Genomic DNA, 72089 nt, shown 5'->3' with positions numbered 1-72089 from the left:
AAAAAGCAATGATGAAAAATTATGTTTTCTAATTTTTTTAATACGCCTTAAATAGCTTGTCAGCATGTTGCCACATTCACTTTTTTTTAAACACAATTTGTCTATGTAAAATCTTACGTTCTCTGATATGAGAATCCTGATATAACTGTGTACTTTAATTGACAAAATGAATTTTTGTTTAAACATTATAAAATGAATTCTACCCATTTTCTAAACATAAATTATTATTATTATTGATAAAACACATGGGTCTCGAACCGTAATATCATCATTATATTTTATTTGTAGTAATAGAAACGATACAATCATTAACTTTACAAAATAATAACAAAAATACAAATTCAAGAGAAAAGTTACGGTCTTGTTAAACCAACATTTTCATTCTCAATTTCGATCATATTCGCAGTCCTGAAATCTTGTATTTGAAATTTATAATAAATAAAAAAATTATTAAAATATATTGATGCCCCAAATATTCAACCGCGCTTGAGTACTATTTCATCCCGAGGACCTTAAACGTAACCCATCGGGCACGACTCGTCCGAATTCGGTACCATCTCTAAACGAGCTCAGCCGTTCTTCTCGAACACATCGGTCGAGCACCAAGCTCGGCCGAACCCCTGATGGCCGAGCCCTGGTGCTCGGCCAAGTCTTGGACAGAGCTCGGCCGAGCACCAGGGTAGAGCTCGGCCGAGCCCTAGTGGCCGACCCCTGGTGCTCGGCCAAGCCTTAGGTAGGGCTCTAGGGCTCGGCCGAGCCCTAGTGGCCGAGCCCTGGTGCCCGGCCACGCCCAAGCCCTAGTGGCCGAGCCCTGGTGCTCGGCCACGCCCGAGGTAGGGCTCGGCCGAGCCCTGGTGCTCGGCTGAAGTGGCCAAAGCCTTGGTAGCCGAGCCCTGAACAGAGTTCAGCCGAACCACAGGTATCCGAGCCCAACCAGCGTCCGGAGTAGGGTTCTGTCAAGCACAGGTGCTCATGACATGAATCTCAGGCCCAAGTGTCCTGTTCCTATCCTAAGAACTTTGTCACATGTCAAAAGCGTGAATAATCTGTAAATATGCTAGAATCTCGCCGTTTGATTAGATGTGACAAGAAATCCGGCCCGAATTTGCAGTGATTGGAGAAGAATTTAAGGAAATTTACCTAAAATAGGCTTCGACACGGTATGAGAAGAAGTCCTCTCAACCACTATAAATACCCATTTCTATTTCATGGTAGAAAAACCAAGATATTCGCATCTTCCCATTTCTTTATCCGATTAAAAGATCAAAGTGGTCGCGTCGGAAAAGTTTTCGACGTCTTCTAATATCCATTAGTCTGTATAGACCGGTAGTGTTCCACCCGTTCCGGTTCAAAAATTGTTGATCTAAAGCTCAAGCTCACTAGACCGAACCCAGAGAAAATTTGGTAGCATCAATTGGCGCCGTCTGTGGGAACTTTGAAAGAGAGATAAGATGGCAAGTACCAGGAGTCGATCGGGAGAGGACAATCAACCAACATCCAACATGGCAGAGCTCGTTCGGCTGATCACAACGACTGTCGAACAAGTCTCGGCCCAAAGACCAGACAACAATCCTCCTCCAGGAGAGGATCGTGAAGCTCAGAGACAAGAGATACAAAGATTAAGGGAGGAGATTGAACGTCTTAGAGAAGAGAGGAATGCACCCCCTCCTCCACCCCTTCTGGCTCGGGGGATCCCTTTCTTGGCCGAGATATTGGCTACCGAATTGCCTCAAAATTTCAGATTCCCTAATGTCGGAGAATACGACGGCTCGGGGGATCCGGAAGAGCATCTATCCCGGTTTGAGAACGCGGCATTACTGCACCAATACTCAGACCCGATCAAGTGTAGGGTCTTCTTAACCACTTTGGTCAGGTCATCCCAACAGTGGTTCAATTTGCTTAGGCCGGGGACCATCAAAACTTTTCAAGACTTCGCAAGAGCTTTTCTCCACCAATTTGCAAGCAGCAAGAAACATCCATTGACGGCTCTGAGTTTGTTCAATGTCAAACAACAAGAACAGGAGAGCCTACGAGATTTTGTTAAGAGGTTCAACAAGATGGTCATCGATGTTCCCTCGGCTACTCCGGATATACTGATCAGTGCCTTTACACAAGGGCTAAGAGGTGGTGATTTCTTCAAGTCGTTGGTGAAAAAGCCCCCAGCTACTTTTGAAGAACTCTTGGCGAGAGCAGAGAAGTATATGAACGTGAAAGAAGTACAAATGGCTAGGAAAAGTGAACCGAAGGCCTCGGCCAAAGCTACGCGAGACGTTCGACCCCCCGACCTCGTGCCAAGGGTCGGACGTTTCGAACCACCTACGCTGCTTGGGCAATTCGCCGCTTACACACCTTTGAAAGTCAACAAAGCCCGAGCATTGGAACTATGTGATGAACGACAACTCATTCGAAGACCTTGGAGTAGTGACAGAGGACCTCGTAACCCCAGGTCAGAAAGGTATTGCGGATTTCACAAGGATTATGGTCATACTAACGATGAATGTCATCATTTGAATCAAGAAATAGAACGGTGAATGTCATCATACTAACGATGAATGTCATCATACTAACGATGAATGTCATCGATGAAAGCAATTCTAGTCAGTCCAGGTGGTGAGCACCGACCCCCTAGGAGAACTCGGGAGGAAAGTCGTCCTGAAAGGAGAATGGCTCCGAATCAAAGGGAAAATTTTCAAAATGCTAACCCGAACATGCGGAGGGCAGAACCTCGGGAATAACCACCCCCTCGAGGGGTAATTAATATGATATCGGGTGGGCCTACAGACGGAGACTCCAACCGGGCCAGGAAAGCTAGCAGCAGAAGGTTGGAGAACATGGAGATTAGTAGCACTAGAACTCGCTCAGGACTAATGATCACTTTTGGACCCGAGGACATGAAGGGAGTGGTCGATCCACATAATGATGCTTTGGTTATCCGAGCTATGATCGCCAATTACGAGGTTGCTCGTATCTTTGTGGACTCCGAGAGTTCTGTCAACGTTCTGTTTAAAGAAGCAATGGATCAGATGGACTTGGGCGAATACACGGTAGAGCCTATCTCCACAGCTTTGTTTGGATTCACGGGGCACGCAATACATCCCCTTGGAGTCGTCAATCTCCTTCTCTCTTTGGGGAGTGGGGATACTAGAAAGACCCGAATTATCAACTTTGTGATAGTTGATGCCCCTTCATCATACAATGTTATCATGGAGAGACCAGCCATGGCCGCTTTCATGGCAATCGCCTCGGCTCTGCACCAGAAAATCAAGTTCCCCGTCAGAGAAGTTGTAGGAGAGGTTAAGGGAGATCAGGAGACTTCTCGAAAATGTTATGTGGAAGAAGTAAGGGTTGAGCAGAAATCGGTTAAAATTGAACATCCAAGTCGACCTGAATCCAGGGGATTCGATCAACTACATCTAATTGAAGAAGCAGGGGAGATTACTTCGGAAGACGTGTGTGAAGAGCTTATCCTAAATCCCCCATCCGGAGTCGTGAGGATAGCTCGGACCTTGGAAGAGCCCTTGAAAGAACAATTGGTCCAATGTTTGGAGCAAAATAAAGATTTATTTGCTTGGTGTCCGTCCGAACTCCAAAGGGTTAGGAGGGAGGTGATGGAGCATAAGTTGAATGTCTTGAACGAATGCCGACCTGTGATATAGAAGAAGAGAACTTTTGGCCACGAAAAAGACGTTATCATCAAGGAACAAGTGCAGGACTTATTAAGAGCAAGACACATTCAAGAAATCTATTTCCCGACATGGTTATCTAATGTGGTCTTGGTTTCTAAGTCGGCTGGAAAATGACGGATGTGTGTGGACTTCCGCGACTTAAACCGGGCCTGCCCTAAAGACTGTTATCCTCTCCCGAGGATAGATCAATTGGTCAATTCCACGGCAGGACACGAGCTCCTTTGTTTCCTCGATGCATATCAAGGATATCACCAAATTCCCTTGGCGGAAAAGGACAGAAGCAAGGTCAGTTTTATCACATCCGATGGGACATTCTGTTATGTAGTAATGCCATTTGGATTAAAGAATGCTGGCGCTACCTATCAGAGGCTTATGGATAAGGTCTTCAAAAAGCAGATTGGAAAGAACGTTGAGGTCTGTGTGGATGATATATTGATCAAATCCAAAGCCGTCGACCAGTTTGTGACGGATCTGGATGAATCCTTTCAGGCTCTGCGGGAGTACAGGTTGAAGCTGAACCCTAGCAAGTGTGTGTTCGGGGTTCAGACGGGGAAGTTTTTGGGGTACATGGTGACTCGCAGAGGCATTGAGGCTAATATAGAAAAAGTGCAAGCACTATCCTCTATGGGTTCTCCTCGAAACATCCAAGAAGTGCAACGATTGACAGGAAGGATCGCCGCTCTAGCCCGATTCATATCTCGATCCGCAGATCGAAGTTTCCCATTCTTTAAGGTACTTCGGAAATCTAAAAATTTCGAATGGAATGATCAGAGTGAGAAAGCATTGCAGGAGCTGAAAACTTATCTTAGGTAACTCCCTATCTTGAACAAGCCCGTCCTTGGAGAGGAGCTCTTCATGTACTTGGCAGTCACTCCTCAGGCTGCAAGTTCGGTTCTAGTCAGAAGAGAGGATGCAGTTCATCAGCCGGTCTATTTTGTGAGTCACGCTTTAAAGGGGGCAGAGCTCAATTATACTACTCAAGAAAAGTTGGCCTTGGCCCTCGTCATCATGGCCAGAAAATTGAGGCCTTATTTCTTATCACATCCTATCACTGTCCTCACTAACAGCGTCCTGGGGAAGATTGTCTCACATCCAGATACCTCTGGGAGATTGATTAAGTGGGTTACCGAGCTCAGTGAATACGATATCAAGTTCGAGCCCAGAACTGCTATTAAAGCCCAGGCTTTAGCCGACTTTCTGGCGGAAACTGTTCAAGTATCGGAGGAAGAACAATGGAAGATCTTCGTGGATGGTTCTTCTTGTCGAACAGGAAGTGGGGTCGGAATCGTGATGATATCTCCTTGGGGGGAAGAGATCAAGGTGGCAGTGAGGCTGAACTTTCGAGCCTCCAATAACGAGGCTGAATACGAAGCACTTTTGGTCGGGCTAAGGGCTGCCCGAAGCATGGGTGTTACTCGGGCCGTCCTATATTCTGATTCTCAATTGGTAATACAACAAATAAGGGTAAGTTCGAAGTGAAAAATGAGAAAATGGTCAGATACGCCCAAGCTATTGAAAAAGCTAAGGAGGACTTCTCAGAGTTAATCATGAAACAAATCTCTCGAACTGAGAACGAAGCGGCAGATAGGTTGGCCAAGATGGCCAGTTCTCTTGATCATCCCACGGAACCAGAGCTAGTCGAACACGAGCTTGTCTCGCAAATCGATCATCTTCAAGCTGAGAAAGTAGATATGTTAGAAGAATATTGGAGATACGAGGTTCAGCAATACTTATGTCATGGGAAAGTCCCGGCTGAACCAAAAAGAGCTCGAGAAGTCAAGAGGAGAGCACTCCGCTTCTCGCTCCTGGATGGAATACTGTATAAGAGGTCTTTTTCTAGACCTCTCTTTAAGTGTTTGGGTCCAGAAAAAGCTGATTATGTGCTTCGAGAAATCCACGAAGGATGTTGTGGTAATCACCTAGGGAGTATAGCTTTGGCTCGGAAGGCTTTGATGGCAGGCTTCTTCTGGCCAACCATGAAAAAAGACACGCTAATGATGGTGAGGTCATGTTATAATTATCAAAAGCATGCTAATTTACAATGGCAACCAGCCGAACTTATGAGGTCAGTTGTCTCCCCCTGCCCTTTCGATCAATGGGGCATAGACATTGTGGGACCATTTCCCATAAGCACAGGTCAAATGAAATTCTTATTAGTAGCAGTAGATTATTTTTCTAAATGGGCGGAAGCCGAACCGTTGGCTAAAGTCACTGAAGGAGAGATCTTAAAATTTTTATGGAAGAACCTGGTGTGTCATTTTGGGATACCAAGGAGGTTTATATCTGATAATGGGAGACAGTTTTGTGGCTCTAAAATTCGGGAATGGTGTAAGGAGATGAAGATAGAGCAGATATTTACGTCGGTAGCTTATCCCCAAAGCAATGGAGAGGTCGAGGTCACTAACAGATCCATTGTGCACGCTCTTAAAACACGTCTGGGCTCTGTTAAAGGGAAATGGGTAGAGGAATTACCTAGTGTATTGTGGGCTTACCGAACAACGGCTCGGATCGGAACTGGAGAAACACCATATAACTTAGTGTATGGTACTGAAGCTGTCCTGCCAGCAGAAATCGGACAAGAAAGTGCTCGGGTGATAGGATATGGACCAAATAACGATGAATGGAGGGCCATGTATTTGGACCTAGTAGAAGAAAAGAGAAATCGAGCAGCTGTTCGGATGGCTGCTTACCAGAAGAGGATGGCTCGAGCATATAACAAAAGGGTGCGGCTCCGGTCGTTCGAAACATGGGATCTGGTCATGAAGAGAATCCAGTTTCAGGGAGAGAGAGGGAAATTAGACCCGAAATATGAGGGACCCTACAAAGTTATTGGGAAAGCAGGAATTGCAGCTTACTATTTAGAAGATGCTGAGGGAAAGAAAATCAAGTGCCCGTGGAACGTCCAACACTTGAAGAAATATTATGCTTAGTCATAGTCTCAACCCATCATGTTATATATTTTATTTTACGAAATTATGTCTTTATTTTCAAAACCATGAATAAGATTGGGCGTTGATATATCATCTTTCTTAATCGAAATAAACCTATAAAAGTCCGACCTCGCGTTCGGCACGATTAAAAGTCCGACCTCGCGCTCGACAATAAAAAGAAAGTCCGACCTCGCGTCCGGCACAATTAAAAGCCCGACCTCACGCTCGGAAATAAAAAGAAAGTCCGACCTCGCGTTCGGCACGATTAAAAGCCCGACCTCGCGCTCGACAATAAAAAGAAAGTCCGACCTCGCGTTCGGCACGATTAAAAGCCCAGCCTCACGCTCGGCAATAAAGTAAAAGTCCAACCTTGCGCTCGGCATGATTTGAAGCCCAGCTTCGAGCTCAAAAACAAGAGAAAAATTCGATACCACATTCGACAATGAGATATAAAGGAAACCGAAACATTTACTTAGTCACTTAAAATTAAAGACATAGTTTCAAACATTGGGAAACCTGACGAAAAAGACATAGAACACGAGGAATACAAATGTATTGAGCAAGTAGAGCTTGAGAAATAAAAGGCGTTGTTCGGCGGGCCCCCTCACTTCCTCCCGGATGTCTGGGCCTTCATTCTCTGTTGCCCATCCCTTCCTCCTCAGGCATGTCTTCCAAGGCTTTAAACACATCGAGGAAGGAAAAAGGGTGTTCGGCTTCGGAATACCCGTGGGCCCGTATTTGAGAAATACCTCCATTAAACCCATGCTCGAAGTAAGAAGTGGCTTTGTCCGAGCACAGCGAATCAAATTCCGAAGAGTGGATGAACTCTTCCTTCTTCTGAAGCCACATGACCTCGGCCTCATGGTCTTTTTTTCCGCAGTTGTTCCTCGAATTGAAGTGGCTTCTGTTCAGCCCAAGCGGCTTTGTCCTCCAAGACTTGTGCATGAGCTCGGGCAGCTTCGAGTTCGGCTAGGAAAGCCACTTTCTCTGCCTCACTTTTCGTGTGGAGATCTTCCATCCGCTTCATGAGTTCCCCATGTCGACCGAGGACGTCATTCATTGATTTTTGGGAGGAACTGGCCATCTCCCGAGCTCCACATATCCGACCAGTGACTTCGCCTCCCCAAACCAGAGCCTGCGAAACGAAGGCACACATAAAAAAAAAACTAGTGATGCGAAAGAAACAAAACTAGTTACCTGCATAAAGTTAAGAGACATAGCCTCTATGGCTTGAAGGTCGGTGGCAGCCTTCACCACGGCAAGATCTTCAGAGGAGACCAGGTGCCGAACAAAATTTAGGGCGTCCGGTCCGGAAGGATGGGCTATGAAGGAGGTCCCATGGTCGAGGGGTGCCTCCAGCTCAACCTCTTCGGAATCATGGTGGTCATGAACGGGGGAAGGATTGTGTATCCTCTTCCCAGAGCCTTGTGGGGTCGGGAAGGAGACAGTGGTCTTGAGAGTCTTCTTCATTAGCTGCCCATCAGACTCCACGGGCACTTTCTTTTGTTTCACTTTGGCCTCAGCAGTGGAGGATTTTGAAGAGGCTCCTATCTCAGCTTTCCTCCTCTTCATGTTTTGGAGCATTTCCGACTTCATGATCCTTTCGTCTGTAAAAATAAAATAAAAAAAAAAGAAGAAAATGAAGATGTTGGGGAAGGGGAGACATAAGAAGCAGAAGAAACATGGAGTCAGCATAATATGGGTTTTCGATGGAAAAGTAGAAAGGCTGAGGAAAATATACCTATGTCCCCCTCAACTTCAATTCCTTTTTTGCAGAACCTAAATTCACAAAGGAGATCATCATGGACCAGGCTCTTGACGTCAAAACATCTTTCCGAGATACTAGCGAGGAAGCGGGTCAGGTCGATGGCACGCCTAGGTGCGGGGGGATCTCTAAGGGTTAAATGCTCAGCCCAAGCCATATCGCAGTGCCAAGGAATAGGCTCGGACTCCACATAAAAATATCTATTCATCCAAACTTTGTGAGATGAAGGGTTCCCGCCCAGAAATTCACACCGGGCCGGGGTGATAGATAAAATCGATCAATTTTTTTCTTTTGATTTTCACAAAGCGATCTAAGAGGGCTACGGAGAGAGGTATATCTAAATACCTAAGCAATATTCCTAAAGCTAGAAGCGTGTTAAAGGAATTGATAGCTAATTGACTAGGGCATATAAGATAGTGATCACAAAGACACTGAACTATCCTGGGGATAGGAAACCGAAGACCCATCTCCAGTTGGTCCAAGTAAAATGTGCAATATCCGTCGGGGGGGAGATGAGCCCTATCTGTAATATCAGGGATCTGAATATCAATATCCGAAGATAATCCCGATAACTCTCTAATCCTAGAGACATCATCGTACCCTAGGACCGAAGCCTTAATTTCGTACCAGGGAAGCTCCACCGAAGTCCTCGATGGGGAGGGGGAAGAAGTGCCTATAGCTTCATCCATACCTTAACCAAAGTATTGCAATCCGTACCATCGTCTGATCCTAGCCAACCAAAATCTTGCAAATAACTTGAACGCTCTAGATCTTCTCGCAACCAATGTTGAACTCAAGGGCTTAAAGCTCAATCATAACAATTTACTGGTCTAAAATTCAATACTTCTTTTAGACCACAAATGGGGGTTACTACTGATGCCCCAAATATTCAACCGCGCTTGAGTCCTATTTCATCCCGAGGACCTTAAACATAACCCATCGGGCACGACTCGTCCGAATTCGGTACCATCTCTAAACGAGCTCAACCGTTCTTCTCGAACACATCGGTCGAGCACCAAGCTCGGCCGAACCCCTGATGGCCGAGCCCGAACTTGCAGTAATTGGAGAAGAATTTAAGAAAATTTACCTAAAATAGACTTCGACATGGTATGGGAAGAAGTCCTCTCAACCACTATAAATACCCATTTCTATTTCATGGTAGAAAAACCAAGATATTCGCATCTTCCCATTTCTTTATCCGATTAAAAGATCAAAGTGGTCGCGTCGGAAAAGTTTTCGATGTCTTCTAATATCCATTAGTCTGTATAGACTGGTAGTGTTCCACCCGTTCCGGTTCAAAAATTGTTGATTTAAAGCTCAAGCTCACCAGACCGAACCCAGAGAAAATTTGGTAGTATCATATATATTTTTTTGTTGTCTCGTCTCTTTCAGTAGCGAGATAGCATGACACAAATTTTTTTATTTTATTTTATAATAATTCTGTAATAAATAACAAAAAATTTTGTTAAAAATCAGACAAAAAATGCCGTCGGACTAATGTTAGAAGATGAACAGCTAAATCCAATCATGATATATACACATTTGGATATGATTTCCCCCTCTTGGAAATCAGTTTGCCGTGAATTATGAATTGTTCAGATTATTTAAGGTCAATTTTTTAGAACTTTCTTTGAGTCAACTTACGTTAATAGTTATCAAAGTACAGTTGCCTTGGTCTGTTATTTTGATCGATTCAATATAAGAACATCCCATCCACCGTTCTCAATCAGTCATTCTCAAAACTATGAATAAATCTCCCAAAAATGGTCATCATGTAGCATGTTATTTCCCAAAAAAAAAATTAATTAATTTTTTGATATTTTATATTTGTATTTTTTGTGAATTTAGTTATAAAAACCATAAAATTTTAATTTTTTGAGTCATGAATTTATTTATTTATTTTTTTATAATTTTAATAATTTTTTCTGCGAGACGTGAGTACTGGGATGGCGGCGTAGAGCTGACTGTAAGGGAAAAAATGACTGAACTTGGACAAAATGGCCATTAACGTTGATAACAAGTCCGCTCGCATACCAATCTTGATCTTTACTTACCATAGCCGTTCTTGATGTATAAAAAAGGGTACATTTTATTGAATATATTTTCCAATATTCTGCAGTCGAAAATGATAATCAAGAACAATTATCTAACGGTTCTCTATTTGTTTTCTGTACCAATTTTATTCAGCAGTATTCTTTGTGTGGCAGCTAACACCATTTCAGCTAACCAAACTCTCTTTGGGAATCAGACCATAGTCTCTGCAGGTGGGAACTTCGAACTGGGGATCTTCAGTCCAGGTAACTCTTCCAAGTATTACCTAGGAATGTGGTACGCAAAGGTCAGCCAACAAACCGTAGTTTGGGTTGCGAACAGAGAAGCCCCTCTTTCCAAAAAAGATTCCGCCCAACTCAAGATTTTGGATGGTAATTTGGTACTCTTGGATGGGCCAGTAAACAAAATTTGGTCCACTGATCTAAACGCCACCAGTAATTCTGTGGTGGCAGTTCTTCTTGATGAAGGTAACTTGGTTTTGAGAGATGGGTTCTCTAACTTTACGATTTGGGAAAGTTTTGATAACCCCACTCACACATGGTTGCCTGGTGGCAAGCTTGCTTATAATAATATAACAAAAAAGAGCCAACTTCTGATTTCTTGGAAAAATAAAGACGATCCTGCTCCTGGCCTTTATTCTCTTGAACTTGTTCCGAGTCGGAAGGAATACATAATTAGGTGGAATAGAACTGTACAGTATTGGACCAGTGGGCCTTGGAATAATCATATTTTTAGCCGAGTACCTGAAATGAGGTCAAATTTTATATATGATTTTAGTTATGTCGAAAATGTATCTGAGAGTTATTTCACATATTCAGTTTATAATCCTTCTACTATATCGAGATTCGTAATGGATATATCTGGGCAAATCAAGCAATATAATTGGATTGATAATTCGAACTGGTTCTCGTTTTGGTCTCAACCAATACAGCAATGCGGGGTTTATGCCTTTTGTGGAGGATTTGGTAGCTGCAATGAGAACTCGTTACCCTTTTGTGATTGCTTGAAGGGATTTGAACATAAATCTGAAAGTGATTGGGCTTTGAATGATTATTCTGGTGGTTGTGTGAGGGAGATAAATTTGCAATGTGAGATCAATAGTACTTCTAATGGGAAGAGAGATAGATTCTTGATGAATAACTATGTGATTCTACCGGATAACGCTCAAGCTTTGACTGTTGGGAATGAGGGCGAATGCGAATCTTCCTGCTTAAATAACTGCTCATGTTCGGCTTACAGTTTTGGTGATAATGTATGTTCTATTTGGATCGGAGAGCTTCTGGAGCTGAAACAACTGAATGAAGGAGATAGCGGAGGAAGAACAATTTACATCAAACTTGCCGCAGATTCTTCGGTGTTTTCTGGCAAAAGTAACAAGGGAGTTGTTTTGGGCGCTATCGGGGGCTCTGTTACTGCTGCACTAGTCATTTTAGCTTTCATCTTGGCTATTGTGTGGAGACAAAGACGGCAAAAAGTTGAAACTTCAAAAGCAGTGGAGGGATCTTTGACGGCATTTGGATACAAAGATTTGCAAAACGCCACCAAAAACTTCTCAGATAAGTTGGGGGGAGGGGGATTTGGATCTGTTTTTAAAGGGACTTTACCCGACTCGTCTGTGATTGCTGTGAAGAAGCTAGAGAGTATCATCCAAGGGGAGAAGCAATTCCGGACAGAAGTGAGCACAATCGGGACAATTCAGCATGTGAATCTTGTCAGACTTCGTGGGTTTTGCTCCGAAGCCGATAAGAAACTGTTGGTCTACGACTACATGGAAAATGGCTCCTTGGATACTCATCTTTTTAACTTAAAAGAAACGTCTAAGGTTTTGGATTGGACAACACGGTACCAAATCGCCATAGGTATTGCTAGAGGGTTGTCGTATCTCCACGAGAAATGCCGGGACTGCATCATTCACTGTGATATAAAACCCGAAAATATTCTCCTGGACGCCGAACTTTGTCCCAAGGTGGCAGATTTCGGTTTGGCGAAGCTCATGGGGCGTGATTTTAGCAGGGTTCTGACAACCTTTAGAGGGACAAGAGGCTATCTCGCACCAGAGTGGATATCAGGTGTTGCCATAACGGCCAAAGCCGATGTTTACAGCTATGGAATGATGCTTTTTGAACTAGTCTCTGGTAGGCGAAACTCTGAGCTTTCCGAGGGCGAAAAGTGTAAGTTTTTCCCTTCATTGGCTTACACTCTAATCGTACAAGGAGGCGACACCCTGAGCTTATTAGACCCCGCACTCTCAAGAATCGCGGAAGCCGAAGAGGTTCTAAAGATTTGCAAAATTGCTTGCTGGTGTATTCAAGAAGATGAAAATATCAGACCTTCTATAGGTCAGGTGGTTCAGATTCTTGAGGGAGTTATGGATGTTAACTTGTCCCCGATTCCTCGATCGCTCCAACATTTTGTTGAAAGTGAAGAGAACATAATATTCTTTACCGATTCTTCCTCGGGTCAGAGCTCGAACTCGAGAAGCATCATGGCTTCAAATGCTTCCACTCGCTCCAAGGCTTCGGATGCTTCCACTCTCTCCAAGAACTCAACATCATCCACATCTTAGTCCTGTGAGATAAGAATAATATTGTTTTTCAGTCAGAATTCTTCATGTAACGAAATATAGTGTGTGTTAAAAGTGTAGTCTGATGATGTTTGTACATTAATAATTTCGGACGTCGATTTAGTTTATATACATGGTTAGAATTTTGTAAGAGAACTCCTGTGGTAGTATTGTATCTGGAATTGAAGTAAGCTTATCTAGCACTCACTCTAGCTTGTTCTTTAATTTAAATTACCTTGGACGATCGAAAGTCATTATCTTTGTGAAGAATAGATAATGTGAAAATGCACGCACTTGCTCAATTTTTTTTTAATTACAGCGTGAAGTGGGGTTTTTTGCAATCATTGATGTTCAAATCCTGAAGAAAAGAAGATCGACTCGAGTATCTAACAAGAATCCAAGATACAAGGATTGAACGTGTGGCCTGGGACATATGCTTTTAATATTTGAAAATACTACTACACTAAATTTATTTCTATTGCCACATGGTGTATCATGTATGATCATATATTCCCTCATTTTTTAGTATTACAATTGCTATGGTTTGAAGCTCTTCGTATGTGTTCTCAACATGTTTAAGTTTCACGTGAGAGAGTTTCACAGATTTATATTTTAACATAAGAAATAATATTTTTTATGTGTCACAAAATGTTTATATTTTATAAGATTTATGTTTATTATCATTTGAAAAGTACGTTGAACATGCAAAATTAATCAAGATTGTGTCAAATGGACTCAAAATTGATTTACTTTATTATTATTATTAGAATACATATGGGTGGAAAATATTAATAAAACTTGATTTAAGATTTTTCGTATATCTCCTTTTCATATTTGAAAATTTACATATGTACAACCTTATTGTCTTTTGACTTATGTGATGAAAAAAGTTTATTATGTTTTCTCACAGTTGAAAAACATGATATTTATTATATATATATATATATATATATATATATATATAATATTATAGAACATAGATAGATATGTAAATGATTAATATATATGCTTTTTCTTTATTTAAAAAGTGAGGATTTTTGGTGATGTCTCGGACTGGGTCATCTTTGGATCGGGTAGGAAGGGAGGACCAAAGCTGGATTAGTCCAGAGTTGGTCCCAGTAAGCCCAGAGTAGACAAGGTGTAAACCAACTCGGATAAAGAAAGAGTAGCTTGTTTAAACAACCTCAAACATGCAACAAACTAAGGAGTAGATGTGTCAAAATCATTTCGTACCTGTCAACCCGACATGCTTCGACCCGAAAAAGATCAAGTTTGGATTTGAGATTTTCGAGTTCGGGTTGGACCCAATATCTGACCCAAAAAATAATCGGGTTCGGGTCAGGTTCGAATTGACCCAAAAATTTTAATTTATAAAAAAATATATATCTAATAAATATTACCTACATTTTTATATACTGTATGTTTGAAAAAATATTTATTGTATATTTATATCATAAATTTTCATAATTAAATATTTGTTTTGTATATTTTTTATTTTTTAAACAATTTTTTTTGATTTAATAAATATACTTTAATTTTTTACGATTAGACTTTCAAATTTAAATTATATACAATAGAGATTTTGTTATTACATGTTTAAATTAAAATATGATTATTAATTTTTTTGAATTTTATTGATTTTTTTTTAAAAAATCAAAATCTAGTTGAGTCGAATTGATCTGGTTGAGTCAGGTTAGTTGGGTTCATGTTGAACAAATTTTAAATAGTACTATGCGTCAACCTAACACACCCAAATTGACACCCATACCGAGAAGCACATTAGACCAATATGGACTCATAAAGGCCCGAGCTCATATTTTGGGTGGGCATGACAGTGATGAATGATATTGTCCAGGAGGAAAAGATGTCTGGCCAGGCTGGGAAGACCTCGCCATGCTTACTGTCAGAAGGCATACCATGAGTAGATGTCTAATTAGGAACAATGTTCATCCACTGCAATCGAAGCCATCTTCTCCCCTATAAATACCTTGGTTTTCCCATTCATTTATGACACGAGATATTGCATTCTACTGTATTCAATAAATTCTCTCTACTCAGTGAGCACTATGCTGACCTGAGCGTCGAAGTGGCCATGACAGAAACCCTTCCGCCCCCACTGACATTTTTTTGTTGAGTGTGTGCAGATCATCTGGTCTAAGCCCATCCTATCCAATCCAAAGTAATCAAAGGCCAGGTCAGGCCACCCGAGCTCATCCTATTAATTCAAAAATATTCACATGGAAAGTATATATCTCTGTCCGATAGATTACCCACCTAGCTCACCCATTCGACGTGCATGATCATTGGCGAGGTCTGTGGAAAATTAAATCTATAGACATAGATATGGTTTCTAATCGAAACTCAACTGAAATGAAACACTTCGGAACAGATACCATGAACTCAGGGCTCCTCGGATTAATCCGCGGTAGCTCAGGAAACAACAAAAATATCCCTGGAGGCATGACGCCCCGATATGATTTTCATTTCAAAAAATTTGCTTAGTTCTTTTTTGTATTGAACATTTGATTATAAATGAAAATTCATTGTCATTTTCTATATGAGTGAAAGTCATTTATCTAGCTCGATAGGGATGAGACTTCGACATCTTATATATTCCCGGGAGGGATGAGCCCCCGGGAGTCCCTGATTCCTTATCTAAGCCTAGGAGATATGAGGCCCCATTTTTTAATGGGAGTTCTGGGTACGAAGAAGTTCTGGGACCTTATACGAGCACGAGAAGTATAAGGCTCCGACACCTTATTCAAGCTCGTGAGATATAAGGCCCCGACACTAATCTAAGCGTGGGAGGTATGAGGCCCTGTTTCCTTATGCAAACCCGGGAGTCATGAAGCCCCAACACCTAATCTAAGACCGAGAGACATGAGATCCCGACACCTTATACAAGCCAGGGAAACATGAGGCCCCGGCACCAGGCCTCACCTTATCTAGTTCAGGAATTCATGAGGCTCCGACACCTTATCTAAGCTCAGGAGACATGAGACCCTAACACCTTATTCAAGTTCGAGAGACATGAGGCCCCGATATCTTATTCAAGCTCGGGAGATATGATGCCCCAATATCTTATCGAAGCCAGGGAGACATGAGGCCCCGACACCTTACCTAAGCCAAGAGACATGAGGCTCCGACACCTTATCTTTCCGACGGAGCCCAAATATGACTAATAAGGACATGGAGTATGACTCTAGCATGATTATTTAAGGAGGGAAGTGGTGATGCCCTGGAAATGACCAGGGTCATCCTTGGACTTGGGCAGGAAGAAAGGACTAAAGTAGGACCAGTCCAGAGTTCGTCCCGAGAAGCCAAGAGGAGACCCGGTGGAAGTCGTCATATGTAAAGAAATAGTAAACTGTTTAAACAGCCACGGGTAAGCAGTAACCTGGGTAGCACATTAGACCACTATGGACTCATACAAGCCCATGCTCATATTTTTGGCCGGACATGACATGGTTGAATGATACCGCCTGGGTGGAAAAGGTGTCTGGCCATGCAGTGAAGCCCTTGGCATCCCAGACACTTGCAGAACTTTGGAGTTTTCCCTAACCAGGCAAGGCAGAGTACCCGAGAAGATAAATTAAGTGATCTTGGACTTTGTCCACGGTAATTTAGGAGTATCTTTCTCTCCAAGTTTCCAGGCCATCCGACTTGGTCTCACCTTACCCGGTCACTAGCAAGAACCGCGAAGGTCGGTACACACTTACTCAGACCAACCATTAGGAGATGGGAGCGGGACTCGTAAGCATGGGTCACCATATTCATAATCATTAACATGACAATTAGTGCCCATGACAAGTTTAGGGACAATATGAGTCGCCATGCCTATTTTCAGAAGGCATGGTATGGGTAGATGTCTAATTAGAAACAGTGTCCATGCGCTACAATCGAGGTCATTTTCTTCCTTATAAATACCCAGATTTTCTCATTCATTTGGGACACGAGATATTGCATTCTACTACATCCAATAAATTTTCTCTCTATTTAGTGTGTCATGTACTGACTTAAACGTCAGAGTGACCACGTAGAAAACCTTTTCGACGCCCAATGGAATTTTCTTGTAGAGTGTGTCCAGTTCATCTAGCCCGAGCTCACCCTACCCAGTCTAGAGTACTCACAGGCCATGCCTCCAGAGGTTATCCTACCTAGTCCAAAGTATTCACACTGTAGGCCAGGCCACCCGAGCTCATCTCATCAAGTCAAAAACATTCACAAGAAAAGTATACATATCTGTACGATAGATTGGTTACCAAACTCACCCAATCGATGGACATCATAAATTTCATTTTTTTTATTAATTAGAATCCAAGAAGAAGAAATAGTTGCCGACCTCATTAAATTGTAATCATGTGCATAATAACCTTCAATTTCAATTTCAATAAAATAAAAATGTATTTTAATTGAAAAAAACTCTTGTGAGACCGTTTCACGGGTTTCGTGAAAAGGATATGTAATGCCCGAGAATTGTGTTATTGTAATCTGAAATGATTTGTTGATAATTGAGGTGATTGTAGACGGAACAGGGCCAGACCGGGATAGGCGAAAAGAAGACTGAATTATGTGCGAGGACTGAGCACCTCGCGCATATGCGCGACCCAGCCGGGCGCATATGCGCGAGGTAGGCAGAGAACCTCGCGCATATGCGCGACATGGACCCGCGCATATGCGCGAGTATGGCAGAGAGTTGCAAAGAACCTCGCGCATATGCGCCGGGTGAGGGCGCACATATGCGCGAGTTGCCGTGAAGATACGCGCCGAGACATAGTGTCTCACGCATATGCGCCGAAGGAAGTCGCGCATATGCGCGAGACGTGCAGCTTGAAGGAGCGATACACGTTTCCTCACCATGCAATATATATTGTGGGGCCCTTAGCTCCTAATCGTTATTACAATGCAATCTGATTAGGGTTAAGTAATTACAGCGAAAAACGAGTTTAAATTTTCTTTACAATGAGCCCAAAATATTTTTTCTATAATTTGAATACTAAAAATAGTATTTAATCTCACGTTATAAACATGCCCACACGTAATCAAAACCAATCATATACAAACAACTCATATCCTCGGGACATGCCCCGGTATATAGATACATATACATATATACTGGGAAAAAGACATAAACATAAAACCTCAGCCCAAGCTGTGGTTCCCTCCAGAAGTACCCTCTCCGATTTCTTGATATCCTGGAGTACCTGCCATTGTCCACACACAAAGACAACAACAGCCCCCCTTGGGGGTGAGCAAAGCTCCGTATGGAACAACCAATGATATATACCACAGATATCTAAACAATGATATATGGTATGCAATGCATGTATGTCGTGGAGGTATCGGGTCAAATGCCCATCCACTGAGCACATGTCAGAATCAAACGAATCGCTATCAAATCAATGCTCGAGCTGGCACACCGACCTCAATAAGGGATACTCGTATGATAGCGTCGACAAAGCGCCATCAAATCCCAAATCTCATATCCAATCATCGGGGCCACAATTGTCTATGTTTTACGGGTCATATAATACCAACATAGCAATTATGTTCACAAACCCCAGAATCCAATCAAATCATATCAGGGTATCCAAGGATCATAGCTCAACGTGCATCTCACGTATCGATGTATGCATCAAATGATGTGTGTTAACAAAACATTTATTTTATATATCGATATCTCAATCTCAATGTCATGTATGCCACATCAATCAACAAATAAGGCATATAGACACATAATCTCATTCCAATCAGTCAAATTAATCCAACATATATCATATAATACAGATACCTGTCGTAAGTTATCCGGTCGCAACATACCTCAATTCTTCGTTTCCAGTTGATGTAGCCTGAAGATATCGGTATAATACTTTATCTACATCAATAACATACTCATTTCAATCAATAACATCATTCAAAATCATTAATATGAGTTTCAAATATCTTTTGAAACTTCAAAAATTCATATCAAATCGAAATCATAACAATAATTCAATTCGACTTCAAATATGAGTTTATTGTCGGTTTATTCTACTACATATAGGAAATTCAACTTCAATACATGCATTCCAGCACTTTGATATTTTAGAGCTGCTAGAATTAGAAGAAAATTACCTCAGTCAGAAGCCCTCGACGCGAAGATTATAAATATTAATTTGTTCGCGTTTTAGATAGCGTTTTCGAAGTCGATTTGGACGGAAAAAATCGAAATCTCGACCTTTCCTCTCGAAAACTACGGTGGAGAAATGAAGAAGAAACAAACAAAAATCTGATTCTTATCTCCACCGCTCTCGCGCCTCGGGCGGGAGAATTCTCGCGCCCGAGCGCGAGACATTCTGCCCCCGGTAACAATTGCACTGCGCTCGGGCGGTCCACAAATTAGCGCCTAGGACGCGGCATGTTCTGCCCGAACACACATTTCATATATCCTAGCGCTCTGGGCGGTCGAAATTTGCTCTGTATGGAGTGTCCCGTGGTTCCTCGAATGCCAGCCGCAGAGAGTAATGCTAATACCAACCTTTTTTTGACCACATGTTCTGTACAAATATGACTTTTGTACTATATTGGCGTCTGGCGTCTCCACTCGAGCTCTTACAACGTCAACTCATATTCAATATTCATTTTCTCAATTTCATTGTCATAATATACATAAATACATAATCACATGACAATTTCATAAATTATCGATAATCACACAGGATTTACGATAATACGATACACGGTCCTTATATATATATATATACTTCATGTCTTCAGAATAGAGATAAGAGAGGAACGAGAAAGGCTTCCGAGGAAAGTTCAAGTTTCTTGATAGTAAATTCAATTCATGCAGGATCCGCCCATCTAATTTTTAATCCGACTTCAGTACTGAGTTTCTATCGACGAGAGCTTCAACTGGACGTAAGTTTCTTATGTTTTTGATATGATTTGAAATTATGATATTGCCAGAATCAGATATGATTGATATATGGTGTTCTTGACATTGTAGACATCGTATAATCGAGACCGGATTGAAGAACAGATATCGTATGAAATTGTTATGATTTTCAGAATGGATTTGATTAAGTTTTGATATCATATTTGTATTGTTATTGATTATGAGTTGTGGGAATTGATATCTGTTGATTTGTATTACGGGGTATATTGAGATTGTGCAGTTATACCGTTGAAACAGAATTAGATTAAATTCTGATTATATCCAGTATTTATTTGAGTGGTGTATTGATACTGTACTCCTCGATATTGTCATTGCCAGATTGAGTATTGACAGGCTTCGAATTCGAGACTTCGACTTCGTCAGATAGACAGAAAGAAAGGTATAAATCAATGTTGATCCGGGATTGAACAACTCGAGTTTGATTTAACTTGAGTTTTCCAAAATCACATACTTAATTGTCATTGCCTCGATATGTTGCAATGTTTGAGATTGATATGCTTATTCTATTGATTTATTGTTAAGCATATGTTATGTGAGGAGTCATGGGCGGATATGCCTAGTCCTTGGGCTGATGTGCCTGTTATTTGGCGGAGATGCCAAGTCTTTGGCAGAGGTGCCAAGACACTGGATGTTTGCTCATATCGATGTTGCTTAGGAGTGGATTGACTTCTATCGTCGAGATTCGATATGGACAGGACCAAAGTCCGTAAATAAGAACGTACCGCCACCACGATCGGGAGAGTAGGTGGGAGATTGTTACATTCTTATTCAGATCGGGATCCCTAGATTAGGAACGAGTCGAGTCAGAGAGTATGAGTCAGAGTTTGATTTACAGTGTTATATCGATTCAGGTCTTTCAGATTTGATACATGTTATTGACATTTGTTTCATGCTTTTATATCTGTTTATATGATTGCATGTATACATGATTTATACTGGGAATGTATTTCTCATCGGAGTTATTCGGCTGTTGTTGTGTTTGTATGTGTGCATAACAACAGGTGGGACAGGATCATGGTCAAGACGAGGATGAGAGATTATACTTTAGCGTGGAGATTCGAACCCAGGAGTAGAGTAGGTTTCAGCACTTGATATTTAGTGGTTGAACCCTAGTTTGATTTTAATGTAATGGTACCAGACATGTACTTTTACTTATGATATGTATATCAGATTGAATTCCATTATGTTTCCGCACTTGTATTAAAAAAAAATTAGACCCTGTTTATCTTAATTAATTCAATTATTCCCAAAGATGATTAAAAAATGAATTAGCGTCCGGGTTCCCGCAACAGGTGGTATCAGAGCAGTAGGTTACCTTAGCCTGAGATAGGAGCTAGTGAACGGGGTAGAATGAGTTTTCTTTCCTTGCTATTGATTGCTAGCATGTGTTACTGCTTTATATAATATATGTTTGCTTGACTATCTAATTTGATTGGTAACGTGTATTATTTGAGAATGAATCAGAACTGATTCTTGATCAGCAGTAAGATGATCAGAGGAGACTGAAACAGGTTTATGGTATTTGGTTATTAATCCTTTTGATAATCAGATTTACCTCCTCGAAAAATTACAGAACAAGGTAGTACCTCGACTAATCAGATGGATGTGTCAGCAATTCGATGGAAACAATGTTGGAGAGGTTTCGGTCATTTCAACCGCCGATTCTGAAGGGTACTGAAACATCTGTTGATTGTGAGAGTTGGCTAGATGATATAGAGATGCTGTTTGATTCACTTGATTACCCAGATGAACGTAGAGTTAAACTGATTGGGCACCAGTTACACGAGGTCGCGAAGAGTTGGTGGATCACAACCAAGGAAGCCTTATAACAGCGTAGTATGGTGATTACGTGGAAAATCTTCAAATCTGAATTTTATCAAAGGTTTTTCCCAGTATCGTACCGAAAGGACAAGAGTACAGAGTTTGCCAAATTGAAACAGGGCCAGCTGAATATTGAAGAATATGTAGCAAAATTCTCTACCTTGCTACGTTTTGCTCCCCACGTGGTTGAGAATGATGAAGCTGTAGCTGATTAATTCATCAATTGATTGAATCCTGAGATATTTGCATTGGTAAATGTGGAGCGACCCCATAATTTTGCTGATGCCTTGAATAGGCAAAGGGAGCTGAGGCAAGTTTGATTCAAGAGCGAGGAATGTCGTATGTTGCTCAACCACAGAAACAACAACAACCTCCAGTTCAATTCTTGCAATCACCGTCTAGATTTGATAGCGGCAGTAGTAGTGGTGGAAAGAAAGATTTTCTGAAAGCTCGAAGGAAACAGTTTAAGAAGTTAGAGAGTATTTCATCTAGCTCCAGTGGTTCTAGCCAAAGTTATACAGGGGTTATTGCAGAACTTGTGGAGGAAGACTATCCCACAGAGCAATGCCGAGGTGTGTTTGGTAGTTGCCACGTCTGTCGACAGCTAGGACACTTTGGTAAAGTCTGTCCACAGCGAGGTTCCCAACGACCCCAGAGAATAGAATCATCTGGATCAGTGGCACAGCCTGATAGACAATCATCTGTTGTACACTCCTTCCAGCCACCACCGACGACTACTCAGTCACAGCCAAGGCTAGGAGGAAGCCAGACAGTTAGCCAACCTCCTAGACAGTAGGCCAGAGTGTTACATTGATCGAGAAACATGCCTAGAACGCATCTGGTAATATTGTGGCAGGTAATTGTTTCCTGTGTAGTTATTCTGCATATGTATTGATAGATACTAATGCATTCCATACGACTATCGTTGAACGAATTGCGTTGATATATGCTTTGCCTTTTGAATCCTTATCTACTGTAGTATGTATCTCTTCATCTTAGGGAGAGGTTTTATGTCAGTGAATGTTGTTAAACATTGTATGCTACAGTATGATGGACATAAGATTGAGTTAGACCGTATTGTACTTGAGTTGTCTGATTTTGATTGCATTATTGATATTGATATGCTGACTAAGTATAGAGCTACCGTTGAATTGTTTCCATAAGATTGTGAGATTCAGACCTGAGATGGGTGAAGAGTGAAAATTTTACAGTAAGAATTCTAGATCTAGAATTCCTTTGATATCTGCGATGTTTATGACTCGATTATTACAGAAAGGAGCAGAGGAATTCCTTGTGTATTTAGTTGACGTACTGAAATCGAGCCTATCATTGGCTGATTTGCCAGTGGTATATGAGTTTGCTGATGTTTTCTCAGATGAGATTTTAGAATTGCCTCGAGTCAGAGAAATATATTTCAGCATTGAATGTGTACCAGGTACAATTCCTATCTTTGAAATACTGGACATGATGGTACTGATTGAATTGAAAGAGTTGAAAGAGCAGTCTGAATATTTACCGGCCAAGGGTTACATTAGACCAAGTGTTGTTCCATGGGGTATTTCAGTTATGTTTAGAGGTTAATGAATCGTGTATTTTAGAAGTACTTTATTGATTTTATGATTATTATATCAATGACATTCTGATATATTCGAAGAATATGACTGATTATACCGAACATTCGAGAATTGTGTTGAGTACTTCGAAAACAGAGAAATTGCATGAAAAACTGTCAAAATGTGAGTTTTGGCTGAGACAGATTGTATGTTTGAAGCACAGTATATCCGAAGATGGTATAGCGGTTGATCTGAATAAGTTGAGGACGTGATCAGTTAGCCAAGACTGACATTGGTGTCAGAAATTCGCAGTTTTATGAGTTTAGCAGATCAGTATCGATGATTGATGTTTCGAATCTGATTGAATATTGCTGTTGTTCTGAATCCGTGTTTGAAACAGATAGTAGACCATGGAGACTTTATATTGTGCAGGCCGAACCAGAGATGATTTTGAGAATTAAAGCGGCTCAGAAAGTGAATTAGAATGTTCAGAATACGATTGAGATGGTCAGAGCAGGGCATTGATCCGATGACAGTGTGTTTTATGTGAATAATCGTCTTGTTGTGCCAGATGTTTCAGATTTGAAACGACAGACATTGTCAGAAGCGCATAACAGTCAATTCAGTATTCATCCTGGTGGCAGAAAGATGTATAATGATTTGAAAAGACAGATTGGTGAAAACAGATGAAAGCTGATATTGCTGATTTTTTATTCAAATGTCTGAATTACCAATAGGTGAAAGCCGAAAGAAAGAAACCTGGAGGATTGTTACAGAGCTTATCTATTCCTGAATGGAAATGGGATCACATTTCCATAGACTTTGTGACGAAGCTACCACGTTCCTCCCGAGGTTGTGATGCGATTTGGGTAGTGATTGACAGATTGACCAAATCAGCATGTTTTATTCCGTACAAGATGACGTACAGACATGACCAGATGGTAGAGATTTATGTCAGAGAGGTGGTCATATTGCATGAAGTATCGAAGTCGATTGTTTCAGAGCGTGATCCTCGGTTTACTTCGCACTTTTAGCAGAGTTTACAGCAGGCTCCAGGTACGAAGTTACATAATAGTATCACATATCATCCTTAGACCGACGGACAGTCAGAGCGGACTATCCAGACATTGGAGGATATGCTTAGAGCTGTAGTGCTTGATTTTGACACTATTTGGCAAGAATCTCTATCACTTCGTGAGATTTCGTACAACAACAGCTTTCAGACGAGTATAGAAATGGCACCGTTTGAAGCGTTGTACGATAAGAAATGCAGATCCCCTCTATATTGAGATGATATCTCTGAGGTACCTGAGATTGGACCTGATATGATCAGAGATATGACAGAAAAAGTGAAGCTGATTCAGAAGAGGATGAAGGCCGCTCAAGACAGACAGGCCAAATATGCCAATGTTCGACATAGACCATTGGTATTTGAGGTAGGAGACCGAGTATTCTTGAAGATTTCACCTTTCAGAGGAGTTGTCAGATTTGGCAAGAAAGGGAAGTTGTCTTCACGTTATATTGGGCCGTATGAGATTCTCGAGAAGATAGGAGATCGCGCCTATCGACTCGCTTTACTGTCCTTCTTTATCCAGGATACATGATGTCTTTCATGTTTCTTTATTGAGAAAATATCCTTCCGATGCTTCACATGTTATTCAGCCAGACGAGGTCGAACTTAATGAGACACTGAGTTACTTTGAGAAGCCGATTCAGATTCTTGATCGTAAAGAAAAGCAACTAAGAACGAAGACTATTCTGCTTGTGAAAGTTTAGTGGAGTCGTCATGGCACTGAAAAAGCTACCAGAGAGACAGAATCAGATATGAGACAGAGATTTCCCTAGTTGTTTCACTGATGTGAGTTTTCTGTTTAACTTCTGTTATACATTTCTTTCTGATATGATCTGATGCCTGTGATTTCGGTGACGAAATCGGATCTTAGGGGGGAGAAATGTAATGCCCGAGAATTGTGTTATTGTAATCTGAAATGATTTGTTGATAATTGAGGTGATTGTAGACGGAACGGGCTAGATCAGGATAGGAGAAAAGAAGACTGAATTATGTGCGAGGACTGAGCACCTCGCGCATATGCGCGACCCAGCCGGGCGCATTTGCGCGAGGTAGGCAGAGAACCTTGCGCATATGCGCGACATGGACCCGCACATATGCGCGAGTATGGCAGAGAGTTGCAAAGAACCTCGCGCATATGCGCCGGGTGAGGGCGCGCATATGCGCGAGTTACCGTGAAGATACGCGCCGAGACATAGTGTCTCGCGCATATGCGCCGAAGGAAGTCGCGCATATGTGCGAGACGTGCAGCTTGAAGGAGTGATACACGTTTCTTCACCATGCAATATATATATATATATATATACTTCATGTCTTCAGAATAGAGATAAGAGAGGAACGAGAAAGGCTTCCGAGGAAAGTTCAAGTTTCTTGATAGTAAATTCAATTCACGCAAGATCCGCCCGTCTGATTTTTAATCCGACTTCAGTACTGAGTTTCTATCGACGAGAGCTTCAACTGGACGTAAGTTTCTTATGTTTTTGATATGATTTGAAATTATGATATTGCCATAATCAGATATGATTGATATATGGTGTTCTTGACATAGTAGACATCGTATAATCGAGACCGGATTGAAGAACATATATCGTATGAAATTTTTATGATTTTCAGAATGGATTTGATTAAGTTTTGATATCATATTTGTATTGTTATTGATTATGAGTTGTGGGAATTGATATCTGTTGATTTGTATTGCGGGGTATATTGAGATTGTGCAGTTATGCCGTTGAAACAGAATTAGATTAAATTATGATTATATCCAGTATTGATTTGAGTGGTGTATTGATATTGTACTCCTCGATATTGTCATTGCCAGATTGAGTATTGACATGCTTCGAATTCGAGACTTCGATTCGTCAGATAGACAGAAAGAAATGTATAAATCAATGTTGATCCGGGATTGCACAACTCGAGTTTGATTTAACTTGAATTTCCCAAAATCACATACTTAATTGTCATTGCCTCGATATGTTGCAATGTTTGAGATTGATATGCTTATTCTATTGATTTATAGTTAAGCATATGTTATGTGAGGAGTCATGGGCGGATGTGCCTAGTCCTTGGGCTGATGTGCCTGTTATTTGGCGGAGATGCCAAGTCTTTGGCAGAGGTGCCAAGACACTGGACGTTTGGTCATATCGATGTTGCTTAGGAGTGGATTGACTTCTATCGTCGAGATTCGATATGGACAGGACCAAAGTCCGTAAATAAGAACGTACCGCCACCACGATCGAGAGAGTAGGTGGGAGATTGTTACATTCTTATTCAGATCGGGATCCCTAGATTAGGAACGAGTCGAGTCAGAGAGTATGAATCAGAGTTTGATTTACAGTGTTATATCGATTCAGGTTTTTCGGATTTGATACATGTTATTGACATTTGTTTCATGCTTTTATATCTGTTTATATGATTGCATGTATACATGATTTATACTGGGAATGTATTTCTCATTTGAGTTATCCGGCTGTTGTTGTATTTGTATGTGTGCATGACAATAGGTGGGACAGGATCAGGGTCAAGACGAGGATGAGAGATTATACTTTAGCGTGGAGATTCGGACCCAGAAGTAGAGTAGGTTTCAGCACTTGATATTTAGTGGTTGAACCCTAGTTTGATTTTAATGTAATGGTACCAGACATGTACTTTTACTTTTGATATGTATATCAGATTTAATTCCATTATGTTTCCGCACTTGTATTAAAAAAAAATTAGACCCTGTTTATCTTAATTAATTCAATTATTCCCAAAAATGATTAAGAAATGAATTAGCGTCCGGGGTCTCCACAGGATATTTAACTCGACACAACTCATGCAAAAATATTATATTTTATGTCAAAAATATTATTTTTCATGATATGTATAGATTAGGTCGACCCGTCTAATAGATATAGGCCCGTGAGATTGTCTCACGAGAGACCTACTCTTTTAATTGTTACAATTGAGAAACAAGAGTAAAAAATCATAAATTAAAGAAACCAAATGTTGATGTTTGCATATCATTGAAGGATTTTAGATATTTAACACGGTTTATTTAAAATTAAACAGGTTCGAGTCTATTTTTTCGTCAATTTATTTTATTTGTATTATAAGGGATAAATTCAGTGTTTAACCTCACAAAAAGCAATGATGAAAAATTATGTTTTCTAATTTTTTTAATACGCCTTAAATAGCTTGTCAGCATGTTGCCACATTCACTTTTTTTTAAACACAATTTGTCTATGTAAAATCTTACGTTCTCTGATATGAGAATCCTGATATAGCTGTGTACTTTAATTGACAAAATGAATTTTTGTTTAAACATTATAAAATGAATTCTACCCATTTTCTAAACATAAATTATTATTATTATTGATAAAACACATGGGTCTCGAACCGTAATATCATCATTATATTTTATTTGTAGTAATAGAAACGATACAATCATTAACTTTACAAAATAATAACAAAAATACAAATTCAAGAGAAAAGTTACGGTCTTGTTAAACCAACATTTTCATTCTCAATTTCGATCATATTCGCAGTCCTGAAATCTTGTATTTGAAATTTATAATAAATAAAAAAATTATTAAAATATATTGATGCCCCAAATATTCAACCGCGCTTGAGTACTATTTCATCCCGAGGACCTTAAACGTAACCCATCGGGCACGACTCGTCTGAATTCGGTACCATCTCTAAACGAGCTCAGCCGTTCTTCTCGAACACATCGGTCGAGCACCAAGCTCGGCCGAACCCCTGATGGCCGAGCCCTGGTGCTCGGCCAAGTCTTGGACAGAGCTCGGCCGAGCACCAGGGTAGAGCTCGGCCGAGCCCTAGTGGCCGACCCCTGGTGCTCGGCCAAGCCTTAGGTAGGGCTCTAGGGCTCGGCCGAGCCCTAGTGGCCGAGCCCTGGTGCCCGGCCACGCCCAAGCCCTAGTGGCCGAGCCCTGGTGCTCGGCCACGCCCGAGGTAGGGCTCGGCCGAGCCCTGGTGCTCGGCTGAAGTGGCCGAAGCCTTGGTAGCCGAGCCCTGAACAGAGTTCAGCCGAACCACAGGTATCCGAGCCCAACCAGCGTCCGGAGTAGGGTTCTGTCAAGCACAGGTGCTCATGACATGAATCTCAGGCCCAAGTGTCATGTTCCTATCCTAAGAACTTTGTCACATGTCAAAAGCGTGAATAATATGTAAATATGCTAGAATCTCGCCGTTTGATTAGATGTGACAAGAAATCTGGCCCGAATTTGCAGTGATTGGAGAAGAATTTAAGGAAATTTACCTAAAATAGGCTTCGACACGGTATGGGAAGAAGTCCTCTCAACCACTATAAATACCCATTTCTATTTCATGGTAGAAAAACCAAGATATTCGCATCTTCCCATTTCTTTATCCGATTAAAAGATCAAAGTGGTCGCGTCGGAAAAGTTTTCGACGTCTTCTAATATCCATTAGTCTGTATAGACCGGTAGTGTTCCACCCGTTCCGGTTCAAAAATTGTTGATCTAAAGCTCAAGCTCACTAGACCGAACCCAGAGAAAATTTGGTAGCATCAATTGGCGCCGTCTGTGGGAACTTTGAAAGAGAGATAAGATGGCAAGTACCAGGAGTCGATCGGGAGAGGACAATCAACCAACATCCAACATGGCAGAGCTCGTTCGGCTGATCACAACGACTGTCGAACAAGTCTCGGCCCAAAGACCAGACAACAATCCTCCTCCAGGAGAGGATCGTGAAGCTCAGAGACAAGAGATACAAAGATTAAGGGAGGAGATGGAACGTCTTAGAGAAGAGAGGAATGCACCCCCTCCTCCACCCCTTCTGGCTCGGGGGATCCCTTTCTTGGCCGAGATATTGGCTACCGAATTGCCTCAAAATTTCAGATTCCCTAATGTCGGAGAATACGACGGCTCGGGGGATCCGGAAGAGCATCTATCCCGGTTTGAGAACGCGGCATTACTGCACCAATACTCAGACCCGATCAAGTGTAGGGTCTTCTTAACCACTTTGGTCAGGTCATCCCAACAGTGGTTCAATTTGCTTAGGCCGGGGACCATCAAAACTTTTCAAGACTTCGCAAGAGCTTTTCTCCACCAATTTGCAAGCAGCAAGAAACATCCATTGACGGCTCTGAGTTTGTTCAATGTCAAACAACAAGAACAGGAGAGCCTACGAGATTTTGTTAAGAGGTTCAACAAGATGGTCATCGATGTTCCCTCGGCTACTCCGGATATACTGATCAGTGCCTTTACACAAGGGCTAAGAGGTGGTGATTTCTTCAAGTCGTTGGTGAAAAAGCCCCCAGCTACTTTTGAAGAACTCTTGGCGAGAGCAGAGAAGTATATGAACGTGAAAGAAGTACAAATGGCTAGGAAAAGTGAACCGAAGGCCTCGGCCAAAGCTACGCGAGACGTTCGACCCCCCGACCTCGTGCCAAGGGTCGGACGTTTCGAACCACCTACGCTGCTTGGGCAATTCGCCGCTTACACACCTTTGAAAGTCAACAAAGCCCGAGCATTGGAACTATGTGATGAACGACAACTCATTCGAAGACCTTGGAGTAGTGACAGAGGACCTCGTAACCCCAGGTCAGAAAGGTATTGCGGATTTCACAAGGATTATGGTCATACTAACGATGAATGTCATCATTTGAATCAAGAAATAGAACGGTGAATGTCATCATACTAACGATGAATGTCATCGATGAAAGCAATTCTAGTCAGTCCAGGTGGTGAGCACCGACCCCCTAGGAGAACTCGGGAGGAAAGTCGTCCTGAAAGGAGAATGGCTCCGAATCAAAGGGAAAATTTTCAAAATGCTAACCCGAACATGCGGAGGGCAGAACCTCGGGAATAACCACCCCCTCGAGGGGTAATTAATATGATATCGGGTGGGCCTACAGACGGAGACTCCAACCGGGCCAGGAAAGCTAGCAGCAGAAGGTTGGAGAACATGGAGATTAGTAGCACTAGAACTCGCTCAGGACCAATGATCACTTTTGGACCCGAGGACATGAAGGGAGTGGTCGATCCACATAATGATGCTTTGGTTATCCGAGCTATGATCGCCAATTACGAGGTTGCTCGTATCTTTGTGGACTCCGAGAGTTCTGTCAACGTTCTGTTTAAAGAAGCAATGGATCAGATGGACTTGGGCGAATACACGGTAGAGCCTATCTCCACAGCTTTGTTTGGATTCACGGGGCACGCAATACATCCCCTTGGAGTCGTCAATCTCCTTCTCTCTTTGGGGAGTGGGGATACTAGAAAGACCCGAATTATCAACTTTGTGATAGTTGATGCCCCTTCATCATACAATGTTATCATGGGGAGACCAGCCATGGCCGCTTTCATGGCAATCGCCTCGGCTCTGCACCAGAAAATCAAGTTCCCCGTCAGAGAAGTTGTAGGAGAGGTTAAGGGAGATCAGGAGACTTCTCGAAAATGTTATGTGGAAGAAGTAAGGGTTGAGCAGAAATCGGTTAAAATTGAACATCCAAGTCGACCTGAATCCAGGGGATTCGATCAACTACATCTAATTGAAGAAGCAGGGGAGATTACTTCGGAAGACGTGTGTGAAGAGCTTATCCTAAATCCCCCATCCGGAGTCGTGAGGATAGCTCGGACCTTGGAAGAGCCCTTGAAAGAACAATTGGTCCAATGTTTGGAGCAAAATAAAGATTTATTTGCTTGGTGTCCGTTCCGAACTCCAAAGGGTTAGGAGGGAGGTGATGGAGCATAAGTTGAATGTCTTGAACGAATGCCGACCTGTGATATAGAAGAAGAGAACTTTTGGCCCCGAAAAAGACGCTATCATCAAGGAACAAGTGCAGGACTTATTAAGAGCAAGACACATTCAAGAAATCTATTTCCCGACATGGTTATCTAATGTGGTCTTGGTTCCTAAGTCGGCTGGAAAATGACAGATGTGTGTGGACTTCCGCGACTTAAACCGGGCATGCCCTAAAGACTGTTATCCTCTCCCGAGGATAGATCAATTGGTCGATTCCACGGCAGGACACGAGCTCCTTTGTTTCCTCGATGCATATCAAGGATATCACCAAATTCCCTTGGCGGAAAAGGACAGAAGCATGGTCAGTTTTATCACATCCGATGGGACATTCTGTTATGTAGTAATGCCATTTGGATTAAAGAATGCTGGCGCTACCTATCAGAGGCTTATGGATAAGGTCTTCAAAAAGCAGATTGGAAAGAACGTTGAGGTCTGTGTGGATGATATATTGATCAAATCCAAAGCCGTCGACCAGTTTGTGACGGATCTGGATGAATCCTTTCAGGCTCTGCGGGAGTACATGTTGAAGCTGAACCCTAGCAAGTGTGTGTTCGGGGTTCAGACGGGGAAGTTTTTGGGGTACATGGTGACTCGCAGAGGCATTGAGGCTAATATAGAAAAAGTGCAAGCACTATCCTCTATGGGTTCTCCTCGAAACATCCAAGAAGTGCAACGATTGACAGGAAGGATCGCCGCTCTAGCCCGATTCATATCTCGATCCGCAGATCGAAGTTTCCCATTCTTTAAGGTACTTCGGAAATCTAAAAATTTCGAATGGAATGATCAGAGTGAGAAAGCATTGCAGGAGCTGAAAACTTATCTTAGGTAACTCCCTATCTTGAACAAGCCCGTCCTTGGAGAGGAGCTCTTCATGTACTTGGCAGTCACTCCTCAGGCTGCAAGTTCGGTTCTAGTCAGAAGAGAGGATGCAGTTCATCAGCCGGTCTATTTTGTGAGTCACGCTTTAAAGGGGGCAGAGCTCAATTATACTACTCAAGAAAAGTTGGCCTTGGCCCTCGTCATCATGGCCAGAAAATTGAGGCCTTATTTCTTATCACATCCTATCACTGTCCTCACTAACAGCGTCCTGGGGAAGATTGTCTCACATCCAGATACCTCTGGGAGATTGATTAAGTGGGTTACCGAGCTCAGTGAATACGATATCAAGTTCGAGCCCAGAACTGCTATTAAAGCCCAGGCTTTAGCCGACTTTCTGGCGGAAACTGTTCAAGTATCGGAGGAAGAACAATGGAAGATCTTCGTGGATGGTTCTTCTTGTCGAACAGGAAGTGGGGTCGGAATCGTGATGATATCTCCTTGGGGGGAAGAGATCAAGGTGGCAGTGAGGCTGAACTTTCGAGCCTCCAATAACGAGGCTGAATACGAAGCACTTTTGGTCGGGCTAAGGGCTGCCCGAAGCATGGGTGTTACTCGGGCCGTCCTATATTCTGATTCTCAATTGGTAATACAACAAAGTAAGGGTAAGTTCGAAGTGAAAAATGAGAAAATGGTCAGATACGCCCAAGCTATTGAAAAAGCTAAGGAGGACTTCTCAGAGTTAATCATGAAACAAATCTCTCGAACTGAGAGCGAAGCGGCAGATAGGTTGGCCAAGATGGCCAGTTCTCTTGATCATCCCACGGAACCAGAGCTAGTCGGACACGAGCTTGTCTCGCAAATCGATCATCTTCAAGCTGAGAAAGTAGATATGTTAGAAGAATATTGGAGATACGAGGTTCAGCAATACTTATGTAATGGGAAAGTCCCGGCTGAACCAAAAAGAGCTCGAGAAGTCAAGAGGAGAGCACTCCGCTTCTCGCTCCTGGATGGAATACTGTATAAGAGGTCTTATTCTAGACCTCTCTTTAAGTGTTTGGGTCCAGAAAAAGCTGATTATGTGCTTCGAGAAATCCACGAAGGATGTTGTGGTAATCACCTAGGGAGTATAGCTTTGGCTCGGAAGGCTTTGATGGCAGGCTTCTTCTGGCCAACCATGAAAAAAGACGCGCTAATGATGGCGAGGTCATGTTATAATTGTCAAAAGCATGCTAATTTACAATGGCAACCAGCCGAACTTATGAGGTCAGTTGTCTCCCCCTGCCCTTTCGATCAATGGGGCATAGACATTGTGGGACCATTTCCCATAAGCACAGGTCAAATGAAATTCTTATTAGTAGCAGTAGATTATTTTTCTAAATGGGCGGAAGCCGAACCGTTGGCTAAAGTCACTGAAGGAGAGATCTTAAAATTTTTATGGAAGAACCTGGTGTGTCATTTTGGGATACCAAGGAGGTTTATATCTGATAATGGGAGACAGTTTTGTGGCTCTAAAATTCGGGAATGGTGTAAGGAGATGAAGATAGAGCAGATATTTACGTCGGTAGCTTATCCCCAAAGCAATGGAGAGGTCGAGGTCACTAACAGATCCATTGTGCACGCTCTTAAAACACGTCTGGGCTCTGTTAAAGGGAAATGGGTAGAGGAATTACCTAGTGTATTGTGGGCTTACCGAACAACGGCTCGGATCGGAACTGGAGAAACACCATATAACTTAGTGTATGGTACTGAAGCTGTCCTGCCAGCAGAAATCGGACAAGAAAGTGCTCGGGTGATAGGATATGGACCAAATAACGATGAATGGAGGGCCATGGATTTGGACCTAGTAGAAGAAAAGAGAAATCGAGCAGCTGTTCGGATGGCTGCTTACCAGAAGAGGATGGCTCGAGCATATAACAAAAGGGTGCGGCTCCGGTCGTTCGAAACATGGGATCTGGTCATGAAGAGAATCCAGTTTCAGGGAGAGAGAGGGAAATTAGACCCGAAATATGAGGGACCCTACAAAGTTATTGGGAAAGCAGGAATTGCAGCTTACTATTTAGAAGATGCTGAGGGAAAGAAAACCCAAGTGCCCGTGGAACGTCCAACACTTGAAGAAATATTATGCTTAGTCATAGTCTCAACCCATCATGTTAGTTTTATATTTTATTTTACGAAATTATGTCTTTATTTTCAAAACCATGAATAAGATTGGGCGTTGATATATCATCTTTCTTAATCGAAATAAACCTATAAAAGTCCGACCTCGCGTTCGGCACGATTAAAAGTCCGACCTCGCGCTCGACAATAAAAAGAAAGTCCGACCTCGCGTCCGGCACAATTAAAAGCCCGACCTCACGCTCGGAAATAAAAAGAAAGTCCGACCTCGCGTTCGGCACGATTAAAAGCCCGACCTCGCGCTCGACAATAAAAAGAAAGTCCGACCTCGCGTTCGGCACGATTAAAAGCCCAGCCTCACGCTCGGCAATAAATTAAAAGTCCAACCTTGCGCTCGGCATGATTTAAAGCCCAGCTTCGAGCTCAAAAACAAGAGAAAAATTCGATACCACATTCGACAATGAGATATAAAGGAAACCGAAACATTTACTTAGTCACTTAAAATTAAAGACATAGTTTCAAACATTGGGAAACCTGACGAAAAAGACATAGAACACGAGGAATACAAATGTATTGAGCAAGTAGAGCTTGAGAAATAAAAGGCGTTGTTCGGCGGGCCCCCTCACTTCCTCCCGGATGTCTGGGCCTTCATTCTCTGTTGCCCATCCCTTCCTCCTCAGGCATGTCTTCCAAGGCTTTAAACACATCGAGGAAGGAAAAAGGGTGTTCGGCTTCGGAATACCCGTGGGCCCGTATTTGAGAAATACCTCCATTAAACCCATGCTCGAAGTAAGAAGTGGCTTTGTCCGAGCACAACGAATCAAATTCCGAAGAGTGGATGAACTCTTCCTTCTTCTGAAGCCACATGACCTCGGCCTCATGGTCTTTTTTCCGCAGTTGTTCCTCGAATTGAAGTGGCTTCTGTTCAGCCCAAGCGGCTTTGTCCTCCAAGACTTGTGCATGAGCTCGGGCAGCTTCGAGTTCGGCTAGGAAAGCCACTTTCTCTGCCTCACTTTTCGTGTGGAGATCTTCCATCCGCTTCATGAGTTCCCCATGTCGACCGAGGACGTCATTCATTGAGTTTTGGGAGGAACTGGCCATCTCCCGAGCTCCACATATCCGACCAGTGACTTCGCCTCCCCAAACCAGAGCCTGCGAAACGAAGGCACACATAAAAAAAAAACTAGTGATGCGAAAGAAACAAAACTAGTTACCTGCATAAAGTTAAGAGACATAGCCTCTATGGCTTGAAGGTCGGTGGCAGCCTTCACCACGGCAAGATCTTCAGAGGAGACCAGGTGCCGAACAAAATTTAGGGCGTCCGGTCCGGAAGGATGGGCTATGAAGGAGGTCCCATGGTCGAGGGGTGCCTCCAGCTCAACCTCTTCGGAATCATGGTGGTCATGAACGGGGGAAGGATTGTGTATCCTCTTCCCAGAGCCTTGTGGGGTCGGGAAGGAGACAGTGGTCTTGAGAGTCTTCTTCATTAGCTGCCCATCAGACTCCACGGGCACTTTCTTTTGTTTCACTTTGGCCTCAGCAGTGGAGGATTTTGAAGAGGCTCCTATCTCAGCTTTCCTCCTCTTCATGTTTTGGAGCATTTCCGACTTCATGATCCTTTCGTCTGTAAAAATAAAATAAAAAAAAAAGAAGAAAATGAAGATGTTGGGGAAGGGGAGACATAAGAAGCAGAAGAAACATGGAGTCAGCATAATATGGGTTTTCGATGGAAAAGTAGAAAGGCTGAGGAAAATATACCTATGTCCCCCTCAACTTCAATTCCTTTTTTGCAGAACCTAAATTCACAAAGGAGATCATCATGGACCAGGCTCTTGACGTCAAAACATCTTTCCGAGATACTAGCGAGGAAGCGGGTCAGGTCGATGGCACGCCTAGGTGCGGGGGGATCTCTAAGGGTTAAATGCTCAGCCCAAGCCATATCGCAGTGCCAAGGAATAGGCTCGGACTCCACATAAAAATATCTATTCATCCAAACTTTGTGAGATGAAGGGTTCCCGCCCAGAAATTCACACCGGGCCGGGGTGATAGATAAAATCGATCAATTTTTTTCTTTTGATTTTCACAAAGCGATCTAAGAGGGCTACGGAGAGAGGTATATCTAAATACCTAAGCAGTATTCCTAAAGCTAGAAGCGTGTTAAAGGAATTGATAGCTAATTGACTAGGGCATATAAGATAGTGATCACAAAGGCACTGAACTATCCTGGGGATAGGAAACCGAAGACCCATCTCCAGTTGGTCCAAGTAAAATGTGCAATATCCGTCGGGGGGGAGATGAGCCCTATCTGTAATATCAGGGATCTGAATATCAATATCCGAAGATAATCCCGATAACTCTCTAATCCTAGAGACATCATCGTACCCTAGGACCGAAGCCTTAATTTCGTACCAGGGAAGCTCCACCGAAGTCCTCGATGGGGAGGGGGAAGAAGTGCCTATAGCTTCATCCATACCTTAACCAAAGTATTGCAATCCGTACCATCGTCTGATCCTAGCCAACCAAAATCTTGCAAATAACTTGAACGCTCTAGATCTTCTCGCAACCAATGTTGAACTCAAGGGCTTAAAGCTCAATCATAACAATTTACTGGTCTAAAATTCAATACTTCTTTTAGACCACAAAGGGGGGTTACTACTGATGCCCCAAATATTCAACCGCGCTTGAGTCCTATTTCATCCCGAGGACCTTAAACATAACCCATCAGGCACGACTCGTCCGAATTCGGTACCATCTCTAAACGAGCTCAACCGTTCTTCTCGAACACATCGGTCGAGCACCAAGCTCGGCCGAACCCCTGATGGCCGAGCCCGAACTTGCAGTAATTGGAGAAGAATTTAAGAAAATTTACCTAAAATAGACTTCGACATGGTATGGGAAGAAGTCCTCTCAACCACTATAAATACCCATTTCTATTTCATGGTAGAAAAACCAAGATATTCGCATCTTCCCATTTCTTTATCCGATTAAAAGATCAAAGTGGTCGCGTCGGAAAAGTTTTCGATGTCTTCTAATATCCATTAGTCTGTATAGACTGGTAGTGTTCCACCCGTTCCGGTTCAAAAATTGTTGATTTAAAGCTCAAGCTCACCAGACCGAACCCAGAGAAAATTTGGTAGTATCATATATATTTTTTTGTTGTCTCGTCTCTTTCAGTAGCGAGATAGCATGACACAAATTTTTTTATTTTATTTTATAATAATTCTGTAATAAATAACAAAAAATTTTGTTAAAAATCAGACAAAAAATGCCGTCGGACTAATGTTAGAAGATGAACAGCTAAATCCAATCATGATATATACACATTTGGATATGATTTCCCCCTCTTGGAAATCAGTTTGCCGTGAATTATGAATTGTTCAGATTATTTAAGGTCAATTTTTTAGAACTTTCTTTGAGTCAACTTACGTTAATAGTTATCAAAGTACAGTTGCCTTGGTCTGTTATTTTGATCGATTCAATATAAGAACATCCCATCCACCGTTCTCAATCAGTCATTCTCAAAACTATGAATAAATCTCCCAAAAATGGTCATCATGTAGCATGTTATTTCCCAAAAAAAAAATTAATTAATTTTTTGATATTTTATATTTGTATTTTTTGTGAATTTAGTTATAAAAACCATAAAATTTTAATTTTTTGAGTCATGAATTTATTTATTTATTTTTTTATAATTTTAATAATTTTTTCTGCGAGACGTGAGTACTGGGATGGCGGCGTAGAGCTGACTGTAAGGGAAAAAATGACTGAACTTGGACAAAATGGCCATTAACGTTGATAACAAGTCCGCTCGCATACCAATCTTGATCTTTACTTACCATAGCCGTTCTTGATGTATAAAAAAGGGTACATTTTATTGAATATATTTTCCAATATTCTGCAGTCGAAAATGATAATCAAGAACAATTATCTAACGGTTCTCTATTTGTTTTCTGTACCAATTTTATTCAGCAGTATTCTTTGTGTGGCAGCTAACACCATTTCAGCTAACCAAACTCTCTTTGGGAATCAGACCATAGTCTCTGCAGGTGGGAACTTCGAACTGGGGATCTTCAGTCCAGGTAACTCTTCCAAGTATTACCTAGGAATGTGGTACGCAAAGGTCAGCCAACAAACCGTAGTTTGGGTTGCGAACAGAGAAGCCCCTCTTTCCAAAAAAGATTCCGCCCAACTCAAGATTTTGGATGGTAATTTGGTACTCTTGGATGGGCCAGTAAACAAAATTTGGTCCACTGATCTAAACGCCACCAGTAATTCTGTGGTGGCAGTTCTTCTTGATGAAGGTAACTTGGTTTTGAGAGATGGGTTCTCTAACTTTACGATTTGGGAAAGTTTTGATAACCCCACTCACACATGGTTGCCTGGTGGCAAGCTTGCTTATAATAATATAACAAAAAAGAGCCAACTTCTGATTTCTTGGAAAAATAAAGACGATCCTGCTCCTGGCCTTTATTCTCTTGAACTTGTTCCGAGTCGGAAGGAATACATAATTAGGTGGAATAGAACTGTACAGTATTGGACCAGTGGGCCTTGGAATAATCATATTTTTAGCCGAGTACCTGAAATGAGGTCAAATTTTATATATGATTTTAGTTATGTCGAAAATGTATCTGAGAGTTATTTCACATATTCAGTTTATAATCCTTCTACTATATCGAGATTCGTAATGGATATATCTGGGCAAATCAAGCAATATAATTGGATTGATAATTCGAACTGGTTCTCAGTTTTGGTCTCAACCAATACAGCAATGCGGGGTTTATGCCTTTTGTGGAGGATTTGGTAGCTGCAATGAGAACTCGTTACCCTTTTGTGATTGCTTGAAGGGATTTGAACATAAATCTGAAAGTGATTGGGCTTTGAATGATTATTCTGGTGGTTGTGTGAGGGAGATAAATTTGCAATGTGAGATCAATAGTACTTCTAATGGGAAGAGAGATAGATTCTTGATGAATAACTATGTGATTCTACCGGATAACGCTCAAGCTTTGACTGTTGGGAATGAGGGCGAATGCGAATCTTCCTGCTTAAATAACTGCTCATGTTCGGCTTACAGTTTTGGTGATAATGTATGTTCTATTTGGATCGGAGAGCTTCTGGAGCTGAAACAACTGAATGAAGGAGATAGCGGAGGAAGAACAATTTACATCAAACTTGCCGCAGATTCTTCGGTGTTTTCTGGCAAAAGTAACAAGGGAGTTGTTTTGGGCGCTATCGGGGGCTCTGTTACTGCTGCACTAGTCATTTTAGCTTTCATCTTGGCTATTGTGTGGAGACAAAGACGGCAAAAAGTTGAAACTTCAAAAGCAGTGGAGGGATCTTTGACGGCATTTGGATACAAAGATTTGCAAAACGCCACCAAAAACTTCTCAGATAAGTTGGGGGGAGGGGGATTTGGATCTGTTTTTAAAGGGACTTTACCCGACTCGTCTGTGATTGCTGTGAAGAAGCTAGAGAGTATCATCCAAGGGGAGAAGCAATTCCGGACAGAAGTGAGCACAATCGGGACAATTCAGCATGTGAATCTTGTAAGACTTCGTGGGTTTTGCTCCGAAGCCGATAAGAAACTGTTGGTCTACGACTACATGGAAAATGGCTCCTTGGATACTCATCTTTTTAACTTAAAAGAAACGTCTAAGGTTTTGGATTGGACAACACGGTACCAAATCGCCTTAGGTATCGCTAGAGGGTTGTCATATCTCCACGAGAAATGCCGGGACTGCATCATTCACTGTGATATAAAACCCGAAAATATTCTCCTGGATGCCGAACTTTGTCCCAAGGTGGCAGATTTTGGTTTGGCAAAGCTCATGGGACGTGATTTTAGCAGGGTTCTGACAACCTTTAGAGGGACAAGAGGCTATCTCGCACCGGAGTGGATATCAGGTGTTGCCATAACGGCCAAAGCCGATGTTTACAGCTATGGAATGATGCTTTTTGAACTAGTATCTGGTAGGCGAAACTCTGAGCTTTCCGAGGGCGAAAAGTCTAAGTTTTTCCCTTCATTGGCTTCCACTCTAATCGTACAAGGAGGCGACACGCTGAGCCTATTAGACCCTGCACTGTCAAGAATCGCAGAAGCCAAAGAGGTTCTAAAGATTTGCAAAATTGCTTGCTGGTGTATTCAAGAAGATGAAAATATTAGACCTTCTATAGGTCGGGTGGTTCAGATTCTTGAGGGAGTTATGGATGTTAACTTGCCCCCGATTCCTCGATCGCTCCAACATTTTGTTGAAACTGAAGAGAACATAGTATTCTTCACCGATTCTTCCTCGGGTCAGAGCTCGAACTCGAGAAGCATCATGGCTTCAAATGCTTCCACTCTCTCCAAGGCTTCGGATGCTTCCACTCTCTCCGAGAACTCAACATCACCCACAGCTTAATCCTGTGAGATCAGAATAATATTGTTTTTCAGTCTCAGAATTCTACATGTAACGAAAAATAGTGAGTAAAAAGTGTAGTCTGATGATGTTTTGGAACGTTGATTTAGTTTATATACACGCTTACTTTTGTAATTTATGATGCACAATGTTTTCGGTTTTATTTTTGGGAAAAAATGGTTATGAAAGATTAATAAATCTTTTAATATTCAGATCAAAACTATGATCTTATAGTCCAGGACTATGTAATTCATCTATTGTTTACCAATTAATCAAAATTCAATCATATTGTTTGGCTCGGATTTTTGTGCGCGGGTGTACATGGCCATGTACAGATCGTGCCAAAATGTGATAAAAAAATGCGCAAATCTAACTTCTAATAATACAACTGAGTTCCGATTCGACTTTATGTTTTAACCTCCTCGGATTTGGATGCAACTAAGTGAAATATAACCAACGTAATAAATTCTATGGAATGATAAAAATACAAGATTATATCACTAAGAATTTAAAACAACATTTATACAATAAAGAAAAGTTGAAATATAATCTGAAGGAACTAGATTAATGCTAGAAAAATATAACTAAAATGATTGAACTAGGAATTTAAAGATTGAAACTGAAGTTGCATACTGAAATTGCTCTGTTTGATACCACGTTTCCACGATGATAGGAATTATTCCTTGTCCCATAGGCCATGGTTCCTCTTGGACCTAAATGATTCCATGGCCTTCGGATTTCGGTTCCTTCAGGATGTAACTGGTTCCTTGGCCTTCGGAATTTAGTTTCTCTAAGACGTAACTGGTTCCTCGGTCTTCGAGCCGTGGTTCCCTGATACCTCTTGTACTTAATTTTGTACTTGAACATGAATTGCATGATAAGCAAAGGCTGAGGGGGATATGGTTCCCCCCGAGCATTCATACGAGGATGTGCTGGATGGTTTGCCGAAGTCTTGCAGAACAATTTCGGTTAGTGACAACAGAGTGTTGAAAAACTGGAATTTTAGTGTTACATTTTAGATTCTGAGGAGTTCTTTTCCACGCTTCTTCCTCTCTCTCGCGTGGTGGAGTGTATCGCTCAACAACAATTCTAGAGTTGGGGTTCACCAAGTGACAGTTATCTCCAGCTTCGGAGTTCCAACTTGATCCTCCTGCTTCATTGGATTTTCAAATGTCCCCTGAATTTCCTCTCTCATGGAAGACAAATTCACAGTGGATGTCAGATGTGTTTTCCACAGAAGCTTCACAATATTTTTACAATAAATAAAAGTTGAAATATAAAATCTGAAAGTTGAAGGAAGTAATGATGGAAAAATAGAACTAAAATGATTGAACTAGAATTAAAAACTAGAAATTTGAAGATTGAAACTAAAGTTGCAGACTGAAATTGCTCTGTTTGAGTGTTGATTCTGCAGGGAAAATTAGGGAAAAGGGAGTCCCTTGTGTTTTTTTTCTTAAAAAAAAGATACATAATGAAATTTACCTTTATGTCTTTATGTTTTAAGTTTAAAATCTGTAAAACACATGATTAAACACTCTTTATCCAAAAACCAGCAGAGAACCCTATTCCACCCTAAACCCTACGTTACCGGAAAAACGTTTCCGTCGATTCTTCGCAAAACTCAACCGAAGGAATGGCAAACGAAAATGTGGTAATTTTCGCGTTTATTTCGATTTGTTTCTTCTGAATTTTAATCGTATTTTTGACTTATATTTGCTGCGTTTGTATGCGTAATCGACTGTGGTTTTCCATCATTGTCGACCATAAAAATTGGTCGAATAACTTTTATGGTCGACCACGTTTTATGGTCGACCACGAATGGTCGACCATAAAAATTGGTTGTGGTCGACCCTAATAGTTGTTCCACCAATTATTATGGTCGACCATTTGTGGTTTTATGGTCGAGCACATGTGGTTTTATGGTCGACCAATTTTTTTCCTTAACTTTACTAAGTAAGATTTTTTTTGTCACATGTCTATTTGCCGAGAAAACTAGGCAGGGATGCCATTTTTCGATGTAAGTTGACAATTCAATCGAGATATAAAGAGATTGCTGAGAAGATTCATCGTTATTTGAACAACGAGGAGAGAACCAATTTTTTTGAGCAGTCGCCTTTTGGTAATTTAGTTAGGTATTATAGAGATTTTAACATTTCCAACCAAATTCTATGGTTTTAATAAGTAACCAGATATTTGATACTAGTAATGATGATTTTGGATGGTGGTGCGCAAAAGGCCTCTTAGATTTTCTTTGTTAGAGTATTGTTTAATAACGGGTCTCGATTGCGCTATAGAGCCCGAAGATTTACCAGATAGAGGTGTATTTGACACCACACAGTTTTCCGGTAAGGCTGAGATTGTTTTGGGTGATTTGGAGGGAAAGATTATTGTCCAAGTGCAGAACGAGACTGGTATAGACATAGAGAAGATAAAGATGGGTAGTCTATACTTTTGTTGTGCCGTATTCGGTGAGGCGACTAGGAAAAAGACGACGAAGATCGACCCTAAATACTTGAGGCTTGTAGATGATTTGGATAGGTTCAACCATTATCCCTGGGGTAGAGTAGCCTATCGGGATGCGGTCCGATGTTTGAAGAATGACCTTTCAGGACGATATAATAACCTCACCGAGGCACAGGGCCGGAAAGAAGTTGAGGGCAGCTTCCTTGTCGGTGGTTTTGTTCTCCCTCTGCAGGTATATTATTTTTTGAATGTTAAAGTGGATTTTTTATCTTTATTTGTACCAGTAACACTGTTTGAAATTTATGTTACAGATCATCGCTTATGAATGTTATCTGAGCGTGGCACAGAAGATTGCAATGAGAAGAGATGTGGATGGTTTGATGTTGCCCAGGATGTTTCAGTGGGTGACTAACACGTGGCCGTCAAACCGTTCCCCAACTGGTGCTGAAATCGCTGCAGCCTTTGGTGATTGTGCTATAGATGTAAGTAATATGAATTGATTTGATAAAATAACTGTGGACATTAATTTTAATTAATTTGATCTTTTATTAATTATATGCAGGATTGTCTTGGATTTTTGACTCCTATTTCTGAGGACCTAGTTGCACCGTATTATATGACCGTGCTTTTTGTTGATTATGCGCCTGATGCGGTGATCACTCGGGTACTCGAGCTCTGGAGACAGGGTCAGACAGTCATATGTAGCGAGCACCCTTTGGAGTCTCCCTCAGTCCAGCACATGCATTCTGCACATTCACCTCCCTCTGTCCAGCACACGCCTCCTGCACATGCATCTCCTGACGTTTCCGGCACGCGTCCTGATGATCTCAATAGATCCAGCTCTAGTACCAGTTCTCCTATGCGTACGGGTCCTAGAGTCCACTTTGGACTCAATCCTTCTCGCCGCCCATCACCCTTGGAGCATCGTTTCGAGCGGCGATTAATTCCGTTACGTCCATGCATGTTAAGATGTCAGCAGAATTTATTGAGACCAGAGCGTCTATCAGGAGTATAAATCAAGCTCTAGTTGACTTGAAATCGAGTTTCAATCTTGGTCTCGATGAGTTGAGATTGAGTTTGACTGAACAGATTAGAGCTGGTTTTGCTGAGATGAGGTCTAACATGCCAGTGTAGCAGGACAGAGATTATAGCATAGCCTATACCAGAGGGCGGAAGAGGAAAGCATCCGAGGCAGATTTTGGTGAGTTAATTTTATTAATTATATTTATGTTTATGTAATATATTGATTTAGTACAATTCTCATAATTATTTTAATTTGTTTAATGTACGCTTTTAGGGTTGCATGATAATCTCGCCAGGAAAATTGGCCGTACTAGCCAAACACTACATATATTTGAGCATAACCTTCCGGTCATTATAGAGGAGTCCTCAGAAGTTGAGTTAATGTACTTTTTTGATTTGATATTTATGTATAACATATTAAACAATAAAATTTTTATTTTTAGATATTCAAGTGACTCCGGATTCGCGTAAGTCAAGTGGCGAGACGACCACGTCGAGAGGTTATTACACTAAACCCTGTCTATTCATATTTGCATTAAAGTTCTTATTATTTTAATTTGTTGAATGTACGCTGTTAGGTGTGGCTGATAATATGAGTAGGGAAATTGGCAGTAGTAGCCAAACCCAACAGATATTTGAGTCTAACCTTCAAGGCATTCTAGAGGAGTCCGCAGGAGGTGAGGTAATTCACATTTTTTATATTTATATTTATTTATATTATATTAAACAATATACTTTATGTTTTTAGATATTCAAGTGACTCCAGATGCGTGTATATCAGGAGGCGAGACGACCACGTCGAGAGGTTATTAAACTATACCTTGTTTATTGTTCATATTTGCATTAAAGTTGTTACAATTGATCATTTTATAGATGACAGTGTGATGCCACTTGCGGAGACCGTAACACTGAAGGTAAACAACTCGCTTGCGCAAGTTAGGGCATCGATGTTCGACCGTTCGCCTAGTAGGATTCGAGGTTTTTACGCCGAATATGAGAAGTCTTTCTACGGACCCATGGTGATCGCAAACTCGCGTGTCACTGTCTCTGTAAGCTTTTAAATAAATCTTTTATAAAGTTTAAATTTGTAGAGAATTTATTTTAAAACATTGAAAACCTTTTGTTATGTTGAATTCAGCACTTCGGCGAAGCTCTCCGTGGATTGCTTGAGATGCAGATCCAAAATCCTGAAGTGATGTCGGCAGATGATTCGTTGATGGACGGACATTTCTACGATGTGATCTCAGTTTTGGCCGAAGATAAAGATATCGATTTCAAAATAAATCTGGCACGGATTGTGAGCAAAATCAAAAGTAGTGATCCAGAATGGCCGTGTCTCTCGTGGGAAAAGGCACGAAGAATTCTCATCCCTGTCTACACAGATCGGCGCTGGTTTTTGCTAAAACTCGTGATATGGGTGAATAAGTGCATTATATATGACTTGCTGTGAAGGCACGATCCCAAATTTAAATATCTGAATGAAGAAATAGAGCCTATACTTATAAACGCTGCTCGTCTGATATCCATTGTTGGGAACAACCCACACCCCGAGAGGCCATGGAATATAAAACTACGTGATGAATTCCGTGCCAAGATTATACAGTACGTTGTCAACTTTCTATTTAAAATATAATAACTTCATTATTTTTTTTAATGTTACAATAAATATTAACTTCTCATTTTTTTTCTTTTTCACAGTGAAGATTCGGGGGCATTTGTGTTAGCTGTTGCTGGATACTCTTTGTCTAGGAAGAGTGCGCAAGTAGTACTAACTTTAGATGATAGATTAGTATCTGAGTTTAGATATTTTTTAGCTTGTAATATGTTCCTTAATGATTGATGATTATTGTAATGTATCGGACAATTTTATGTCATTATTGGAACATTGTTTCTTATGTAATTATTTGTTTTTTTTTGTTGGTCGATCATTAGATTTTTGTTGGTCGATCATTAGGTTTTTTTTCTTCTTTTGTTGGTCGACCATTAGCTAGAATGGAACAATGGTCGACCATTAGATTTTGTTGGTCGACCACTACTTTCCTTTTGGTCGACCATTGTTCTTTAGGTTTTAGGGTTTAGGGTTTTTTAGGATTTAGGGTTTAGACACGTAAATTCATGATTCATCGTATAAAAAACATATGAATCGTGGAATCACAATCGAACTATTTTGTTATATTTTAAAAAAATATAAATCGTAATTTCAGGATTATGTTATATATTATAATTTACATATGAATCACTTAATCACATTCTCAATATTTTGTTACATTATAAAAAAAGGATTATGTTATATGTTTTAAGTTAAATATGAATCGTGGAATCATAATCGAACTATTTTTGTATATTTTAAAAAATATATAAATCGTAATTTCAAGAATATGCTATATATTATAATTTACATATGAATCACTTAATCACAATCTCAATATTTTAATAATTGACATGTGTCACAATCTGCCAACGATCTCACGACAAAAAATATGAATCGTAATTGCATTACCTTACATTTTTTATTTACATATGAATAACGAAATCATAATCTCACAACTATCCTAATTTGACAATTATGTTACATATTTTCGAATCGTAAAACCATCAAGCTAAACTAATGGTCGACCATCAAGCTAATGGTCGACCATGAGCTTGATGGTCGACCACAGAAAACTAAGGTCGACCATCAAGCTCATAGTCGACCGATAGCATGATGGTCGACCAAAGAAAAATAATGGTCGACCATCAAGCTAATGGTTGACCATGAACTTGAACGTCGACCAAAGAAACTTATGGTACCAATGAAGCTAATGGTCGATCATTAAGCACATGGTCGACAAAAAATAAAACTTTGGTCGACCTTCAAGCTATCTCTTGCTGAATTCACCGATCGAATGAATTCTGTTTTGTTTTCTTCTGCCAACTCTCTACTCTAACAAAGGAGGCAACACCAATGGAAAATTAATGTTGCGTGGCCATTCATTTTCTTCCGGAACGGGATACACAGTCTCTGAGTAAGCCATACACCATGACATTGTAGAATAGTACTCTGAACACATATCATATAAATCAATCTTCGCTAACCAATTAGCTGCGATGGCATGAGCACATGGGATTCTATCAATATCAAAAACTCGACATGTGCATCTTTTTGATTCGAGGTCCACTATGGCCGAATGTCCACGACTCCTAACATCAAACTCCAGACGTCCTAATTCAAAAACTTGCATTCCTTGGGCATCTGTGAACCTGCTACGAAGAGTCCCCTCGATCGTAGGGGTAAAGTTAGTGTTACTTGCAATTGATGCGTGGCGATATCGGGCAAGCCTCGTTTCTGCAAAGAATCTAATAGTGCAATGATTGGCAGCTTCATTTCTTCAAGTAGTCTAGCATTGATCGACTCAACCCCGTTTGTCGTCATAATATTGTAACGGGTCTTCGGACAATATGCTCGAGTCCATCTATCAAGTGAGTCTCTCTCGTCCAAATATTGCGCTGCCTCAGGATATCTATTCCTAAAATCATTGTATACAATATCAAACTCGAAAGTTTTATAAATTTTTGCAATGTGCAAAAACATTTCGGTTGCACCCTTCTTTTTGCATCTACTCTTCATGTTTTGGGATAAATGCCACGTACAATGACCATGATGCGCATTTATATAGACAGTAGAAACCACATTAATGATCCCCTGATGCCTGTCAGAAATTATCACCAATTCATCCTCGTCTGGTACTACTTCTAACAACTTCGTTAAAAACCAACTCCACGAATAAGTACACTCGACATCTACGATTCCCCACGCCAAAGAATATTGGTGATAATTTCCATCTTGTGCCGATGCCACCAGTGAAACACCATTATATTTGCCCTTCAACCACGCACCATCAATTGATACAACTTTTCGCATACTTCGATATCCTCTAACGCATGCACCAAAAGCAAGAAACATATACTTGAATCGATTTTTCTCGTCGACAAATATGTCTGTTATGCTTCCTCGATTCATATGCTCAACCATGTGCAAATAACAACTCAATTTACTAAAACTATGCATAGGATCACCTTTCAACATATTGTCTGCTAGTCATTTCCCTTTCCAAGCCTTGTAGTATGATATATCAGCATTCATACTATTGCGCATCATCGACATCACCGCTTTTGGTACAATTGGCACTGGATGACCTTGGAAATTATCCACTAACATATCATGAACAACAGCAGAACTCGCTCCATGGATTCTCTTTCGTCTCTCAGTCAAACCACATGTGTGTGTATTGCAATATGTTTGAACGGAGAATGCACGTGAATCATTCTTAATCAAAGAGGTCCAGATTCTCTACTTACAATCAGACACTACACATTTTACGGCGTACACCTTTTGGCTACTTTTAACCGTCTCAAATTCAAAGCAAGCTTCCAAACTTATTCTAATTAGCTCTTTTTTCACCGCTTTTCGGTTTGGAAACTCTCTACCAACAAACAAGTTTGAACCATCCGTGAATAAAAATGTGTCATTATCAATATCGACATCTGCATCCAAATTTGCGTTGCTTTGAACCAAATTTGCCTCGACCTCAACTGCGTCATTACGTGCTTCATCATATAACTCGTCTGTGTTACTACGATCTACATGCATGGCATCCACATTATGCTCTTCGTCGAAAAAATCACTGCTATTATTACGATCCACAGAAACAATATTCAAGTGAAAATAATCATCAAAATGCCTCTGTTCGTTAATATTGCAATTGTTTTCATCAATACCATATCCGTGCACATTATCAAAAGAATCAAAAGAAGCAACACATTCAATTTAAACTTGAATCACTGGCCTACTTCTCGGACAACCAAGATACAAATATGCTTTCAAATCATGGTCATTCTCTATATAAATTGGTTGAATGTTGCACGGCAAATCTAGAAGATAACTCAACCTCAAGTTGACAGTGTCTTCTACTTTTCCAGCTCTATATAGTTCACTTTTTAAATTTTCAAAATAACAAATATCATCATCCACTGGAATAGCAACAAACTTTGCATTGGCCCCTGGATTCCATTTATAAATCAGGCCCTCCGTCACTTCCCATTTCCCATCAAAATGAACAACAATAACTGTTGGCATCAGGGGATAAATTATCTACAAAGTGCACAAACAAATACGATAATTAGAATGGGCAAACTCTTTTAATATAAAAAAAAAATTTCCGCACATGGTCGACCAAAAATTATATGGTCGACCAAGAAATTATGTCGGTCGACCAAGATCATCATGGTCGACCGACTTAATTTCGGCACAAACTAGAACTTGGTCGACAATTAAGAGTGTGATCGACCATGAAAATTTTTCTTTGGCCGACCATGAAGAATTCTTTTTGATCGACCAACTTAATTTTGGTTGGAAAAAATTCTTCGTTTGATGAACGACACAAATTATTGATCTTAATTTTGGTCGATCGCTGCATGAAATGAAGAAAACAATGAACTGGTTCAAAGAAAATGGAGCAAACTTACTGTATTTTTCTTCAAATAGAGATGAATTGGTCTTCAAATACAGAAGAATGAGGGCAACATATGGGGGAGTAGATTTAGATCTGGATCTGAGGAATGAGCGCAACAACACCTGAACAACAGTGGTCAATTTCGATTTAATATAACGCAGAAGAGGCAGATGGGGTAGATGAGTTCTTTAAAATTTGGGAAGCTTATAATTGGGGAATTTTGTGGGGATTTTGTGGCGTGGAATGAGAAGAAAGAGAAGAGAACAATTAATTTAGAAAGTTACAAGTTTAATTAAAGTTTAACGTACTAATCAAGAGTCAGACTCCTTGTTTTTTAAATCCTTCATGACGTAATCCCATTTTTTAAATTGGCCTGATTCTGCATTGATGCCCTTTTGAATGCTGGTTCCCGATCAATATTCCTAAACTGTTCAACTCCATTATCGATCCCACTACCTGCAGCATTAATAACTCCACCAACAGCTGACTGCTTTGACTTGGTTTTCCTCTCCTTCTTTCTGCTTAGTTCCTCGAACTGGCTCCTCCATTGCCGAACTCCACTAACTTGTAACTCTTTCGACGGAGTAATCTGAAATCCGTGATTTCGAATTTATTTTCATTGTCAAAATAAGTTAAATATAAGGAAAGTCAAATTCACATTCTACTTATTTACTCTATAGTTTTATTAATTATAATGAATTTCAAATCATTCCAATATTCTAAGGATTTGAAATACAATATAATTAACATGATTTATTCAAAATTAAATAGGGTTGCGTCTATTTTTTTCTCAATTTATTTCTTATATTATAGGGGATAAATTCAGTCTCTAACCTCATAAAAGCCAGGATGAGCAATTATGTTTTCGAAAGAAAATTTTCTAACTTTTTTAAAAAAAAAACAAGATGTCAATTTTTGTTGTGTATGTATTGAACCGTGATATTTTTATTCATGTATATTTTATTGAATCAATTATAATACTGTAACTATATTTTAACGATCAATTTTAGTTATTATCTTTAAAATCATGTAATTAATTGAATATTTTCATTATTATTTTTAATAACTGCATTGTTAAAACACGAGTGCATGTTATGAGAGATCTTTGAAACCACAGACATAATTATAAAAATTGAACATAATTATAAGTTATTTAATTATGCGATTTAGACAAGAATGACTAATATTGATCATTGAAATATATAGTTAAAAGACGATAATTGATTCATTAAATGATATAAAACTAAATATTTCGAACACCACTATATATAAGATTGAAATTGACATTTTAACTTTTTTTAGTACACTTTATAAATTAGATTTTTATATTATTGTTATACTCACAGAAATTTTTTTGATTATTATTATTGGTAAAACAGGTGTCCGAGTTTCTCCTGCCTAATATTAGATTTTACACACTAATAATACTTATGTGTAGGTCTCCTGTGAGAGGTCTCACGAATCTTTATCTGTGAGATGGGTCAACCCTACCGATATTCACAATAAAAAATAATACTCTTAGCATATATAGAAAGTAATATTTTTTCATGGATGATCCAAATAAGATATCTGTCTCACAAAATATGACCCGTGAGACCGTCTCACACAAGTTTTTGCCAATATTTATTTATATTTCCCCTCTTTGATATTAGATTCCCATGAATTATGACGAGTTCAAGTGTTCAGATTAAACTAATTTACCACTTGCATGGAGTCCATTTTTTAAAAGTCAACTTATTTTCAAAGTTACAGAAAGTGTTGCCTTAGCCTGTCGAGCTTTCGCGTTTTGATCGATTCAATATTAGAATATCCTAAATACTGCACCCCATCCATATCATCATTCTCAAAACTTTGAATAAATCTTTCAAAATATTTCATCACGCTGCATACACACGGGAAAATTGTAATTTCGACGACTGTCCTTTTGTAATTTTGTTTGTCTGTTTGTTTTTTTTTTTTTTTGTCAAATTTCAATTTTCATATATAATATTTGTTTTTATTGTTTTACAATTTTATTCATTTTTTTAACGTGGTGCGAATGCGAGATTGATATGGTGTCGACATGACATTAATGTGTGCAGTGTCATATCAGGACTCTCATAGAAAAAATGACTAAAAATGGCCAAATAATTAAAGTTTTATGATTGATACTAAAATTTGAAAATATAAAAGACCAAATTATAAAACATTATATATATATATTAATTTTTGAAAAAATTAGATTAAGTTGATATTAGCATGTATAACTCAATTTAAAACATTAAAGTATTACAGAGTTTAAAATCGAATACTTTCTCCGACGAACATATCTCATAATATGAGTGCAGTTTATCTAACTAACATGGTTGGTTTGCAGGCTATTACATTAGCCCGAAAATTTACCAAATGCACACCGAATAACAACGGATAAGGATTCCCGCGTCCATAAAAATTGACAAACTACACTGCGTATTTAGACTCAGTCTGCTTAATTTGGTAATAAGATGAGCAATATTTGTTTTTTTTTTTGTCTTTTCGAGAGGAATAAGGTAAGCAATTTCGAAGAAAATTACATGTAAGACGCGAATGCAAATGGGCCAGTTTTATTAACACGTAGTAATAGTTAATTCAATAGAGCATGTTTTCCACGTGAGTCTTTCAAAGAGACTTCTCTAGTTTATTATTTTTAGTCGGTAGACCATGCAAAAGAAATTTTTTAGTTTAATTTAATATAAAAGGCTAAAGTTGTAGGTTTCAAAGGGGTTTTTTTTAATATAAATTTTAGATTTTTTGTAAAATTATTAAAGAATATTGCTGATATCCATATTTATAATGAAATAAAATTAGAAAAATCAGAAAAGTAAACAAATATTAAATTTAAAAAACCACTTATTTTTTCTGTAATTTTTATGATTTAATGAATAATTAAGAAGCAAGTTGAGCCCTTTTCATCCAACTCACGGTCAATGAGTAGACCGACTTTGGCGTGTATATGGATCCTTCTACGTATGCCTTCAAGAAGCTTCTAATTAATAAAACAAAATAATTCAAAATTTAATTAATATTTAATATATTTTCAATATCTCGGAAATATTTATTTTACACAGGAATAAAATAAACGTTCACATGCGTAGATAAAAAAAAAAAAGAAAAGAAAAGAAAAAAAAGTCAAGAAAGATGGCTGAATTATTTTTTTGGATGGCATTCGTGAATGTTTCTCCACCATATATATATATATATATATAATATATATATATATATATATAGGTTCGGGGAATTTCTTCCTATTTGTTACGTCACTTTTTATATATATAGATAGATAGATAGATATATATATATATATCTATATATTTATTTGTTACATTATTATAGTATGTTATAAAAATTAATGAACTTCTATTATGTCCTTTTTTTGTTACGGATTAAGAAATTATCAACGCGATTTACCTATTCTATTGGATGAAACTAAATAAGTAAAAACTTTTGTGAGACGCTTTCACGGGTCGTATTTTGTGAGACAGATCTCTTATTTTGGTCATCCATGAAAAAGTAATACTTTTTATGCTAAGTGTATTACTTTTTATTGTGAATATCTGTAGGGTTGACCCGTCTCATAGATAAAGATTCGTGAGACCGTCTAACAAGAGACCTACTCAACTAAATAATATTATGTGTAAATATAGCGAGTTGGGACAGGCAGACCCGAAACCACCATTAGGTGGGATAGGGACGAGTCTGCTTAAAATTTTGGCAACTTGAAAAACTGTCGGCTTAACCAACCTATTTTATATGATGGGACGAATCACCACGACCACTCTCTCATTTTGTCATCTCCAGTCTAAATTTGTATTTGGATGGATTTTAAATTCATTTAGGTGTTAAATTCAAGTCAATTTCATATTGATTCGAAGTTGAATAATGTCAATAAAAATTGTGACAGATTTTAAATGAAACTCACCTGGCATTTAAATACATAATTAATTTATTTCATTTGAGGATCATTTACTGCTCGTTAACATGAATTAACCAAAAAAATAATTACATCACATGGAATTCAATGTCAAATTTACTATACTATACTATACTATTAATTATGCGGCAAAAACTTGTATGAGATGGTCTCACATGTCGTATTTTGTGAGACACATATCTTATTTGGGTCATCCACGAAAAAATATTAGTTTTTATTTTGAGAGTATTATTTTTTATTGTGAATATCGGTAGGGTTGATCTGTCTCACAGATAAAGATTCGTGAGACTGTCTCACAAAAGACTTATTCTAACTATGAAACCCTAAATTTCTTTTACTCATTTTGATTCGAATAGCAGATATTACTTTCTTCAATATATTAAGCAATTTATAACTCTGTACGACTGTACCTACAGCTTCCATACTCTTTCCGTACTTTAGGTTTTCAAAAGTTTCCAAATATTTCTCTATCCTTTAATATATGTAAATTTGAAATTAAGACAAAATTATATTTAACTTTATTATCAAACAATAATAATATTATAAAGAACAATGAATTAGATTTAAAAATTCTTCACCGGCGAAAGTTAAACGAATTTAATTATATTATATCCTTCGCAATAAAATTATGTTGTGCTGGAATTAGTGAATTTGAAATGATGAATTTCAAATTCCTCGATTTGTTAGATAAATAAAATTCCAAACAAATTCTGATTCCAATCTATATCGATTAAGTAATTTTCATAATAATTACGATGAATTTCAAAACACAAAAATATATGTTATCTAAAATTCGTTCGGCTGATAATTTCTCTTTTCTCCAAATTAAATTCATTGATATAAGCACGATCTTGAAATTATTAAAAAAAATCCATGAACTGTGGAATAAATGTAATAAAGCAATTCACCACTACAGCATGCTGGACCAACACGAGAAACACAAAAGTAAATTAAATTAAACGAAAAAAGGAGAAAAGAGAGTAACCCTGTCTGAAACCTAATTTTTTTCCGACAGTGGCAACCTCTGACGACAGAGTCGCTGTACACGTCAGTCAAATTGATTTTTTTTAAATCTGTTCTAAAACATTAATCACTTGACATTGTCAAAAAATAATTTATTTTTACTTTAATTTTTTTAAAAAAAATTACTTTGAACTTTTTTGATTTGATTAGGTTAAATCTTTTTAGAAAATTTGATAATTAACTTCATTTGTTCAAAAAAAAAATTCATTACTTTAGTTTTTAAAAATTGGATTCAACATTTCAAACTGACCTAATAACCCGTTTTACGAAAAAAGATCCGTGAGACCGTCCGACAACATACCTACTCCAATTCATATACCTTAATGAACTGATTAAAATTGATACATGCATGAAGTCAAAAAAAAAATAAAAATAGAACACATAAGAAGTTTTTTTATATAAAAAAATAAACAATACGATAGAGAAAATTACTTTTTTTTTTTTTGACAATTTGGCACTTTTTCCAAATTTTCGGTGGCGTGGCACCATACATTGTTGATGTAACATAGACGTGCATACCGTCAGATAAGCACTCTCAATGAAAATATTAAAATTGTCAAAATTTAAAAAAAATAAATTCGTTAAAATTTTAAAATGACAAAATTACGGAACATAAAATACAATTTTATATGTCCTTAATATAATAAATGTACATCAATCTCCATACAACCCAATCGAATTAAACAATTTTTTCCTATGTATGTAAACATATGAATAACATTTCGGTTCGACGTGTGAAGACACATATAATATTTTGATTTATTTTCTTCTAAAATTATATATTCATATTTATAATTTCAACCAAAGTCAAAAGGATGGCGGGAGAAGTATCCATGTTCCTTCTCTCTCCAACAATTTTTAATATTTAAATATCAATAAATAATTGAACAAACCTTTTTGTGGCGTGTGTTTAAAACACGGAATACCAAAAATATCCCTTTCCGATGAAGTTTCGCAACTCGATCACCTATAGTAGAAGGGTAGGTTCCACGAAAACATCTTTGATTTTTGTCAGCTTTGATTTGGTGTATATAAAAGGAGTGAGCTTAAATTGTATCCCTTTTCACGGGCGAAGTCTTCTTGATCGAAAAAAGAAAAAAGATAACCAGCAATTTGGAGTGAGGTATATATTTTTTCAAGGGTTCAAAAATTGGAACTTAAAAAACTAAAATGGTGAGGCCAACTTACGTTGACAGTAATGGAATGAAGAAGGGTGCATGGAGTGAGGAAGAAGATAAAAAATTGCGGGATTATATTCAGAGATATGGCCACTGGAATTGGCGCTTGTTGCCTAAATTTGCTGGTAAGATAACATACATACATATATATATATATATAGTTCTAACAGAAAGAGATTACGGGGTTTTTTGTTTTTATCGGGTTCTATCAAGATCGAAACCCTAGCTAGGTCCTGAGAAAGAACCTATTTTTCTTGTCTGTTTTTTTACTATAGCTAGATCTGAACTTCGAGTTTTGTGGGGAAAATCATGCAACACTTAATTATGTGCAACGGTTTTAAGATAGAAAATCCAATCTAATAAAATTATGTATGTTCGAAGTTGAGGAGATTGTGAATTTTTTTAGTAGAAATGGTGGCTGAAGATGGAGGGTTAACTTGTCTCTCGAATATTGATTGATTCATACTAAACAGGTTGAACATATATGGATTTGAAAATATATACAAACAATGATGCATTATATATTTTGATGGATTCAGGTCTTGCAAGATGTGGGAAGAGCTGTAGACTTCGATGGGTGAATTATTTAAAGCCAGGTACTAAACATGGTAACTTCAGCAAATATGAGGAGGATCTTATCATCCAACTACACAATCGACTCGGGAATAGGTATGATCGACGCTCTCAAGTCTTGATCTACTGGCATGAATTAGTACCGTATTTCTCGAAAAAGTCTCGACATAAAATGACAGCAAATTGGACAGCTAGCTAGCTTAAAGAAATTTTATGAATCCAAGATGATTGTATGGCTGAATACTAGCTAGCGAGATGCTGCTAATCAATATGATGCATTGCCCTAACTTAGTGGTTGTTGCTATAATATTCTTGATATCCAGATGGTCATCCATCGCAGCAGAATTGCCAGGAAGAACGGACAACGAAATCAAGAATTTTTGGCACACGTGCATAAAGAAACGTGGCAAACGTAACTTCGATGTGATACAACCAGAAAGCATGATCGAAGAGCAGATCAATGACAAGACTGATCAAGTGCTAGTGTTTGATGAGGAAGAGCAATTACTTGATGAATTAAATTACCTCGATTTTTCTAATGGTAATGTGCTCCTACCATGTGATTCAATTTCTCCGGGGTCTGTGGCACAATTCTCAGACAATTTGTGGGCAGATTCAATTTCTCCTGGTTCTGTAGCACAATCCTCAGACAATTTTTGGGCTGATTCAAATTTTACGGGTTCTGTGGCAAAATCCTCGGACAATTTGTGGGCAGATTCAATTTCTCCGGGTTCTGTGGCACAATCCTCAGACAATTTGTGGGCTGATTCAATTTCTCCAGCTTATGTTGCACAATCCTCAGATAATTTGTGGGCCGAAATATTTCATGATGACACATCTTACAACCAAAATGATTTTAATAACTTCCCACCGCTGCAAGAGGAAGAGGTTTTCAATTCAGGGCTAATTCAAGAACATTATTATAGGGAATATTTATCGACCTTGGGTGATTCTATTCCGAACTCGTTTGACTGGAATCAGGCCGATGATGTGTTGGATACATCTCGAAGTGAACTCCCATATTTTCCATCAGAAGTGGAGGCTGCAGAAGAGATTTATGATCACTACTTTCAATGTTGTGATCATGACATGGGCTTGTCTTAGGCTCTTGGCTACCATGCAGTTCATTAAATTACGCAGAATCATTGAAGTAGAAGAGAGTACTTTTTCATGTTAAATCCATGTTTTTAAATTATACATACACATACACGTCTTATATATTATTGTGAACTTTAGGATGTTGCCAATAATGCTGCGATGCAATCAGAGAGGAAAACATGATTTATGTGATCGTGAATTTATAATTTCATGTACGGATCACAATAGATATTTGTTCTTTGTGCTGCTTGAACTCGATCAGAAGCTCGAAATTTTTTGAGCCGAGTATGGACTGTGTGATCCTTTTCAGAACGAGCTAGGGTAAAAGGAGCTAGGGTTGGCTGAGTTTTGTCTGAAGTAAATTAAATCGGATGGATGAACAACCCTAGCAATACTTAAAGAGTTTAGAGTGTAATCTTATTAAATAATGAAAATGAAATTTGAATTAATAATGGATTATGTAAAAAAATTATGGTATTTTTATATTTGTCAAGTAATTTTATTTTTAATTAAAAAAAATCAACACTTATTTTTCATTTTTATATATTCGTTTTGGTTGAAATTTTGCCAAATATTTTGTTTCAAATTAATTGTTTACTCTTATTTGTAAATTTGTTAAGGCAAAAACTTGTGTTAGACAGTCTCACATGTCGTATTTTGTGAGACAGTATCTCTTATCTGGGTCATCAATGAAAAAATATTACTTTTTATGCTAAGAGTATTACTTTTTATTGTGAATATCGGTAGGATTGACTCGTCTCACAGATAAAGATTCGTGAGACCGTCTCACAATAGACCTTCTCATTTGTTAATGAGGTATCATCATTTTAAATTTCGAACACATGCATATAATTTCTTTGAATCATTAGAATAATTTTTTTTATTTGTTCGAAATTCTTTATCTTAAATTCCATTTCTTAAGATTTTATCAATGTATAATTATCGTATCGAGTTCCTTAACCAAAAATGGTCTTGGTCTTGGTAGAATTCTGTTCCAGCATAAATACTCTATATTATTATTATTATCATTATTATTATTATTACTATTTTTATTATTCTATAACACTTGAGGTCATTAGAATAATTGTTTTGGTATTACGATGAATTTGAAATCCATCCAAGATGAGTATCATTTCGAATTCCTTTTCAAATCAAATCTTTCCGTTCAAATCAAATTAAATCATTCCATTCAAGCACAACATTAGGTATATCTCGACTTGGTCGGGAAAAAAATTGATAAACCAAACTGGAATTGTGTATATATATATTACTATCGGAAGAGTAGAATATGAGTGATTAATAATGTGATCACTGGTAGTTTGAGGAAATTGATCTTTTAAAGAGAAATACTTTCCCAGATGGTTTCAGTCGGTCTTTGAATCTTCTGCATTGGCAAAATTAATTATGCATTATTTTCATCATTAATGTGATTGGTAATTTAGTATACTTGATTGGATTTAAGTGCCAGTTTGTTTGTCCAAATATGGATCAGATTTTGGAAATTCGGAATTTTGACATTTTATTAAATTTTGACTTCCTTAATTCTGACTTTTGAAATTAAGTTTGACTATTTCAAAATTTAATTGCATGAAATAAAATTAATATGAAGTTATTCATTATTTTACCGTCTTTTTTATTTCGATAAAATATTTATGTATGAATAATTATGATATAAAAATATTTTGTTTCTTGCATATTCAGTCTCTTTTATTTGACCCAATTAAAATAAATTAAATTTTCTTGTGAAATTTTTTAATTTATATTAAATATCTTGTATCTCAAGTTTGGTTAAATTTAAATTATTGCTATTAAAGTGATTTTTGAGATATGTGGATATTTGTTAAATTTCAAAATAATTAGTGTTTCAATTTATGTGAGGAAGATTATTTTTTGGCCAAATTGAAAACATGATATATGATTTAAAGTGTATCTAGATATATGCGAAAAATAATCGGTCCAAATGAATATTATTTTCTGGCCATATTTTAAGTACAATATATTATATTTAAATGTGTTATATCTATTAGAAAAATAGTCGGCCTAAAGAAAGATTTATCTTTTGGCTAGATTGCAGATACAATAAGTGACTAAAAGTGTGTTTATGTCTATGCATAATCGACAAAAAGAAAGGTTATTTTTTGCTAGATTATAAGAACATAATTATATGAACTTGAATATTATTTTCTTGCGAGATTACAGACACATTATATAATATTAAATTGTGTTAAATTTATGCGGAAATGGTTGGCCTAAAGGAATGTAATTTTCTGACCAACTTTTAACACAATATGTGATATTAAATATGTGATAGTTTTGGATTTATCTATGCATATAATTGTTGGTTCAAAGAAAGACATATTGTTGACCAGACTTATTATCGGTATTTAATAACCATGATATTAAGTATACCACTTACAAATTGTTATTTTTGTTCAAAGACTAAATATCATTGTTGTGGTAGGTACTTTTTTATGAGCTCATCGTTTGCATGTGTATATATTGGAATTTGTTTAATTTAATATATACACTGACTATAATTTATTGTGAGTTTTTGACATATTTTGTTTTAGCGTCTTCCCAATATGAACAACATTCAAATACTTAATGACTCAAAATTCAAGAATGGCAAGAGCATGTCATGATAGTGCTTGGCTGCATGGATTTAGATTATGCCCTAAGAGAATATCGCCTCACACCTTTGACCAATGCAGACACTGCTGATCAAAATGGTTCTTTGGAAAAGTTCGAGCGATCAAATCACAAGTTTGATTATTATGAAACACTCCATTTCACATATTATAAGAGGTGCAATTCCTGAAGAAAAATATGCCAAAAAGTTTCTTACTCGAATAGCAGATTGTTTATTTGCGGCAACCGAAAAGATGGAGATAAGCAATATTATAAAATGTGGTACAAAGAGAAATGGGACATAAGAGATTTCATAAAGAAAATGTCAAATTTTGTGACTCGACTAAAATCATCAAAGTTGAAATTGTCAGAAGACATACTCATACATTTAGTTTTGATATCTCTGCTAGCACAATTTAATCAATTCAAATTAAGTTATAATACCTAGAAAGAAAAATGAAGTTTGAATGAGCTTATAGTACATTGTACTCAGGACGAGGGGAGATTGAAACAAGATGCCATTGAAAGTGCTCACTTGACATCTAACTATTAAGGTAATTGCAACAATAAGAAAAGTAAATAAATCAATAAAGAAAGAAACTTTGGACTTCACAGCATATAAAGCAACAAAAACAAGATAAAGTAATAACTTGTTTCTTTTGCAATAAGACTGATGGACATGTGAAGAAAGATTGTCCAAAATACGTCAATTGACGTATAAAGAAAGAATTGCCTAAGAAGCACATTGCCAATTGATGGCGAAAGATACATTTGTGTAAATGACAATAAGATTGTTGGTGTTTTAAAAACTTTATCCAGGAACTATTTTTGTTTCTTTTATTTTTACGTGTATTTGGAAAACACTTTTGTTGTATCGTCTTTTAGAAGGAATTGAATTTTTGTTCCATGTTTGAAAAATTAAGTTTTTCCTTTATCCTATAAGGTAATGAAACTTTTAAGTTTTTTTTCGAATCAAATGTCATTCATATTGGTTTCCTTGATTGTTAAGCTTTATAAACTAAACATCAATATTTTAGATGACATCAAAAGTATACATACATGTAATTATGAAATCGAATACAAATTAATTTAGTATGTTGACTTTAGTGAGAGTGGGTAAATTGGAAAGCCAAAATTGAGAAGAATATATTAATGTTTGTGTCCACATATGTGATAATATAAATTTGATCAGGTGGTCAATCTCATTCGGCTTTAGAGAGAACATCATTGATCATTGCACATATTTTATATCCAGTGGGAGTGTCATACATGCATGAGTTGTATACGTTTGGATATTGCATCATTGGAATGTTGGACATATTTTTAAGAAACTGGATATTGGATTATTTTTCGAGTTATGCAGTATATAAAGTAAATTAAGGGTTTTATGCTCACATATCGGAGATCTGATATTTAGAAACTGTTGGATATTTGAACTACGAATAAAGTTGCGGAGTTTTATCACCGAGAATGATAATTGATATGAGAAACCATTGACGATCAATTGTAATAATAAAGCTGCTAAGTTATATTTTAAAGAACAACTGAAACTTGTCAAAGTCAAATTTTCGACATGAAATTTCTAGTTGTGAAAGAAATAATTTAGAGTGCTTACCTGTTAATTTAGCATGTTATCACAAAATCTTCTATAATTCTTGATGTGTTTGTCATAGGTTGGCCACACAAAATTTTTGTGGGAATGTGACACACATTGGTGTTGTCCATATAGATGATATTACTGTACAATATGAGTTTGTGTTCGGTTTGAGCATTGACTAATTTAACATTTTTTAAGTTTCTGTACAAACTAAATTTTATTTGAATTACTGTAAAATAAAGTGGTGATTTCCATTGCGGTTTAATGTCTGGTTGAAAGTTTATTATTGGGCTCTTTGAGTCATTAGGAGGGCCAGTTGGAAAAGTATGTTTTACTCTTGGATGACATTTATGCATTTTCATGCTACACATCCATACTTGATCTCTGTTATTGATTATGTTGATATTGTGATCATTGATGGCCTAGTGATTTTAAATTTAGGGATGACCGCTTTGATTCAATATTGATATAATTGATATACCAGATTGTTAATGAATATTTTGGTTTATATAGCAAGAGCTCATGAATCCAGTTTTTGCATGTACAATATCCGGATAACTTATGTGGCCCAAGTAAGAGATTATTGGAACTATTTTATGGACTCATATAATTTAATTAATTGTATATGGACAAATTATCTAATAAAAGACCCAATAAGATGATTTAATTAATTATGGGTCTCTTAAGTATTAAATAAATTTGTATGATCCACATTATATATAGAAACACAGCTCAATTAAGTCTTCTATGATGACTAGAAAGCTGCTCGGGTTATATATATGATTATGGTTCCCAAGGCACAAAGAATATAACATATAATATATACGGTAGACATAATATAAATTTTCCTCCTTATCTTATCTAAGACAATAATAAGATGGTCGATTCTATATTGTCTTGTAAGATCCATAACTTCAACACTAGATCAATCAATGGATTCTGGTACGCGTTTACTATTATTAATTGAAAGATTTTCTTAAATAGACATCACACAAATACTATAATCAATTTTAGTCTTCAGTTAAATTAATTTATCAAAATAATCTTTTTATCATATCAAATTACATAGATATCCTCTATCATTTAAACTGTATTCACCATCAATTTCTTTATCTCAAACTCTTTATTTGATTTTCGCAATTTCTCGAATAATCTTATGAATTCCATGCATTTGGACATAGAGTGGTGATAATTTGAGATAATTCTTTTGTCGAGTATCATTTTTATGCATTTTATTTTTTGAAGGTTTGTTGTGCATACTCATAAACTGTTAGCATGAAATAAAGTAGAGCCTTAATTGAGACAATCATATTTTTTGTTTATATTTGTATAAACTCACATTGATGTAATTATTATGTTTCATAATCATGGTGATTGGTGATTTTGTTTATATTATTTTAGATGAGCAACAATCGTAATTAAAATAATATAACATTGGTGGTTTCGTATGCATTAATTCAAACTACAATTCATAATTTTTTAAATATATTTATTATGCATTAATTCAAACTAACGATTCATAATTTTTTAAAATATGTTTATTGATATAAGTAAGTAATATTAAAAAATTAATATATTATAAATTAAATAAAACAGAACAAATGTTAAATCAACTCTTAAAGAGAAACAATAGATAATTAAACAAATGAATCACGAAAATGGAACATGTGTGTTCATAGAGAAATGGTATTTTAGGATTTTTTTAATTAAATAAGATATAATGCAAAATGTGTGATAAAGAAGACCATTTTTGAAATTATGACTTTGAAATAGACTAGAATAACCAATTTTCCTTATTAATATTTTACGATAATTCGACATGAATTCTTGACATGTTGTGATATATGGATTCAATCACATGATTTATATATTTATTTTTATTAAATCTCCAACGTAATTATTTTGTGAGATGATGTAACGGATATATATATATATATATGGGTTGATCCGGTTCATATTTACAAAAATATAATACATTTTCATGGATCTGTTCGAGTTAAAGATCCGTCTAACAAAAAAATTGACATATGAGACCGTCTCAATTTTTTTTATGTTTTACCGAATTCACAAAGCTTATCGAACAATATTGTTATGGATCATTATTATATGAGTATGTCTCTTGTGAGACGGTCTCATCTGTGAGACTGGTCAACCCTAACGATATTCAAAATAAAAAGTAATACTCTTAGCATAAAAAGTAATATTTTTTCATGTATGACCCAAATAAGATATATGTCTCATAAAATACAACTCATGAGACCGTCTCACATAAATTATTGTTTCAGTATATTATGAATTACATTACCAATTTTAGTGGCTGTGATGACCACTGTCGGCGGTCTACACAGAGCTAAATTTCAGCTAAACAAAAATAACCAACTGAATCGATTTACTTTGGAATTTGGTTTTGTTTTTTGAAAATTCGATTATTCGATTTATTTGGTTTGATTTTGGAATATATTTAATTTTGAAATAAAAATTTGTCGGACCATAGAAATATCTTAATATATTATCACTTCGTATTTAAGGACATTCTTTTTTTTAAATGATATTTAGTACATTGTTTTTAATAAATAAATTCAAATTCTATCAAATTCATTCTTAGTTATTATTTAAAAAAAAAACTTTTTTTTTTTGGATTTAATCGATTTTAACTAAATATTCTGTCGGTTGGATTTGCTAAAAAAAATTTCGTCCACCGATCACTTTCATCCTATTCTACAAAAATTACCCAGACTTGACCCGCCTTCGCCGCTTACGTCTTGAACCGCCGCCGGTATTCCTGCCGCCACCCATCTCCTCCACCTACCGACTATCTTCTTCTGTTTTTCACTCTTCGTGATTCCATTCACAGGTTTTGTCAGCAGCCATTCTTACGTTAAGCTAACTGGGTTTATTTAAGTGTTGATCTATGTACAGATTGTCGTTGAAATGTATTTCTTTTGTTGTTATCTCGTATTTGGCATGCCGTATTTTTCTCCACGTTTTCTTTTGATCCCCTTTCCTTTGTTGGGTCTTATTTTTCTCATTTCGTTTGGTGTTGGAGCTTGATATGCTAATTTTAAAGTTAGGTCAATAGTTCCGAGCCGATCTGGGGCCTAATTTTTCAAATTTCTAACTTCAATCGAATTAAAGAATTGAAAATTGCGAAGTGCTTGGTCCGGATATTGAACTTCAATTCTCATGTAAATGATATTTTTATATTTGTTGCTGTTACTATATGTAATACTTCTTTTTGTAAATCGTTGTGTGATTAGAGAAAGAAAATGACTATTTGGCTTGTTTTTAGTGGACATAGATATTGTTACATCGGGCATGTGAAGGTTTTACAGATGGAACGATTGCATCCACCGAAGCCAGGAGACCTAGAAGCATCACTGCTTCAAATGATTAATGATCATAACTCTGCCTCCTTGAAGTTACGGGAACAAACTGGTCAGTTGCTTACCCGCGTCCACAAATTTATAAGTAAAATTGGCGGAGTTCTGTATTTATGAATTGTGATGAAATCTTGACTTGTTTTGTCTGCTTTTATTAACTGGCTTTATTTGATCTTTACAATATTAGAGAAATCAAAGAGAGAAGCCATTCGGACTGCATCGCGTGTGTCAGATCTATTGGTGAATGCAGTGAATGGGGGCGTTCAAGAGGTGTTTATAATTGAGAAGCGAATTGAAATGGAAATTCGAGCATTAGCCGCAACTGTTGCACGATTCTCGAAACAGACCGATCAGTGGCTCGCAGCTTCTCACACCATCAACACTGCTGTCAAGGTCAATATTCAAAATTCCTGATTTTCTTCTTTGGTGAATGTTCATCTTTGTACGTTGGTGAAAATATTCGTTGCTTATGCATCTTGTCGATTCTGAAGTTGTGGGTACAAAATTAAATGAATGTTTTCGATGCAGTCTTTTCTGCTCAACCTTAGCATATGGTGATGTTACTACTTTCGTGTATTAGCGAAGTCACCAATCTCATGTTATGCACATTATATGATGCCATAAACTTTAATTTTTGGAATTTAATAGAATATCCTGGGATTATATTTGCATTATTTTTTTATGATCTGCCTGGCCTATGTCATTTAGCCCCATTTAACAAGATAGTCCACACCATCTATATTGAAAATTTATTCTTATTGTGTGAAACCAATTGTGACAAAGAAACAGACGTTTCACGAGATCTAACATACTGCTGAAGATTAAACTGTATGCCACTCTAATTGTTTAGAAACATGATCCATTTGTGGTTTTACGGTCGACTGGGGGCTCTAATGAACCGTCTCAAAGAGATTTCCATATTGGAGTATGGTAATTTTTTTACAATCTTTGGATATTTGGGTCATAGTTACTAAAGGTGGGAGGTGCACATGTTTTTTGGAGCCTAGGCCTGACAGACAAAGAGAGGCACAATGAATATATTTCATTTTGGATTCTCAATCCTTCTTTCTAACGTGAGCTCAACATGTGCATCATGCCTTTAAGGTATACTAAGCCAAGTTCTTCACGAGGTCTGATGATAGGCACTCACTCTCAGGAGTAGACGGTTAGGGGCTTGGTGGATGTGTTTGGGAACTAGAATGTAAAAGAAGACTTTTCATTTGCAAAACCTTGAAAGGAAATTGTTTCCATACCCCATTCTGGTGTTGCGATTGCAAGCTATGTATAAATATGTAGCTGCAATCATCCCACATAGTTTCTGAAATTTCATGGTCATAACCGAAATAAATGTCATCGACCGTCCCATGTTTACCTCCCCCTGGCTATTGCTTGACTAAAATTATCTCTCAGGTTACTCTGATGTGATGTGCTTAAATTCAATAATTTGAAATGCTTGGGAATTTTCCTCTTGATTCTTTTTGGACTCTGAACAGTGCTAAGACCGCATGATTAGAGATTTCTTTGCATTTTTTATTTATGGACTTTTGTGGTTTAGTGAAGCATTGGATACTCCATGATATTTGATGGCTTTTACTCACACAGGAGATTGGAGATTTCGAGAACTGGATGAAGACGATTGAACTTGATTGTAAAAGCATTAGTGCTGCAATTCGTAACATCCATCATTCATGATCTCACGAGGCAAGCATTAACAATCACTCTCGTGAGACGAGACGATCTCTTATGATTTTGATGGACATTCGCGTCGAATTTTTATTAGCCAACTTCTATCCAAAATTACAGTCTCAACATGGAGTCGTGTTTCCATGAAATGGGTATTCCACAGCAAAGCTATTGGAGTTTCGGAATTGATTTTGAAATTACTCGACTGGACGAAACATAAGATCCAAAATCTAACATTTAAGCTCATATTGAAACCGAGTTGGTGGACTAGGTGAGATTGATCAAGACTTTGATTCTTTCCATTTGTCGCACATGGTTTGTCTTGTGCGGTTTATCTGATTTGTGTGATTTCCAGATTTTCTGTTAGCACGAAAGTTTATCTTATACGCATATACAGATAAGAGTTGTAAGCTTCATCGTCATAAGAAAATTGTAAAAGAAAAATCAAACTTTATTATTCTAAAAAATTAAATTTTGAAAATACTCGACTGGACGAGGGAGTGGTGAAGTTTAAAATCAAACTAAACAATTCAAAAGTTTGAATTTCATTAGACGCCCTTTAATTTTACATTTTTCACAAATTTATTACTTTTACATTGATCTTGGATTGAGTCATTTCAAACCATGGATTTCAATTCAGTGATTTCAATTACATTATAATTGTTTGGTTAAATCCAATTGCCTGGATTACATATTTATCTCCTTTGAATGTAATAGTGATTATAAATGATTTCAAATATAATCCATATCAGTATAATTTAAAATCTACAATTAAGATTATACTTAGAATCAAATCACTTATTCTAAGTAAAATTGATCAGTAATTTGATTCGTTTCATCAATATCTCATCGAATGAATTTGTCGCACATAATTTGTTTTATGTGATTTATCTGATCTGTATAATTTGCAAGTTATTATATTAGTACGAAAGTTTATCTAACACGTCTCCGTAACGATGCGATAAAGACGTGCAAATTTTATATAAGAAAAAAACAAATTTTATTATTTTAAAAAAATAAAATTCAAAGACACGTCTCCATAACGATGCGATAAAACCCGATAAATATCAAGTCATGTTGGACCGCATTATTATCCAATTTGACTTAAATGTATGGTACGGCAATTTTCTCATAATGTATTTTGTGATTTTGTTTTGTCCACGGTTTTGGCTTATTATCTCGTCATGTAATGGTGTGAAAGAACCGAACAAATCACCAATTATCCAAAAAAAAAAAATTCAACTCATCTAGAAACATGATTGGGTCGGACAAAAAAAAAAAAGTAACATGATTGAGACTTTCAGTCAACAACAACAGAAAGGAAAAGAAAAGAAAAGATCAGACATCATTTTTATCGTTAATTATATAATAAATTCCATGCTTTTAAAGCGAAAAGGGGATTAGGGTCATTAAAGTGATTATGAAATATTAATTAATCACTTCATGTCTTTGTTTTTTTAATCTTTTTTTTTTTTGATTTTGGGTTTTCTACGTTTGGTAAAGCATGCCAGGTCTTTTTTTCCCTTCACTTCAACTATTTATGAGGGAAAAAAAGTCCTGAAATGTCCCTTCACCAAGTCTTTGGATCCCATACTTGTTATTAGTGGCTAATACTTTTACCCTCGGCATTAGACCGATCATTATTAGACAAAGGAAATAATAGATACAAAATATAATTATTAAACACGTTCAAAATATCGGTTATAATTCTGGTAATTGTTAATTACCTTGATATCAAACCTCGAGCACACGAATTTACAAAACCAATCTATTTTATATATATATATATATATATATATATAGTGTCATCTGTATGAGTTGCGTGCATGTACGATTTAAAATCATTAATATATATAAAAGTATGTATATATATATACGGAGGGATGTGGAATCGTTTCTTGTCACGTTATAGAATACTCAAAGTTTTATTATACGTTATCTCTACTGCTAAGAATATATTAGCTAACAAGGCTATATCTATATATACTATCAAAGCATGCTTTTCGCTTTGGGTCTCATTTAATTATTTATATATTTTTTCATTATTTAATAATGATATGATATATAAAATTAGAATCATGTTCCGGATATAAGGTATAATGAAAATTATATATTGGATTATAAAATAGATTTGAAATGACAAAATATTATAAATATATTTTAAGAGTTTTTCAAATTGTTGAAAATAAGAAAGTTGAATGTTGAAAATAAAAAGTTGAATGTTGAAAATAAGAGTTGTAAATATTGAAAATTAGTGTGTGATGATGTATGTAATGATGTATTTATTTTTGTATTATTTCCAAACAAATTCTATAAATAAGTCTCGCAATTTGTGAAAAAAATCGAGATAAAATTTTATAAAGTGCGTAGTTTAATATATTTTGAGAGTTTGAGATTTTTACTTTTTACCGTAAATTTTTACTTTTAACATGTTATCAGCACGATACTCGAAGGTTTGATTCTCCATATTTTTCCAATCTCCAAAACACAAGAAAAAAGTAATAATATTCAAAAGTAAGAGTATGTACTTTACTGTTTATTTATTTTTATTGTCTATATACTTAATGTATAATATCATGTTATTATATAAAAGGAGTTTATGACACCTCATTATAATAACGTGATGTGATTATTTCACTGTTTATATATTTTTATTGTGTTATATGATAATTATGTATATATTTGTATAATGTTACAATATTATGTAAAAGGAGTCTCTGACAACTCATTATAATATTGTGATATGATATACATAATTATTTAAATATGATTAACATTATATACATCATATTATTACCATAAAATTTACATATACATAAATTTATTTTTTAAAATTTTGTAACGGTCATAAACGGCTACTTTTTACCCTATAAATATGACTTCACAAACACATTCAATCACTCCAAACTTATTCTTCCTCCTTAAAAATTTTCTTCATCAAAATTTTCAAAGAAGAAGAAGATAGCTTTTTCAAGGATATTTTGTATAATTATTTAGATTATTATACTCACTAGTCTTGTATTTATAGAATAATATCCGTCTCGCGTTTTTTCTTTATTTTTAAGAATTCTTGTATTTATAATTTATCCGTTACTTTTTATTGTCATATTAATAGAACTTAACTAATAAAATGCATTGTTATTTTTTTAATACCACCATGTCAAATTTGACAAAGCTCGAATTTGTTGCGCTCGACAGAGTAGGAAAAAATTATATGTCATGGACTATTGATAAAGAAATGTATCTTGAGTCATTGAGTCTAAGCGAAACCATTAAAGAAAATGGTATCTCTTCATCACAAGAAAAAACAAAAGCTATAATATTTTTGCGTCGACATCTTGATGAAGGTTTAAAATGTGAATATCTCGTCGAAAAAGATCACATGACTCTTTGGAAAGGATTAAAAGAAAGATTTGAACATATAAGGGAAGTTATACTTTCAACCGCCCGTGATGAATGAAATATGTTAAGATTCCAAGATTTTAAAAAAGTCAGTGATTACAGTTCGACGATGTATTAAATAATCTCGCAATTAAAATTTTGTGGACATGAGGTTACGGAATCGTAAATGCTTGAAAAAACATTTCATACGTTTCACGCATCAAATATAACTCTACATCAACAATATAGAGTGCGTGGAAGCGAGATATTCTGACTTATCGCCTGTCTTCTTGTGGCGAAAAAGAACAATGAGCTACTAATGAGAAATCATCAGTCCCGACCCACTAGATCAACAGCATTTCCAGAAGTAAATGATGTAAGTAAAAATGAATTTATACCTGGAAACCAAAATCAAATAAGAGACAAGGTTTTGGTCGAGATCGTGGTCATGGACGTGGACGTGGAAGTGGTCATGGTCGTGGTCGCGACCGTGGTTTTGAAAACAATCAATATAGTTACTTCTATAACTCATTTCAAAAGGGCGTCACGAGCCATCCACTGAAAAGACATGATGAGAACATGAGTGTGAATGAAAATCACTCAAAACGATTTGAAAGTTCTTGTTTTAGATGCAGCACTCCAGGACATTGGTCTCGTATTTGTCGAGCCCCCGAGCTCCTTTGCAACCTCTATAAAGAATCGATAAAGGGGAAAGAAAAAGAGACCAACTTCACTGAACACAGTGATCGTTTGAGTGATTCAACTCATTTTGATGCTGCAGATTTTCTGAATGATTTCTCTGGAAATGATCAATATGCTGGTGGAATAAAAATGAAAAATATTGATGCTGCAGATTTTCTCAACGATTTTTCTGAAGATGAACAATATATTGGTGGAATATAAATATAAAATAATTTATTTTTTATGTAGTCATATGATAATGTTTTATTGTACAATTATGATATGTGTTATATTTTTCAATAAATTATATATGTATTGTTAGTAATTTTTTCATTGCATTTTTTTTAAGTTCAAATATGAAAAATGCTATGAACAAAGCTAAACAAGGAACTAATCCCATGGAAGTTTACATACCTGATAGTGGTACATTCTCTGAGATAAAAGATAATTCTTGAAAAAACCAACAAAAACAATGGTGAATACAATATTAGGGTCCTGTAGACCTGATAAAAGGTTGTGGTAAAGCACATTTTTTGTTACCTAATGATACACATTTTTTTATAAATGATGCTTTGTATTTACCACAATCGAAAAGAAATTTGTTAAGTTTTAATGACATATATTCTTATTGATATGATACTCAGACAATAAATGAAGGAAATGAGAAATATATATGTCTTACCACATATAAATCAAGAAAGAAATATGTAGTTGAAAATAGGGGTGAGCAAGATTTCGGTTAAACCGAATTAACCGATCGAACCGAGCCAATTCGAAAATTCGGTTCGGTTATTTAAAAAATTCGGTTTTTAAATTAAAAAATTTCGGTTATATCGGTTAATTCGGTTCGGTTACGGTTTTCAAAATTTTGAACTCGGTTAACCGAATTAACCGATATAATAAATACTATTATTTAATAAATTTTTATTATTTATCAATTTTTATACATATTTAAAATTTTAATTTAAAAATCAACCCTAATTCTAATCTAATTTTAATCGTCTTGGCTTTCTCGTTCTCACTTCTCTATTATCCACTCTTGACTTCATCCGCCGCCCACCTATCTCTGTCACCGGACGAGACGATGTCCGCCCATGTTATGTTATTTTATATAAAAAATGTATTAATTGTATTCAAACAAAACTTATACATTTGTGATGTGTGCGATTTTATATTTTTATGCATTTGTGTAGACTGTAGTGTTCAAGAAAAATTACACATATAATTAAAGTTAAATCACAATTTTTTTTAAACTAATCGGTTAATTCAGTCAATGACCGAATTAACCGATTTTAATTCGGTTCGATTTTTATCGGTTATGAAAATTAATTCGGTCGGTTCGATTATGGATAAATATTTCGGTTCGGTTCGGTTATGACTAATTCAGTTCGGTCGGTAACCGAACAGACCGAATGCTCACCCCTAGTTGAAAAACTATCAATGCTCCCTACTGGATTGGAATTT

At 37.7% G+C, this 72089-nt stretch overlaps 6 protein-coding genes and 1 pseudogene across 9 annotated transcripts; 6 read left to right on the top strand and 1 right to left on the bottom strand.

The window, feature by feature from the left end:
• The first annotated feature begins 1451 nt into the window (after nt 1-1451).
• LOC142538487 (uncharacterized) lies at nt 1452-2531 on the top strand. The gene has a single exon (XM_075643802.1). It carries the CDS (start codon nt 1452-1454, stop codon nt 2529-2531), a length of 1080 nt encoding a protein of 359 aa, XP_075499917.1.
• Nucleotides 2532-10265: 7734 nt separating this feature from the next.
• On the top strand, nt 10266-13196 carry LOC142540757 (G-type lectin S-receptor-like serine/threonine-protein kinase At2g19130). 2 transcript variants are annotated; one of them, XM_075647117.1, is made up of 2 exons: nt 10266-10401; nt 10589-13196. In XM_075647117.1, the coding sequence occupies exon 2, from the start codon at nt 10705-10707 to the stop codon at nt 12997-12999; it is 2295 nt and encodes a 764-aa protein (XP_075503232.1). In that variant the 5' UTR covers nt 10266-10401; nt 10589-10704; the 3' UTR covers nt 13000-13196. The 2 variants fall into 2 exon arrangements, with proteins under 2 accessions (XP_075503232.1, XP_075503231.1); XM_075647116.1 differs by lacking the exon at nt 10266-10401 and having other exon boundaries at nt 10412-13196.
• A 15749-nt stretch (nt 13197-28945) lies between these two features.
• LOC142538485 (uncharacterized) lies at nt 28946-30025 on the top strand. The gene has a single exon (XM_075643801.1). It carries the CDS (start codon nt 28946-28948, stop codon nt 30023-30025), a length of 1080 nt encoding a protein of 359 aa, XP_075499916.1.
• A 7864-nt stretch (nt 30026-37889) lies between these two features.
• On the top strand, nt 37890-40611 carry LOC142540756 (G-type lectin S-receptor-like serine/threonine-protein kinase At2g19130; annotated as a pseudogene).
• A 6553-nt stretch (nt 40612-47164) lies between these two features.
• LOC142538484 (uncharacterized) lies at nt 47165-48028 on the bottom strand. The gene has a single exon (XM_075643800.1). It carries the CDS (start codon nt 48026-48028, stop codon nt 47165-47167), a length of 864 nt encoding a protein of 287 aa, XP_075499915.1.
• Nucleotides 48029-55496: 7468 nt separating this feature from the next.
• LOC142539024 (transcription factor MYB14-like) lies at nt 55497-57502 on the top strand. Its single transcript, XM_075644320.1, has 3 exons — nt 55497-55729; nt 56144-56273; nt 56501-57502. Exons 1-3 carry the CDS (start codon nt 55597-55599, stop codon nt 57279-57281), a joined length of 1044 nt encoding a protein of 347 aa, XP_075500435.1. The 5' UTR covers nt 55497-55596; the 3' UTR covers nt 57282-57502.
• Nucleotides 57503-64167: 6665 nt separating this feature from the next.
• On the top strand, nt 64168-67044 carry LOC142540755 (biogenesis of lysosome-related organelles complex 1 subunit 1). 3 transcript variants are annotated; one of them, XM_075647112.1, is made up of 4 exons: nt 64168-64354; nt 64799-64935; nt 65068-65273; nt 66483-67044. In XM_075647112.1, the coding sequence occupies exons 2-4, from the start codon at nt 64833-64835 to the stop codon at nt 66570-66572; spliced, it is 399 nt and encodes a 132-aa protein (XP_075503227.1). In that variant the 5' UTR covers nt 64168-64354; nt 64799-64832; the 3' UTR covers nt 66573-67044. The 3 variants fall into 3 exon arrangements, with proteins under 3 accessions (XP_075503227.1, XP_075503228.1, XP_075503230.1); XM_075647113.1 differs by having other exon boundaries at nt 64169-64354; nt 64790-64935; XM_075647115.1 differs by having other exon boundaries at nt 64171-64276.
• The last annotated feature ends 5045 nt before the right edge of the window (nt 67045-72089 follow it).

The sequence above is a fragment of the Primulina tabacum genome, chromosome 3 (assembly GCF_025594145.1).
Source record: "Primulina tabacum isolate GXHZ01 chromosome 3, ASM2559414v2, whole genome shotgun sequence".
Classification (NCBI taxonomy): Eukaryota; Viridiplantae; Streptophyta; class Magnoliopsida; order Lamiales; family Gesneriaceae; genus Primulina; species Primulina tabacum.
The sequence above is the reverse complement of the archived record's forward strand: the minus strand, read 5'-3'. Positions and strand labels throughout refer to the sequence as shown.

What these genes read in the sequence shown, in the direction of transcription:
- LOC142538487 (XM_075643802.1), top strand. Translation starts at nt 1,452, where the DNA reads ATGGCAAGTACCAGGAGTCGATCGGGAGAGGACAATCAACCAACATCC.
- LOC142540757 (XM_075647116.1), top strand. Translation starts at nt 10,450, where the DNA reads ATGTATAAAAAAGGGTACATTTTATTGAATATATTTTCCAATATTCTG.
- LOC142538485 (XM_075643801.1), top strand. Translation starts at nt 28,946, where the DNA reads ATGGCAAGTACCAGGAGTCGATCGGGAGAGGACAATCAACCAACATCC.
- LOC142538484 (XM_075643800.1), bottom strand. Translation starts at nt 48,028, where the DNA reads ATGTTGAAAGGTGATCCTATGCATAGTTTTAGTAAATTGAGTTGTTAT.
- LOC142539024 (XM_075644320.1), top strand. Translation starts at nt 55,597, where the DNA reads ATGGTGAGGCCAACTTACGTTGACAGTAATGGAATGAAGAAGGGTGCA. An exon ending in CTTGTTGCCTAAATTTGCTG is followed by an intron (nt 55,730 to 56,143) that starts GTAAGATAACAT and finishes TGATGGATTCAG; the next exon opens with GTCTTGCAAGATGTGGGAAG. An exon ending in CACAATCGACTCGGGAATAG is followed by an intron (nt 56,274 to 56,500) that starts GTATGATCGACG and finishes CTTGATATCCAG; the next exon opens with ATGGTCATCCATCGCAGCAG.
- LOC142540755 (XM_075647112.1), top strand. Translation starts at nt 64,833, where the DNA reads ATGGAACGATTGCATCCACCGAAGCCAGGAGACCTAGAAGCATCACTG. An exon ending in GAAGTTACGGGAACAAACTG is followed by an intron (nt 64,936 to 65,067) that starts GTCAGTTGCTTA and finishes TTACAATATTAG; the next exon opens with AGAAATCAAAGAGAGAAGCC. An exon ending in CCATCAACACTGCTGTCAAG is followed by an intron (nt 65,274 to 66,482) that starts GTCAATATTCAA and finishes TTACTCACACAG; the next exon opens with GAGATTGGAGATTTCGAGAA.